The 65,257-nt window shown below is 38.2% G+C and overlaps 4 protein-coding genes across 4 annotated transcripts in view; 3 read left to right on the top strand and 1 right to left on the bottom strand.

The window, feature by feature from the left end:
- LOC122074130 (rac-like GTP-binding protein ARAC3) overlaps nucleotides 1-1,374 on the top strand; it is a 6,035-nt gene extending 4,661 nt beyond the window's left edge. Inside the window, exons 6-8 of the mRNA XM_042638991.1 lie at nucleotides 485-549; nucleotides 648-713; nucleotides 808-1,374. Coding sequence (XP_042494925.1) covers nucleotides 485-549; nucleotides 648-713; nucleotides 808-912 — 236 coding nt within the window. The 3' untranslated portion in view covers nucleotides 913-1,374. The remainder of the gene's footprint in view (nucleotides 1-484; nucleotides 550-647; nucleotides 714-807) is intronic.
- Nucleotides 1,375-4,987: 3,613 nt separating this feature from the next.
- Nucleotides 4,988-6,189, top strand: LOC122073409 (ubiquitin-conjugating enzyme E2 28-like). Its single transcript, XM_042637998.1, has 4 exons — nucleotides 4,988-5,188; nucleotides 5,269-5,396; nucleotides 5,643-5,747; nucleotides 5,862-6,189. The coding sequence occupies exons 1-4, from the start codon at nucleotides 5,119-5,121 to the stop codon at nucleotides 6,003-6,005; spliced, it is 447 nt and encodes a 148-aa protein (XP_042493932.1). The 5' UTR covers nucleotides 4,988-5,118; the 3' UTR covers nucleotides 6,006-6,189.
- A 2,015-nt stretch (nucleotides 6,190-8,204) lies between these two features.
- LOC122073635 (vacuolar protein sorting-associated protein 35B-like) lies at nucleotides 8,205-42,721 on the bottom strand. The gene is made up of 22 exons (XM_042638246.1): nucleotides 42,524-42,721; nucleotides 42,330-42,426; nucleotides 42,060-42,183; nucleotides 39,564-39,749; nucleotides 33,461-33,548; nucleotides 33,244-33,300; nucleotides 33,050-33,139; nucleotides 32,820-32,942; nucleotides 26,062-26,136; nucleotides 25,875-25,934; nucleotides 16,684-16,800; nucleotides 16,264-16,503; nucleotides 16,096-16,161; nucleotides 15,759-15,848; nucleotides 15,526-15,615; nucleotides 12,859-12,948; nucleotides 12,177-12,245; nucleotides 11,929-12,009; nucleotides 11,690-11,797; nucleotides 11,502-11,605; nucleotides 9,370-9,483; nucleotides 8,205-9,274 (listed from the first exon to the last, which is right to left on the bottom strand). The coding sequence occupies exons 1-22, from the start codon at nucleotides 42,614-42,616 to the stop codon at nucleotides 9,064-9,066; spliced, it is 2,373 nt and encodes a 790-aa protein (XP_042494180.1). The 5' UTR covers nucleotides 42,617-42,721; the 3' UTR covers nucleotides 8,205-9,063.
- An 11,578-nt stretch (nucleotides 42,722-54,299) lies between these two features.
- LOC122072695 (glutathione S-transferase U17-like) lies at nucleotides 54,300-56,587 on the top strand. The gene is made up of 2 exons (XM_042637084.1): nucleotides 54,300-54,669; nucleotides 56,025-56,587. The coding sequence occupies exons 1-2, from the start codon at nucleotides 54,352-54,354 to the stop codon at nucleotides 56,418-56,420; spliced, it is 714 nt and encodes a 237-aa protein (XP_042493018.1). The 5' UTR covers nucleotides 54,300-54,351; the 3' UTR covers nucleotides 56,421-56,587.
- The last annotated feature ends 8,670 nt before the right edge of the window (nucleotides 56,588-65,257 follow it).

The raw sequence follows: 65,257 nt of genomic DNA, 5'->3' as shown, positions 1-65,257 counted from the left end.
GGGGGGGGGGGAGTGGGGAGGGAATTTCACCTTTTTTATGTAAGGTGAATAATGGAATTTCATTGGAAGCAAAATAAAAATACACCTAATTCATATAATATTGCACTGGTAGTTCTAATACTCCTCACACTGCTGATGTTTTTTGGTTACCATTGGCCATTTAATGCCACAAGAGTGTCATCATTTCTTGATTGTGTGATCTTCTATCTACATAGTGTTGTGTGTATATTTAATGGCAATTATTGCCAATGCATGTACATCCTTACCAACTTTCATCAGTTTAAAGGAGTTAGAAGAAAATTATTACTGTTAACTATTTGGGGAAAAAAAATTCATACTTCATATGCTTGAAGGAGTTAGAAGAAAATTATTCAAATTTAAACGGTATTGCGATATCTTTGCTTGTTTTTAGTTATTATGGGTGTAATTTTTGAATATTTCCAAAGAAACTGTTGGTGATTTTTACTCCAACTCTGTTTTTCAGATCTTCGGGATGACAAGCAGTTTTTCATAGACCATCCTGGTGCAGTGCCTATTACTACAGCTCAGGTAGAGACTTTCACGGCTCCATGTTTTGTTTCCCAACTTTTCATTTCTCTCCGGTTAGCTAATGGATAATCTCTTCTTGTTCTCTGCTTATGCTTCAGGGAGAAGAGCTGAAGAAATTGATTGGAGCTCCTGCCTACATAGAATGCAGTTCAAAAACACAGCAGGTATGGATGCTTGTTCTTGCTATGGCTTGGAAGAGGTGTAGAACGACTTAACTAGTGTTCTAATGGGTTTGTGAAACCTTGTTCATGAATGTAGAATGTTAAGGCAGTATTTGACGCAGCCATAAAGGTGGTACTCCAGCCTCCCAAGCAGAAGAAAAAGAAGAAGAGAAAGGCACAGAAGAGCTGCTCCATTTTGTAATCAAACAAAGACTTTGGTGTGAAAGAAAAGATAACCCCTACCAGCCAGTCCTCTCTCTGCAGTTTTTTCTCCCATGCTGTTGTTCCATTCCTCTTCCCCTACCTCCTGAGGAAGCTGCTGGCCTTTGGTGTATTATATAGTCTTCAACTGACAGTTGTAGGGAGAGATCTCTGAAAGAATCAGGTGGTTTATGTCTCGCTTTCTCGGTCTTCTGTGGTTTGCAATTGATGGATGACTCAGCATTACATAGTTACAACATGCATAGCTCTTTCTGTTTTGTTTTGTTTTGTTTTGTTTTTTTTTTTTCTTGTTCTCCTTTCCAGATTTTAGGATCCATCTCTCATATGTTAACCAGATGGGAGGAAGGCCCCATCTGAAAATGAACTACTGTTTCATTGCCTGGACATGGTTATATTCATATTTTGTATCCCTATTTAAGAATATGCTTCCACAGGTTAGCTATGCTTGTCTTTGGATGATCCCATTGTCTATGCTTTAGGGTGTTAAAGAGCCGACTTCACAGATGACATTAATTTGGACGCACCAGCAGTTAATACTAACGTGCCCTCTTAGGATGTGTACCTTTCAAAATGATTTATGGCCGAGGAGAGGGTTTGCCCAACTGCCCATTATATGTTATCGTTGGCTTTAATTTGCAATTTGTGTTTTGTAAAACTCTTGGATGTTGGGTGAGTTGGGAGATTCTTGAGATGTTGATGGTTACCCACATTATAATAATGATCGAGAAAGCCTCCAGAAAGAATGAAAAAGATAGTGGCTCCAACTGGTTGCAGGGAAGTGATATCTAATGAATACTAAAACGCAAGAGATACCTGCCTGGTCGTGTGAATGAGAGCGTGTATAGGGGTGTAATGTGAATGGAATTTTTTACTTCATTGCAGGTAGGGTGGTAATTTCATAGGCTTGTGGTTGGGTCATGGATTTAGTTCTCGGTATTAGTACTGGTATCGGTTTTTATTGATATTGATCTGATCGAGATTAGTATCGAAGAGGATCAGTGTGTATCGTTCATTTATGGCCCTTAGTTTTTCAGAAACAATACGTTTGTTTTTGTAATGTTTTACCTGAAACAATATGGGTAACCTGGTTGATCTGGATTGGTCAAGGATCGTAGATTGATCTCTGCGGATATAGATTCAATACGGCTGATACTTTGAACCATGGTTTGGGAGTAGAATCATACGACCAGTTAGTGTTATTTACTTTTTTTTTTAGTTGTTACAGATTATGATTGTGTCATAAACTATAACCTATTTTAATCTGGTTGCTGTGGATTGCTCCTGATCAGATCATGTTTGAGAACTCACTAACCCACCCCCGCCCTTGGTTCCCACTAGTGATGATCCCTCATGGTCAATGGTTCCTGTTCAATGGGGGTGCTGGAAAATTTGATCTTTTTTCTTCAGGCAACAGGTTTGTGCATAGTTAGCACATAACCCGTTGGATGTGGTGCTTTTTATCCGTATCTGGTGGTTGTATGCATGGTTGTACACCATGCACGATTTTGCATGAAACCTCTACCCTTTTTTCATGATATCTTTTATTCGTAAAGAAAATTGTAGTTACTCACTGGGAGAGGGGTATGGACACCTCATTTCCTTGGTGCCGTAATCAACAGATGGCATCAATTGGACACATTAGACAAAGCATCATATAAGAGGAGCAAGGATGATTTGAAAAAAGGCAAGAGAATAGAGAGAGACATAATACCAGCCAGTTTATGGCACATGGGGTGGTGTGGTGAGAGTTTCCCTTGTTATAAATAAATTATATAATAATGATTTTTTAATTAGAAAAACAAATCATCATTACCTTTTTTTTTTTTTTTTTTTTTTTATTTTGTAAATGATTCCCACTTTCCTTACATTCCTTCTACTTGAGACCAGTTAGAAGGAAAAAGAACATTTAATGTTGTCAATGTGCTCTCTTTTTGGGTAATGGGAATGTCAATGTGAATCGTTGAAGGGGAGTGTTTGTAAAGAGTGGTCCTGCAGATGATAATACTGTTCACCCAAATTGGCAAAAATGTAGGGTCTATAACTATGATGCTTTATAACTCCCATTATACCTTTTAAAATTTTAGATGTAGGACTGTTTGTACCTACTATGTGTGGTCCTGCAGATATGATACTTTGCTCACTTGGCTCAGATTCTTGCTTGAGAGTTGAGGCCCTGCGGAAGGATGTTTGGGGAGCGTGGAGGGTGGAGGGATTGATGGATGGATGGAATTGTTTGTGCTAAGCACGAATATTTTTTTTTTAAGCTTTTCAGGAAGCACCTAAGTTTTTTATATTGTTCCACCATTGGTGGTGTTTGGATTCCCATTTTGACGTTTAGAATTTCAATTTTTGCATATTTTTATAGGGAAAAAGAAGCCTTACCCCCTATTTCGCAGAAGAAACTGTTTTCAGGTTTTGAACCTATGACCAACATATTGTAATAGTACAACTTAATCGTTGTGCCACAGGCTCGCCCACCAATATTTATGTACAACCTATTGTTTTTTTTTTTCCTCAACTTAAATGGACTTCGCTTTGACTGCTTTAGCTGATGTACTGGGCTCATCCAAGCCCAAAGCTTATGGTGCACGAAGTAATTTGGGAGGGGTTGAGGCATCCAATAGGGGGTAGAGACCGGCATTTCACTCCCCTGTGTCTGAAAGCAAGAACACATGATTGGGTAGCTTTATTGTTTTTTAAAGTTGTTTTATGTAATAAAATAAGGATGAAGTTTTCCTTAAACCACGATGAATGGGAATTCATTTACTATAGGGCTTCATATGCGTGTGAGAGGGTACTTTGGAAAACATACTGAACCCTAGGATGGTGTGGTGAAGGAAAAAAAAAAAATTCCATAAGATAATAGGGAAAAAAAATCCAAGGATACTTTCCATGCTCTCACCTATCCATTTGCACACTTTGATTGATGAAAGGAAAGAGATTTCCCAACTGCTGGCATGAAAAATCCTCTACCTAAAATGATAAATAAACTTTTGGGTGAAGGAACTCTGTCCACTTGAGCGGCCACTGAGCAGGCACGCAGGCCAGTTGGAGGCCTTCCAGTGGCATTGCGGCAGGAGGCAACACAGTCTTTTCATGCCTACATGTGTCTTGGCGTAGAACCACACAGCATGTTTAGGTAAAAAGAAGCTTGAGAGGTAGTACAACCCTTGTGTGCCCAAACACACTGGGAGAGAAATGACCACCCCGCCCCAATGAAAGGTAGAAATCCCATTATTCTTAATGCTTCTATGTGTGCTCCCATCATAGTGCTGGGGATCTTCAGTTGAAAACCATTGGATCAAAATCTCTTTCATGATCATTTTTGTTGTTAAATATAGTTTTAAAGGATGCGGCCGAAAGGGTTTTTCTAGCCTCACACATGACTTTGGGAACGGGAACCCCATGAGAGTGACAAGGGAATGGAGAATACAAATTAATTTTTATGCTCATGTGATGGAGCTGTAAAGCTCATAGAGGCTCACAAATTAATCACTGAGGTTCCTATTTTCTTGGTATTAGCTAAAAAAATGGATTAATTATGGAATATTAGACAGATTTATGGTGGTGGCCATCTCTCTCTCTCTGTCTCTCTCTCTCTGAGTGTACTGAGGCAAAGGTGTTTTGTTGTTTGTCATCTTCCATTGGAAAGTGTTGGATCAACATCTCCTTTATTGTCTTTGGGTGGGAGTGATCGCTGATAGGACATCATCAATCTGCTTCATTACATTTCTATTCCTTCCAATGATGATATCATGCATGCACCAAAGTGCATTTTCTTATCCCTCTCCCCATCAATCTTTAGCTCCTACTAAGGGGTGGGATGCAACAACGATGTGTAAGGATAAGAGATATGAAAAACATCTTTTTTTCTCTTTTTATTAATCTTTCTGTGATATATATTCTTGATGTGTTGCTAGCTTTTCCTCTCTGGGAATCAATCTATCTGTGCACTGTGCCCACATTCCCTTCAGCCCCACAAGGAATCATCAGTGGGCCAATCTTATTATTCGCACCTCTCCTCCTCAAATCCATCCATTATATTATTTACTCCTTCAACCCTCCAGCAGGGACATCTTTTTTGTGGTTTTGCCTCTTCCTTCCTCTCTACCCTCCCCCCTCAGTTTTCTTTGATCTTTCCACTTCAGTACTGAAAGAACTCCCGTGTATTCCAGAGATTGCTGGAATGGCATCCAAGAGAATTATTAAGGAGCTCAAGGACTTGCAGAGAGACCCACCAACTTCATGCAGTGCAGGTATACATATATGATCTGTTGGTTTTGAGGGTATTAATTATTTTTTTTTTTAATTTAATATTTTATGATTGAATTTTCAGGTCCAGTGGCAGATGATATGTTCCATTGGCAGGCAACCATAATTGGTCCAAACGACAGCCCTTACTCTGGGGGTGTTTTCCTTGTGAACATCCACTTCCCACCTGACTATCCTTTCAAGCCTCCTAAGGTAATAAAACAACATCTAGATTCTATTCCATTTTCAATGAATTCACCTCTTAATGTTATATGGTGGATTGATCCATATCCATTTTAAAAGAGATTTAATGAGGATTGATATGGATTTCTTTACCTTATAAGTCGATTTATAGGATTGAGTTCTCTCAAGGTATCAGTGCATGATTTGACTCTCTTCCACTGATCAGTTCGGACAAGTTATTGGGTGATGATGTGATACCTTAATATTGGCATGCAGGTTGCGTTTAGGACCAAAGTCTTCCATCCAAATATAAATAGCAATGGAAACATCTGTTTGGACATACTCAAGGAACAATGGAGTCCTGCACTCACCGTATCCAAGGTACAAAATGATCTTCTGCTCCTCTTTATTTGGGTGGGTGGGTGGGTGACTCAACAGATCTCTACTTTGGCATCTGATGATGGGGTTTAATTTGTCTGTCTCTCATTAATGCAGGTTTTGCTTTCCATATGTTCTCTGCTCACTGACCCAAACCCAGATGACCCACTGGTTCCTGAGATAGCTCACATGTGCAAGACAGACAAAGTCAAGTATGAGTTCACGGCTCGCAACTGGACCCAGAAGTATGCCATGGGCTAACTCATCAACCCAACCCTCCAAATTCTCATATTTCCACCATCTCCTTTTTTGGTTTCGAGTGTGAATTATTAGATAGTGTCCTACAACAGTATAAATAATTATTGAGTCCAAGGCTGGCACTTTTGGACTACTACATTTCTCTTATTTCCTTTACAAATAAATGACTAAGATTATCTTTAATTAATCCGATCTGATCCATCATGGCTCTTTCCTTTTTCGGTGAGAAGAGTTAATCTTCTTTTGATTGCCCTTTGTTTAATCTTCGAAAGTTTATTAATTTTTTGGAGTAAAAAGGATTTTCAAAATAATTTGAGAGTAATTTATCATTATCATTATCATTATCATTCTCAAGAATTATCATTGCCTTATATATTTTCCAAATACATCTGTGAAATGCCAAGAATTTACCCTCATTGAAATAAATTATAATATTTTATAATAAAGGACAAAAAGCAAAATAACTTCTTCACCAATAGCACAGAGGTAACCTCTACACTGGCACACCATTTCTAACACATGGAAAATTAGATAAAAGGCTAAAGTTTTGTAGACAAGCATACCTAAAGATTTATTCCTCACATGTCAAGTTTCAACCCAAAATAGAATTTTCTAAATGATAAAATAAAGCATTGAAAAATTCAGAACTACCTTAAAATATGCAAAGAGTATGCATGGTCATAAATGTAATGGTTGTGCAATTATATGGGAGTTTATATGATTGGCTTCAAGTAAAAGATTTGATGTGTTGATTCATACTTTTACCTTGATATCCCTATAGTCAAAATTGCTACATCACCATCCAAGTGGCAAATACCTAGGTACTAGTGAATACTCTTGCATGTGTAGAAATATTTTTAAAATTTTTGTTGTCAATCAATTAGGGTTAAGTTTGATTTTTGATTTTTGATTTTGATTTTTTTATTTTATTGGAATAAGCATCAATTCCAAAAAAGAGAGATCACATGGGTACTTCAAAAATTTGGGGCAGCTATTGAGAAATTTTTTTAAGGGAAAAGGGCTCCACACTTAGAACCATTTTGTACATAAGAGCGCAACAAGATCATTTCATGTGAAAATGAGAGCCGCAAAGGTTCTAGTATACCCTCAGGCAACTTAGAGATCCTTTTCCCAAATTTTTAACTAGACGACTCTTAATAATTTTTCATTGCCTTAACTTCAAGTTCGCATTTGAATCTTTGTCAAGCTACTTGCCTATTAGATGGATATATCAATTATTGATCTCTTCAGAGGGGCAAATGTTTCCTTCTTGCTCGTCAAGGCAGTGCTGAGCATATTGCCCTCAATATTTTTTAAGGATCAGCAACCACCTTATTTGTCTCTCGAATTTCAAAGGCATCATCTCAATGCTCATAATTTACCAAACCGAGTTTCCCTTCATCCATGATGAAGAATCCTTTCACCATGGGAACTAATATTGTTAAATTGCCATGGAAAAGGTAGTTACAACTACATCGGGTGGAAATATAACAATGGCTAACAAAAACTCGATATATATCTATAACCTAGAACATTGTATCTTTGCTACTCTTATCTTAATTTAGCTTTTCCTCTCTGGTACAAAATTACTTCATCAATAAGGGGTTGAAATATAATGACAACCTAAGAATCCAATCATGTCATTACAAAGAATTCCATCACCATGAAAACCGGTACGACAGATTGCCATGAGTGAATAATTTTAAATTTGTCAATTAGTGATGGAGGTGTGAGGATGACCTAAGAATTCCATCGATTGGCCAATAATTTTAAATTCATCAATAAGAGGTACATGGGAGGTCAATCATGATATCACTTCACTGTTTGAAAATGAAATCTTCCCTCTCTATGAGTGAACAAAAAAATAAAAAAAAGGGCAACCCAATGCACAAGCTCCAGCTATTACAGGGTCTAAGGCAAATATAAATAGCCTTACCCCTTGGCTTTGCAAGAGAGGTGGTTTTCAAGTTTTAAACCTATGACCAATATGTTCAATAGTATAACTCAACCGAGTTGCACCACAGGCCCACCCACTACAGGCCAAGAAAATCTACCCTTCACTTACCAATCTCTGTTTCAAATCAAAAGAATTTTTCGAATATTCTTACAGTGACACAATTTTCTTACACTGACTGATGCAATTTTCAAGGCTACCATGAGGGTGTAAGGCAATGCTTGGACTACCAGAATGGTAGATGGCAATACATGGGAAAGTATAATGATTGAATTAAAAACTTTCACTTGACATGTAACCAGTCAAGAAAATTCAACAGTTGAAATTCATACATCGACTATCCTCAAGAAAGACGTCAATGGGCCATCCCAAGATACCTTAAGAAGGTGCCCATCCATAAACCCTTTTCCAGCCGCCTATCTGTCTCTTGTCGTGATGATCACACTACAAACCTCACCATCAACTAACAACCCCCACCCCCCACAAAAAAAAAAAAAAAAACCCAGACAACAGTACAAGAAAAAGAGAGGAAAGGGAAGGGGTATTCAATGCTTCGGATATTTAGAAGATCATGGACCCAAAGATACATACCTGATTGTAGGAATGACGAAAAAGACTTATTCTTGTCTTGGTCTTACTGTTATACAAATGAACTTTGTATGAGAAGTCAGTCAGCACCAACAACCACCCAAAAGGATAACAGGGTTACATTTAGAAGGGGGGAAAGATTAAGTTAGAGCAGAAGCGAAGAAAACAGCATTTTGACTCCAAATAGTTGAGCCGACATGACTCAGTGCAGGTGTGGCAACTGCAATGGAAGGATACAGTCCTCACCACTGAGAGAATGCTGAACACTAATTAATCAGATACAAGGAACTATTTTTATCTTTTAGACTTTGAGGTACCTCATCCCTTCCATTCACAGAATTCTTCAAAGGAGAACAAGGAATACGAAATGGCTATTTCATTTCATTGTGGAGAACGAAAAAAGCCCCCCAAAACCATTCTGAAACCACCACACCCTCTTATAAATTATATTAAAAAAAAAAAAGACTCAGCACACCTGTCCACATCTTTATATCTTGGAGATGCTTACTCACTTGCAAATCAGACTTTGATGGGCTCATATTTTTCACCCATCAAACCACCTTTCTGTTTCTGAAACTGAATGTAGCGCAATGTACTGGCAAAAAATACTTCTGCAGATGGATCTGGTGTCGTCGCATCACTTTGCATCTCTGTTGTGATTAGTTCAACCAAGCCCTGAACTGCTGCACTAGTGATCTGAGGGTTCCCCTTCTCAAAGAAGTAAAGATACCTGGAATTAAATTATAGGCGGTTTGTCAAACCCTTTAGCTCAAAGCAGTCAAAATAATACTAATAACAGTTAGTCTAGGTTTCAGTTGACACTACTTGTTTAGTATTTCAACAAAGAGTGTGACTGGTCCACTGCTACCCCTTGTCACATTGGCCATCTGTTGAGCAGCATTTGCAATCCTTAAGGCACGCTTTAGGCAAAGCAGGACCCTGTAGAAAGAAAATACAATGAATAATCAATTGCATTATTTCTTTCCTGGTTTCCAACATTTGAAAAACTACAGGCACCGATGCCCCGAGAATCTAAGTGTAAATTCCCACTGAGACAAACCACCGAACAAAAGTTGGTACTTGAGGCATTAAAGATCTTTGTGCTACCAATAGATAGAATCCTTATAAGGACAAATTACAGTCATATGAAGCCACAGAAAATTTCAACAAGATTGTTTTCAACTGGGCCTCTCAGCTCAGGTCAAGTGGTCAGATCTAGGAATCCAGACGGCATATTACAGACTCAGCTGTTTCAGCAGATAGTTTAGGTGAGTACCACAAAGTAAATTACAAAAATAAGCATACTATTACCCAGATTTTGCAGTCTTCCAATGTGCTGCAAAACCCACATAATTTGTTACATCCATGAAACTTGGCCACACATTAAAATTTGACAGGTTGGATCCAAAATCTGTTCTGGTTCAACCCTATAGCCACATACATTTATACATAAGGGTTTCCTGTCTTCAAAGTTTTCTTGCTCATATTTATTTTTGTTAGATGTCCAATCTCAACAAGATTATATTAGAAACACCCCCCCCCCCCTTTTGGGGGTTTTGGGGGGGGGGGGGGGTGAACAAGTTATACCCCCTCAAAAAACTGAAGGGAAAATTTTGTTGCAACCAAGGTCGGTGAAAAAAGTCTTAACCTTACTTGACCTTACTTTTTTTCCCTTTTAGTATAACACTTTTTCTTCAATGAGGCAAATCCTGTCATTTCACATAGATATTGCACTAAATTCAATATCAAATAACTTACAACTTTTTGAAAACCTTTTCTTACCTCTACATTAAATATTGCACCAAATAACTTTTAGAAATAAGACAATGGGCAACTAAAAGAAGGTTACAACTTCTCAGTTCACCACTTTGGTGACAAGAAGTGGCACCCAAAACTAAAATTACCACATGCATACTTGCTTATATAATTGTAATCAAGGATTAAAGTATCGGTATCGGTCGGCCAAAATTAAGATACGTATCAGAGGGTATCGTATCGTATCGTATCGGAGATACGCTAAGATACGTTAAAGATACACACATAAATAGATAGGAAACATTTTTTTATACACATTTGCATAAAAAAAATAATTAAAAAAAGTTATATATAACATGTATTATGCATAAACAGTAAATTGAGAGTATCGCACTAAGAATCCAAGGTTTGTAATTGTCCCATAAATGTAAAATCCTTGTTCCCAACCTTGATTTCCACTTTAGTTAGAGAGAAAAATGGTTGGCAGCAACTTTGGAACAAAAACACCTCAAAAAATTATGTTTTTCTAAAAAATTACCCATTTTGGCCATTTTATGACCGTATCGGTACGTATCGGTGTGTATCGGTCAATACATACCGATACATACCGATACATACCGAAACGTACATTTCACTTCAATTTTGAATTTTTCATAGAGTATCGGTACGTATCGGTGAGTATCGGTGCGTATCGGTGGTGTATCGGTGTGTATCAGTGTGTATCGTAGGATACGTATTGATACATAAGGGTTTTAAAATTTTCATGATACGTATCGGTATGTATCGTGCCGATAACTACCGATACGGATACGTATCGGCCGATACGGCATGATACACACCGATACTTAAAACCATGATTGTAATCAACCAAACTAAACTGGGCAACAAAAAAAAAGGTGCAGCAAAGGGTAAGCAAACTCACCTATATGGTGAATGCAAGAAAATTAATTATTATCACAATAAGGAAAAACTAAAACAAAATATTAAATAAATAAACTGGTTACAGCCTACTTATATAATGTTAGGCTACATCCTTGCCATGAGCAAGCTGGTGAGAGTACTGCTCTATTAGTACACCTCATTCAAGATGAATCCATTTACAACATAAAAACCAACCCAGCCACATATAGAAATGAATATTTTTGCATGTGTATGAATCCATCCATGTGTACATATTTGTAACAAACATTAAAGGAGTTTACCTTTCTCCATCCTTGATACCATCCTGTTCATCAACCCAGAAGAGATGTGAACATGCATAAACTGCTCTGCACTGATCAGGTTTCTTTAGAAGTTTTGCCGAATACTGCTCAACGGAAAACATTATTAGGTTTATAGCATTGGTAGGATAAAATGGCTCAATGATCAGACAATAAAATAGAACTATTACCCCTGTGGCCTTGTGTGTTAGAGTATCTCTGTTCTCAACACCAAATATGTTCATCCTTTGAAGAGTCCCTATTATTAGGTGTATTGCAGTTACCTGTGCTTTTGAATCCTATAAAAATGCACACATCCATGTAAGTATACTATAAAAATCTTACTGCAACTTAAGGTAACTTAACGGAACTGTTAATTCCCCTAAAAGGAAAAATAAATAAATAAATAAAAGGGCTCCAGATCAATTACCGCAACTTCTTCCTCATACAAGATAAATGCTTGGGTTAAAAACTCATATGCAATGGGTTCAAGATCACAGTCATTGGCAGCCTGCATCCAGCAACCAGAGCTAGTAAAGATTAGCACACACACAGTTTAGCAAATGCAATCCTGTACTATATAACAGACATACTGAAACATTTTATAATTAGGCCGTATACTTGACCCCAAAAAAAATGCAGATCTGCTTAAGGTTATAAGCATTACATTAGACATACCTCAGCACACTGCAAGTACAATCTGAGAGCAAGTTCAGATGCCGGAACATATGACAGAGCCTCAATAATCTGGAACAAAATACAATGATTTTTGGAAATTAGATTAAATCACTAGAGATGGATGAATGGACAAGACACGTGATGGATGCACAAACCACATAGAAGACATAAAGGCTCCACATTAATATTAAGCAAAAAAGGTCCCTGGGGTTGTGAGATCCAAAGGATAACAGAACAGGGACAAAAGAGGGCAAGGAATGTTTAATACACCATCTTTTGGTTAAACCATAAATCTAGAGTGATCTACTTCTAATAATATCCTTCCATTTCAAACACTCGAAAACACAAAAGGCCTAAGAAAAAAGTTAAACAAATGCAAGATAAATTGAAGTTGAACTTAGAACTGATAACAAGCTTGTGAGCACTAAATATGAAAATATCTTGGGGATAAAGATGGAGAAAATTAAGCAACATAAAAATTAAGACCAATCACTGTGCCCGAAACCAGTCTCTCCAACGGCACTCTTTATTGTGTGCTCTGAGTAACTCCTGGTTAGAAGTCACCTTGAGTCCGCTAAAAGAATAGGGCTATGGTAATACACACAATGATGGTTAACTAATTTAGTTTTTGAGTCAATACAATTACTTAATGAATAGCATAAGCAACCAAAGCAGAAGTCACCTGATGCAAAATCTGAAAAATTTTCTTAGGAGTCGCAGCCTCGTCTTCTCCAGCCACTTCCCCCTCCTGACCTTGCAATCGCCTGACCAACTGCAATGCAGAGATAAATTCTGAGGATCCTCCAAAATCTTTTGGAATTAATTCACTGGCAACTGATAGTTTGGGCAAAAGCATAATGAGATTTTTGGTACTTCAATGTTCACAAGATGAAAACTACACAGTTTATATCTACTCAGAAAACCTCAATATATAAATTATGCTTTTCCTAAAATGACATGGGGGTTAAATGAAATAATTCCTAGAAACATAAATAATAATAATAATAATAATAAAATGAATATCTTATCAACTACAATCTTCTCTTCTCAAATACGCATGGCAAATGACGGAATAAGAAAAAGATATACAAAATGATAAGTTGCAAATTTGGTCAACACATACATGGTCTTGTCAACAAGTATCTTCTCTTCTCAAATATGCATGGCAAATAACAGGAAAAGAAAAGGATAGACCAAAAGGTCAGTTGCAAATTCTCTCTCTCTCACACACACACACACACAAACATGGTCTCATCAACAAGAATTTTCTGTTCTCAAATATGCATGGCAAATGACAGAAAAATAAAAGGATAGACAAAAAAGTCATTTGCAAATTTTGTCAACACATACATGGTCTCTCTCTCTCTCTCTCTCTCTCTCTCTCTCTCTCTCTCTCTCTCTCTCTCACACACACACACACACACACACACACACACACACACATTACACACAGAATCTAACCATGATAACTTGCATTCTGGATTGCAGACAAGCATTTCATGGTATTCCCTTTTTACTTTATAATAAGAAGAGGGTCTGAGTTTGTCTCCCAGATGCCGCAAGCTTGAGTGCATGGAAGAGTGGTCCTTTTTTTTTGGCTAAAAGATCAGATTTGTATTAAAAAGAGAAGGAAACAAAAAAAATTACAAAAAGTTAGACACTGGGCATACCAAGACCAGAACAATCACAGAGAGCAGAGGGCCCCACCTTTGGCATTGCCATCAGCAGGGACCCCCACCGCTGCCTATGAAAATCAAATCTAGTTCATGAAATTTGCATCAATAACCTTAGAAGATAAATGTGTTTCGATGCAATGATATACTGTGACGGCAGTAAGTCTTTTGAATACGAAACACACCGCACAAAAAGAAGGCAACAATAAAAAATTAAATACACACTCTACAGACGCATTAATCTTTCTTCAGACACACAAAGTACACAAGCACAAAAAATTTATTCTCCCAGAAACACATTTATCTTCTTTTTTCTGTTTAATTGTACAATAACAATAATAAAATGGGATTGAGTTCCCAGTCCAGCTGCGTAGTGTATACTAGTGTCTCCCTGCGTCTATCTCTCTCCTCCTTCTGTGAAATGAAATATCTGCTCCTTATTGTGGAAGGAGAGAGATGGACACAAGAAGGCGCTAGCGTCGCTATGCAGCCTGGCAGCGTTTTTTCTCCGTAATAAAATTTACTTTCTCCCCCTTATACTGATTTATAAGTTTAACCTTTTTTTCCTTCTAATGTTTTCAATTTGCAGCCTTGTTGGGAAACAAGCAAACCAAAAATCTACAAATATTGGCTCAAAATTCTGAAAGATAAAAGAAAAACTTGAAAGATATATAAACAGAAAAGAAATCCAAATAGGTCAACGACTGAATCCATTCAAAAGTACTTAAGGAATTCAAGCGGAACCAACTCCAAGAACAATAGATACATAAGCATGTAAATGTTCATAAATATCATCATCCAACAATCAGTGCTACATATAGGCTGATTAACTAGTCTAAAACTGAAATCGAAGCATCATATGCGCATTCAGAACATTTCCGTGAAGCAATATCCAACAATGGGGCATAATTACACGAGTTTTTGAATGCTCGAATTCTATGTACAGTTTATAAAAAGAAGAACACTGTTGTGCTCATAAAATACCATCAAGGGGAAGATTAGGATGAACAGACTTAAATATTGAGTGAAATTTACATTCACAGGAGCATACTGAAACTAAGGAAAAAGCATGTCAACTCAATTTTTATGCTAGGTCATTTCAGAAGAACTCATTCACTTTTCTAATTCAGCATAATGAATCATGACTGATAAAATATCATGGAGGGAAATAATAAAAATAAGTATGGTTTACTGTTTTTTACTTCAGAACACTTCTGTGAAGCATTATCCAACAATGGGGCATAATTACACAAGTTTTTGAATGCTCAAATTCTATGTACATTTTATGAAAAATAGAACGCTAACTTGTGCTCATATAATACCATAAAGGGGAAGATTAGGATGAACAGACTTAAATATTGAGTGAAATTTACATTCACAGGAGCATATTGAAACTCAGGAAAAAGCATGTCAACCTAATTTTATGTTAGGTCATTTCAGAAGAATTCACTCACTTTTCTAATTCAGTATAATGAATCATGACTGATAAAATATCATGGAGGGAGATAATAAAAATACGCATGGCGCTAAAAAGTATCCAACTATGCTTTACTGTTTTTTCCTCTTTCAGCAGCATGTTACCATATGATTACTGTCTCTCTAATAAATTATACACCAAAAAAAATACAGAAAAACAGAGAAGCATTTTGCTCAAGTTGGATGCAGAAGAACCAAACCTTAAGGGCAGAAAAAATTAGAGGAGGAACAGTAAAAGAAAGTCGTTTTGGTCCTCCAGTAAGAATATGCTTCCTCACAGTACATATAATCTGGAATCCAATACATGTTAAATTAAAACCATTAATAATAATAGACAGAATCTGTCATGTATACTGTTGAAACATATAAGGAGGGCAACATCAAGAGTTGTACAGCATTTAAAGACAGATTAAAACCTTCAGTGCATTACTACCTTAAACATCTCCTCTGGATCATCATTATAGAGCATGTGAATGAGACGAGCAACAGAATTTTGCTCCTCCTTGAAATCCTCTTCGTCAAGCTATAGAGAAATGTAGAAACAATGCATACAATGTTATTTATCACCATCTATAATCCAGTGGAAATTACAAGGATTAATTTCTAGAAAAAAGAAAGGAAATAGTAGGAAAAGAAACTAAAACTAACACCAGTTGATCAAGAAGACAACAACCAAATACCAGGAAGAACGTGTTAAACATTAAATGCAGATGTCTTCATAATCTACTACAACAAATGGATACAACAATTAGAAGAACTAAATGATGCACCTCTTCGATAGGAGACCCATCCAAATCCTTTATAAGACCCTTTATTAGTTCAAACAATGCTTCAACCTACAAGAACCATTGAAATGTTAAAAGAGACACTATACACTATTCCCCTTTTCGTTTTGAGGGTTGGGTGGGGGGGACAAAGAATGGTGAAACAAAGCATGCCTTATCCGCAGTCAAAATACAACTGTTATTTTTCATAATGCTTTGAATAATAACCACTGCCATGACTTTATTTGTAGCATTATCAAGGTGATCCATCACTCGAGGATAGTTTGAAAGCATCAGAGCAGTAACAATATCATTGTATTTCTCCAAAGGAGCACTCAGAAGTGCAACAACTTGCTTTGTAGCTCTGCTGTCTTCAAGTCTTGGTCTTCCAGAAAGTTTCTTAACGCATGCTCCCTGCAGAAAAATAACCCAGAGACATATCTTTGTGAGTAAACTGTAAATTGAGCCATACCAAACTAAGTCACTGGTTTACTCCAAAGCACACAGAGAGCCACATCCATTAATATTGAGGTTTATGGGGCATGCAAATTTCTGCTACTAATATTGTCAGTGCAACTTAAGAAAAAAGCATACCAGCACTTGATCTACATAATCAAGCCGATCAGGATGGACACGAAGAGTAAATGTCAGAAGAGACACGTACAAAGTTATAGCTCCAACAACAGGCATATCAACCTGTGCTTCTATCACCTGCAATATAAATACAGGCAGATGAAATTCTAAAATCCTCAATAAAAAAACTATGTTTTCTAAATGCACAAATGAAGAAGACAGTAAGGACGAACCTAAAACAACTGCAAAAGCACAAGACTTGGTAGATTTGGGGAGCATCATGTTCATTACTGCCCTATTACAAATACAAAATTAAAAAGCATTGACTAATACTCTCAAAGGATGCACCTGATGCAGTTGCACATCCATGCTTGGACCATCTTGACTCAGTCTGGAAACCTGGGGCAAGGCAGACCACGTCCAAACTTGGTTATGGTTCAATAGGGCTGTCCAGGAGGCTGGCTATCGCTTGGATTAAATAGCTTGATGGGTTTGTGATCTTCCAACAAAATTTCAGACTCAGAAATCCATACGGATAGGTCAATCCCCCCTTGAAACCAAATCAGTTTGCCGATGGATTGAAGTTCAATCATGGTTTGATAGGTACAAGAAGATGTTCCTTAATTAAAAACCCCAAGTTTTCCCTTGTTTCCTAAGTGGCATTGGATTTCTTTCTTCTTTTACTCCACATTCCAAATTTACACACCCTTTTAGTAATTTCTTCCAATTGTACCCTTAACTCTATTCCTCTTTACTTTATTGATTCTGAATTTCAAAATAATTATGAAATCACCATTGACCCTATCATTGACTAGTTTAGTACTTGGGTGGGCCCATAGAGAACCCAGGATCATATCCGCATCCCCCCAGTCAACTGAGCCATAAAGATGATGGAATGACTAGATTAACCATCTTCAGATCAAGGAGAGATATATGACCAGCACACCAAGAACTGTTCCGAATAGACTAAGATTCCAGTTTTTGAAAACATAAAGCATGCAAACTGCATAGAATTGAACACAAAAAGATTTACCCCCAAACTAAAGAATCATTTCAAGTTATGAAAGCATATGCAAGATTTATCATAGACGATAATTGTTTAAGTGCAAGGATCTGATGAGATAGGTTTTACAAAGATTAGCACCTTTTCCTGCTTCTTTGAAGAGTTATTTTAAAAGGAACTCGTTATCAAACCATTTGCAAGTCCAGTTCAGCAGTTGAACCATTTAGTTAAAAAATTGAACCATAAAACTCTCCCCCTCCCCACCAAAAAAAAAAAACAAGGATTATATTATGAATGTGTATTAGTTCCCGATCAGATGTCAAATTCTGATGTAGTGGTTAAGTGATATCAAGCAAGTTGTGTATGTGAGTTCAAGTCTCAATGCTGGTAGGTATATTTCATCAGATTGATTATTCCAAGTCAAGTCTGATTGTCTGAATCATTCAACTGTCCAGTACACCATCCCAACTGTCAATACTAGTGGTTCTAAACCAATTCAATGGTTTTAGGGCACCCAAAAGGTCTTGGAGTTTGACACAACTATACAAGCAACCCATTAACAGTTTGAAAGGTCAAACCAGAAAACCTCGTCCTGCTTCGAGCCCCTCAACAACAAAATTGCAAGGGCTCACTTCCAACGTCAACAAGTCCCATTCCTTCTGAAAAGAAAATTCTATTCAATTAAAATGAAGTATTTGGTACAGTACAATCAGATAAAGTGAAAGGTAAAAAAATAAATATACAGTTAGCTATCCAAATGTGCCCAATAGACATGGTCTCCCTCAATAACCCTCCCTTTGCAAGGTCATCCACCACGGAGCGAGTATGATTTAGAATCCAACTATAAACACAAGTACTATCAAAGGAAGAAGGTCCAGCAAGTCACCTAGACCTGAGGCTCATTTTTTAGACCAGTTGTCTGGTTCCATTCTAGCTTGGAGTTCCATTTATGGTTCTTCTTGAAAACAGCCAGTTTGGGGCTTGTTTTAAGGTTCTAATTTATTTATTTTCATCTCATTATGTTACTTTGTTAAGGCTGGAATTGATGCAGAATTGAAGACTTACAGCTAAAGGAAGAAAAGGCTACAGCAGCCTATCTATTCGAGAGCTTAGACCACAGCCCATGATTTAGGTTCATTACTGTTAAGTTGTTTTGTTTTAACTTGGGTCACTTGATCCAGCTTAATTCATTGTAATGTTTGTTCGTCTCATTCTTAAGAGACAAGCAAACAAGTTTGCTTTTTGTTTAGTTTCTACCTTACTTATTTCTTTGTAACCAAGTAACCAGCAATTAGGAACCATTCCAATTTGGAACTTTCCTAATTGATGGCCTTGCCACTTCATTGTTAAGCTATAAATACAACTCAAAGGCTCCATTATGAGCCCCAATTTTGACGAACAAAAATGCTGCTGCTCTCTTATATTGTTCCTTATCCATTCAAGGCCTTAGTGACTGCTCCAATCATTCACAATTTCTTGTTCCCCAATTGATGCAGGTGCACAACTTTAGACCGATCCAAACCCATATTGGTATCTGGATGGAGATGAACCAGATCCAATTTGGAATCAAAGCTAGTATGAGATTTTAGGATTTATTTTATTTGGGAAAGATATGTAATATATATATATATATTTTGGGTAGTTATTAGACAAGTAAGGAATTACCAATTTGAATTTTATTGTGTTTCTATTTTTATTACTCTAGGTTTTAGGAGATTTTATTTGATTTCAGTTTTAGACTTTAATTAGGAAGTTTTAAATTTGGTTTATTATAAATAGGCATGTAACCCAAGTCATTGAGCATGATTTGAAGACTGGAAGTTTATTGAATTGTTTTAGTGCCAGGTAGGTACTTGACAACATTGTGTGACCATTCCCCCCTCCTTGTGTGATGCTCTTTCTCTCTCTCTTTCTCTCCTCCTATTCTCCTTCTTCGATTTCTTCTTCTGAACTCCTTCAGCAGAATTTGGTTTGACTCGATATTATGGTCGAAGGTAGGGCTTTCATTTGCGATCAGAACCCTGGAGTTTCTTTCCCCAAGCCCTCCTCTGTTGCGAGCAAGTAAACCGATTGCTTTCTATCAACAAAAAAGTAAACCAATTGCAGGTTCTGGTTTCCCTGTTACCGCCATACCCACCTGCTGGAGTGGTCTTTGTGTTGATGCTACATGATGATGATTCTATGGTTCGGAATTCATATGGTGAGGGTTTGCGATGAGTTTTCTTGTGTTATTTGGAACCCTAGACGGTAGGCTGGACTGGTTGCAAGGAGTTGCTTTGCTGGTTCTGAACGTTTTCTTGTGTTATTTGGAACCCTAGACGGTAGGCTGGACTGGTTGCAAGGAGTTGCTTTGCTGGTTCTGAACGTCTTCTAGAGGTTGAAGATAACCCTCCCCCACAACTTCCTTTTGCTTCTTTTTTTATCACCCACTTTCCCATTATACCCCTATAAAGCCCCTTTGGCTTTAGGACACTTTGTACTTTAATTACCTTTAGCTCCAAATCCATCCTTGAACAATAAATCAAATTCCCATTTGTGTTCTCTCTTCTTAACCAACCCATTTAAACATTAGAAAATTTTGGTTATTTACAAGAGTGTCATTCCCCTTTGAAACTTCAATTTATTTACAAGAACTGCCACTATTCTTTGATATTTGGTTATTGCATTCTTGTATGGGCCCAGCAATCCGATTCCAGGTTCCACATCACCAATCCACCATTCCCAAAGACAATCAACCACCATATTTTGGTCGAATGCTACACCCATATAGAGGGTGGTTCAATCCAATTTTCAGTGTCAATCAGACCTGTGGATTGGTTGTTATAAGAAATCTCCCTCTGCTGCTCAATTTCTGTTCCACCCAGTTTTCTAACCAGATTTGTTGAATCACTTTTATTATTTGATCTGAACGTCTGTCTATTGATCTTAGGTATTGCTTCCCCTATTAATTGAGTCTTATTTCATTGTCTGTTTTCAAATCAGTTACAGGAACCCTAATTTCTGTCTCAGTTTGCTTAATTCCTATTCTTATCTCAAATCTTAGTTTCTGCTTTATTTATTAAGTTTCCTTTGTGCTTTGATTTGGTTTTCTCAGGTTAAAGAGTCCTGCAGATTGGGGTTAGATTGATTATGCAATCCTAGTTCTACATTAGGAATAGCTGCCATAAATTCCAGTCCCAATTTGTTTCTATTTTCATGAGTTCTACTTGTATAGGAATCTCCTTTGGCCTGTGATAGGATAAGTTTATAATTAGAGGGCAGGCCTCTGCGCAAGTTGAGAAACAGCCTCTCCGCAAAGTTGGGGTCAGGCTGTGTGCATTATGACCCTCCCCAGACCCAGCAATGGTGGAAGCCTCGTGCACTGGGTACGCCCTTTTTTTGTTTCCTAATTCTATTTATGTCTTAGTTCTATAAATAAGGAAATGGGTCACAAACCCTTAACCATGATTTTTGAGGTTCTAACACTAGCTTTTGCTTGTTAGTTCTGTGAAATTCAGAAGATTGTTTTTCTGCAAGACCCAGTAGAAACCCAGGTGGATTCCAGGTGATGCCGAACCGGATTCCAATAGACTGAAATCGGATTGCTTAGGGCCCACTTAACACTCAATAAAACAAAGGCAACACCCAATAACAATTGTATTGAAATAAAGCTTCAACTAAATGGCAGAATTGTAATTAAGTTGAAGTTATAAAGGGGGTGGCAGAATTGTAAATAACCAGATTAGATATTGAGCTATTTGGGAGATGGGACCTAAAGGGAATTGACGATTATTGGATGGGAATAAATTAGGAAACACAATATGAGTTTAGGACATGAGTGAATTAGAGACAAGGAGAAGGGCATAACTGGAAATCAGAATGCAAAAGAAATAAAGCAAACTCTTTCTTCAATCCTGCGTCAGAACCAGAAAAGAGGGCAGCTTCGATACTTTGGATGGAGCTCTCTCACACCAGCATGGATAGACCTTGGGCTTGGAAGGAAGAATCGCAGCTCACAGGTCTTGTGATTCCAGCCAAGGTTCAGCCAAAACAGGAAGTGAAAAGATGGAGTTTCCTCTCTAATATCAGGACTGGCGGAGGGTTTCAGAACCAAATCTGAATCTGAGTTTGATTTCTCAGAACAGAACCAAGTCTTGGATGTAATACTCCAGGTTTTTGATCGCCTGTAGGTAGGAAACCTTCGATCAAGGTCTTGGTCCAAGTAGTTCAAGAATTAAGGAGGTCGACCCACTTATTTGGGGCTGCAACCATCACCCAGAAACAGAGAAAGAGAGCGGGAAAAAAGAAGAAGAAGAAGAATAGAGAAAAGATGAAGAAGAAAAGAAAGAAGAAGAAACAAGAGTGGAGAGAAGATTTCAGAGAGTCAGGGAGGGGAAAAACAGCCCACGGCAGCCATGGTTTTCATATAAAATCTCTATTCATCAAAACATCAAATCTCAAAACTGAGTTCTTATCTATTACATGACTAATATAAAGGAAAAATCAAATAATTAATGGAAACTACTTGAAAATGGAAACTAATCTAAAATTAGAAACTAACTAATACAAACGAAATTGTTTCTAAATCCAAAGAGAATCAAATCAAAAGATTTTTTTTTTTTCTCTAAGTCCATCGTGCAACTGCATCACCAGGTTAGGGTACTGGTGGGATTCAAGCCCTACAAATCCCTCGTCTCTTCTTTTCTTCTTTCACTATGGATTCAGGTCAATTCTCTGCACTTATCCTACCCTGTGGCTCGTAAGTTTTTGCACACCCTTAATTCTGTTTTTCTTCTCAATTATACTATTCTGCTAGATAGTTTTCTCTCTGATCTTCTTCAGTTACTGTTCTGTTTCCTTCAGTTTATATATTCTGGTTCTACTTGGTTCTGTTTAAAGTTTCAAACTACAGTTCTGTCTATCGATTTCAGAAAACCTGTTTCTATTCTGAATCTGAAATTTCCAAATTTCTGAAACTGCTTTGCTACTTTGATTTCTGATCATGTTTGCTGAACACATTCAGCTTCTAAATCCTTGTTTCAACTCTACTTTCTAAAATCCGGTTTCTGAATCAACTCTCTGTTTATATCTTCTGTTCCTAATCTCGACTTTCTAAATCTGGTAGTTGCTAAATTTGGAAGTAACTAATTCTGTTCCGGTTTGCATTTTGGGTTTCACTTATCCTAATTCAAGAAGGATTCTCACATCTATAAATCTGACCGTCGGATTCCTTTCAAACTTTGTTGGTTAGTTCTCTATGCCCTTTAGACCGCTCGACCAGAATTTGGTCCACATCAAATCTGTCTTTGGTAAGTTATTTAACTTTCTCTATTGTCATTCCTATTTCCTTAGCTGTGGTTCTAGAAAATTCTTTGGATTTCTATAACCTAAACTGTCAGGTGACCTAGAATCCCATTACACCCTGTCATCAGTACAATCAGTTACCAGGCCAAATGCCATGCTCCTGATTGTTGCATCACCCATTAACCAAGAAAGGGAAATCAAAATAAATAAATAAATAGGAAGAAATGTAAGGTTCCATGCTTCCATCAGGACAGGATGTGGATTGAACATTTTGTTGAATCTTGTTTTCGCACTTGTGATCATTATAATAAACACCCGGACAACTAGATGCAAACCTTGCTCTACCACCCCTTTCTTTACAAAGAAAGAACTCTAGTGAATGGCTTAAGAGGAAATGCCTATGGTATTCCAGTTTCGACATGGCCTTGATCTTCTGGTGAAGTGGCAGTAAGGTTAGCCTTATCCAATCCCTTTTCCAACCAAAGATACTGAGGCTGATGTGTCCTGGACTTGGTAACTGTAACCTCACATCCAAAACAATCCCATGTGCATGTCACTCTCACCTACAGCATAACTGTCTAACAATCCTAAACAGTCATAAAACCCTTACAAATACACAACAAAACACTCAGCCTTATCCCAACTTAATGGAGTTGGCTACAAGGATCTGTGCAAAACAAAGCAGGGAAAATTGAGGTCCAAACAGAAAAGGAGAAATGAAAGAGAGGAATGTTAATGGGTGAAAATTGCTTGCTCAAATATATGTTAATGCATTTGGAACATGTTTTATATAAAACTGTCTGAAAATTTGCTTCTAGACAAGCCCACAGCAGTTCAACAAGGTTAACTTACCCATAAGTGTTCTATTTTCTTCTGGTCTTTGGACTGATAATGCAGAATAGATCTTGAACCAATAAAGCCAACGAAAGATCAATCACAACAGGACTGTAGATAGGGTCTAGGGACAAACTAGTATTCTCTAACACTTTTTTTTAACACATGAAAGAAGAAACAAAAAAGATATGACCAAGGCTTCACCACCTATGGAATCACCACCAAGAACTGTTACAGCTTCACCACTGCAACCTATCCAGATTCACTGAACCAAAGAAAAGAAAACTTTTCTCAAGCATCTCTTCTATTGTAGCAGTACATTGTTTAAATAAAAGACCCAAAGACCAAAATCTTCCCTACGACGACAGCTACTCAAAAAAGGAAATAATAAAATAGTAATTCTTAGTAGTCTTCTTAGAACGTATAAGTGGGACCACCACCCAATAGCATGTGGCAGCCAGATCAATAGAATCAGTGTTTGTGACCCAGACTTGGTTCATGTTTTCTATTTTTCTTATCTATTATAATTATAGAAGATGGTTACTACTAGGAAAGCATTCTAGCAGATCTTCAAGATATTCTAGCAACTCTTCAAAATATTCCAGCAGATCTTCTCATAGGACCCAACACAATCGTCTAGAAGATCTCACACAAGCCATATGCAGGCCACCCTGACCCTGGCATGAACCAACACCAGAACCGTGGGAAGTGTTTGGACCCAGGTTCAGTCCTAGGACCTGAGTTTGGGTCTGCTGTCTTCTTTTCCTGCACATATAGACCTTAGACTCTGCATCAACTGAGACTTTCAAACACTACAATTTGTTTCACATACACCCAACCGTAATGTTCCCCAATAGAACTTATGCAGAATTAAATCCCAAAATAAGATGTAGGCTGATTAAAATATATCAGTTCAAAGCTGACCAACAAGATCCACTTCAAACTTGGATACCATTCATAACAAACCACTAACACTAGCCAGAATGTGTAGTGTAACACCTAGTTCCAGAACCTCCAGAAGCAAAGCTGGTAGATCCCTACAGCAGCACTACCTGGAGTGGCGAAGCAAGTAGCAGCAGTGGAATTACCCCCTCTTAATGCACTACCTCACTTTCATTGTTCTGGGACAAATATTCTAATAAAACAAAAGTAAAATATTTGTTTAAATCCACAAAATGAAAATCGCTTTAATTTGCAAGTAATTCCCTTGATTTATTTTTCAATAATTAATAGTGATATTGCTAAAAAAAAAAATTTAATTTGTTACAATTTTCTTAGAAAAAAATAATAATGACAACAGCAAAAAACATAGATGCCGAAAAGATTTGAAGCTTCACATTTAGGAGCTTCAACATTTCACTTCACTCCAGGCTCTAGCTCCTGATACAGTTCACACACTAGTTACTTTTACGGCATTCTTTGTTTCAGATTTGACTTTGTACGGTGGTATATCCAGAAGCAGCTTTTCAATTCTTAAAAGTAATATTTTATAATAAACAAATAATTGCAGTAAATTATTCAAGAAAAGGAGGAAGTGATTCTGAAGACTGAAAACCAGAGGGGAAAAATGCATTTCATTTAAAAAAAAAAAAATCCCCAAAAGAATGCAAAATCAAAGAATCACTCTGCAGAATCATCTGTCCGCCGTAAGTGACTCTTGACAGAATTGCTCCAGGAAATGGAAACCCCTCTGAACAACTCCAAAGAAGTGATAGTAAACGCACAATCGGTGGTGGCTGGGCTCAACTTGAACCTGACTCAAGTTCAGATTTCCAATGCTGAATTTTATTCAATTAATCAAAAAAGGAACAGGTTCCCTGACAAGTCAAGGAATCCCCCAGTTTCCTCACTAATTTTAAACATGTTTCCAACAAACAACCAAAAAAAATTGCTGCATTATAACCATGATGAACAGGTTTTTAAAGGTTACCATTTTTGTCTCTATTACATGTCTGCCTTTGAGCAAAAATCATGCTAGGATTGCATAGAGTCATACTAATTATATAATACTATTACAATGAAAAATATAGAGTAATTTTTTTCTATTTTTGGGGGAGAAGGGGAGGGAAAACCAGGCAGTTGCAAGATTTACCTTCCCAATGGCATTGCTCAATTTCGCAAAAGCCTCTACCTGCAAGAATTCAGGTAATACCTGCAGGAAAAAACCATTAGAAAATATCTAACAATTATAACAATGGACAATTTTTCCATTCTTGCAAGTCCAGATTTGTGTGTATATGTGGATAAATAGCCAATGAAACAGGATGTCGAGAGCTCACTTCTGCACTTGAAGCAGCATAGTTTGACAGTCTATCCATAAGTCGTGATAACACTGTCTTGATATCAACAGTCGCCTGAGAAACAAAAAAGTGAAATGAGAAAAGGAAAAGAAAAACTCAGATCAGTTTTGATTTCTTAAAGCTATTACCAAAAGAAATTTGCTAAAATTACTTTTACAATATTTGCTATAACTAAAGTAGCTTCCCATAATCATATGTGCTAATTTGAAGTGACTTTATATCCATCAGTGGATCATATTCCTCATTACAGAATGAAAAAATATCAAGCACTGGGATTCTAATTACTGTAAAATGTAATTCAAGTCAACAAAGAGATTTCTTTCTGGGGGTGGGGGGAGTGGGAGGATTGGGGCAGCAAGCACTTTTATCAAATTGTTAAATAACTTGATATAAAATTTAAACTGTTTATATGCCGGCCTGTATGCTCATAGAGGATAATTTGCATGGATTACCCTATGAGACCCATGGTACTAAATTTTGCAAAATTTCGGCATTTCGCAAAATTTACCGGTTTTGTAGATTGTCAAAACGAGAGTCTGTGATACAAAAGGATGTCAGAATTTCGGTCTTTTCAGTCATTTCGCCGATATTTCGGTCGAAATTGTTCATACCCCATGTTATAAATTTCCTACATTTTGCACGAGATGGTCGAAATGTCGACCCATTGCGTGCATTTCGCCTACTTTCGATTCAGAACCTTGGAGAACACAGTTTTGGTACTTGCCATATAAGGTTAGAACCAGTGCTTGGGCAAGAGAGGAACACAATGGAAGCGACGATTTGCTGCATTCTTGAAAGATTTGTGCACGATTTAAAGTTGGAGGTATATCACTTTTCTCAAAAGTAATTTTTGCAGCAACAAAAACAAAAAAAGGGGGGGATAAATACTTGGTGGTTGGCATTCAATTTTATGTTACACACTGCAGCCCAATTTATGACTTCACAGAGCCGGAATTCATTTTATGTTTTTAAAAGATTTTTTTAATTTTTTTTTTCTTGCTACAGAATTGTGAAAAAATAGGGTTAATAATTTGTGTTTAGAGGCCAACTTTATATATTTTGGACAACACTGGCCGATCTACGGCTTCACACAGTCAGTTTTTTTTTTTTTTTTTTTGGCCCAAAATTAATAATTTTAATTTTGGGATTTTAAAATTACTTTGAAAAATTACAGAAAATTCAGAAAAATAGGATAAATTTTCTTTTTTGGTTTGAAAATTCTTAAAAATTGATGAGAGTATTGTTGTTGTATTTACAATTGAAAATGAAGATTCATGTCTCACTCCATTATATTATTTTTGAAAAATTATGATAATATTATTTCTAAAATAATATGAGTCAGGGGAAAAATAGGAAATATCTATATGATTGTTTTAGGACACTTAAATGATGCAATATAACTAATAATGAATGCATTTTTTTACGTAATAATATAAGAACTAAGAAGATGACAAGGACATCGATTGGTCGCATTCTAGTGACCACACTTGCACCGTCCCCATCTGATGGTATTGATGATGGTGATGGTGATGCATATTTGTCAGGGGGGCAAACATTGCACACGAATTTTGATTAATGAAAAGCTATTGCTCTTCTCCTTCTCCATTGATAAAGAACCCTTGTGTTCAATCAATGTTACATGTGTTTGATCAAGGCTGGTTGCTATTTGATCCAATTGAACCACCTTGTTGTGTGAAGCCTAGGTGTGTAACTTTTGTTTCATCTTCTTCCATCATTTCCCTCCATTAAAAAGTAAGTCAAGTTTTGGAATTTTCTGTAACTCAAGTTTTGCTACTGGATTTTCTGATTCTTCTATTTCCTATTTGCCACGGACAAGTAAGTTTCAGATCTGGAATTTCTGTTCTAACCTCAAATCCCATTCCAAATTCTTGCAACTGAATTTTTTTTCTCCATCCAAATCTATAATCAATTTCAGACTCTGATCTTGGATGGGTGAAATCCTATTTCAACTAGAATTCATACGCAGGACTTTTCTTGCATGAAATCTGTCTAGGGCAATCCAACCATGTGATCATATGTTCAGCAAACCTAATGATGCACTCGATATGAGTTTGACCTAATTCTGACCTGTCGATCTTGATTTTTTCTGATTCCTCGTTTGCCCTTGTTCCTAATTTTAGCAACTGCTTTATGCTTAATTACAATCATGATATAAGGGGTGGAATGTTGGGCAGTTAAGAAATGTCATATAGAAAAGCTATGTGTAGCTGAGATGAGGATGTCAATATGGATGTGTGGTAAAACAATAAAGGATAAAGTAAGGAATGAGCATATTAAAGCTGATTTAGGAGTTGCCCCGATCAATGACAAGCTTCGTAAGAGTCATCTAAGATGGTATGGCCATGTTCAAAGGAGGCTTGAGGACGCCCTAGTAAGGAGTGAACTGATAAAGATGGAAGGTACTAAAAGAGCCAGGGGCAAGCCTAAAAAGTCTCTCTCTCTCACGGTATAGGTACCTTTTTTGTTGAAGGTCATTCGAGCTTTTCCTGGGAGTATGGCATGGGTTACTTTAGTGTCGTAGCGCTTGCCGCTGGTACCCGGACATTGGCTTGAGGCATTTTCTCTACCCTGTCTTACCCTAAAAAAGCAAGGTCACCTTGCGTCCTATAAACCGTCGGACGCAGCGGCTACCACTCCTCAGTGAAGTAAAGACCTTCTCCATTTGTGCTCGTGTTGTACGAATTTACTTTTTCCATATGTGCTGGTTGAGCCCTCATGAAGCTTTCTTTCTAGAGAAATGTACGTGAAAACTACCAATGAGAACGGCATGCATTTTCGTTGTAATTAAAGGGAGCATCTAGATGGGGAAGCAGTTACAGCAGTGAGTTTCATCTCTGAGGAGGAGGACCAATGTCGGACAGTAGAGAGAACTTGACGTGAAGCTATTCTCAAAGATAATCCTATGGATGCAGCTATGGGGGGGTGATCATTTTGAGATGCTGAAGAGGGGCTTAAAAAGAGAAAAAAGTTCCCCTTTATGCAGCCCAAAGCTAGAGTGGAGCCAGTTGCTTTTCCAGTCCCAGCTGCTTAGTCAGTAGCATATGCAGTAGTAGTAGCAGCACATCCAGTAGTATCCCAACACTTGGTTCTGTAACCACCGGCACAAGTAGTCGGATATCTATGGAAGATCCAAAGCTAGCACGAGTAGATCCAGGTCCAGATTCATGTCCTTGCTACTAATTCATTTAGGCGTCTTTTCATCCACGGATTTCACTCGACCAGAAACATGCTTTCCCCCTTTCCGTTCAACGAACTGACCGTGGTTGTTGCCCCCATTCCTGCACTCGAATTCATCCGGCATCTCAGATACGGAGATTTTTTTTTTTTTTTAATTTATGATCCATGTAGCCAACCCCATTAAGTTGGGATAAGGCTGAGTTTGTTGTTGTTGTTCTATGCTTAATTGATATTCCGATTTCAGATTCTGTTTAATCATTGCTCCCTAACGTATTACATATTTAAGTATTGATTGATAACTCTAATTCTTTTATTTGTTTGCTGGTTTATTACCAAAACTTCCTTCTCCTAGATCTTCTAGGATTGACCCATATATTCTAATCTAACCATCAAATCAAGTTCTAATTTTCAGTAACTGTTTTATCTCCCAAATACTGAACTCGACTTGAGTTTCAGACCCATGCTACCATCTGATTTGATGATATATTAATTCTCCTTTAATCTGAACGTACTCTTTGAGAAAAGACCTTGTATTCTGATACTGTTTTGATCTTTCAATTCATAGTTGTCAAGACATCCAGGCAGCTCAGCCTAGACTCGTGACTTGGTCGCCAAGGCACCTTGCTGGTGTTGCCTTAAATTTTCCCCCTCGACCACCTTGGTTCGCCTAGGCGCCGTGACAACTATGTTCCAACTACAGTACTAAGTTAAGGAGACGGTGGTAATGGGGGTGATAGACTTGCAGGGATGCATGAGAGGTACTAGGAGCCTGACCCTGTCCGCTTCAAAGAAGAGACACTCAGTTTACTCATGCCACACAAGATGAGGACCACGGTGCATGTGCCCCCACACGTGCAGGTTACCCGAGAGACCCGCATTTCTAACTCATACCACCAACTGAAATGATGTAGATCGAGCTGTTAAAACAAAGAACCAGTTCTGGTTCAGTTCTGTCCATCGAGCCAGATTTGTTTTTGGATTTTTGGTTCAGCCAGCCCATCGAGTAAGCCTAGATCTGCTTCAGTTTGTCTCAGCTTTGGTTCCTTTTTTTTTTTTAACTCCATCAAGCCAGCAGCACATAGGCTATTTGTCTCCATCGAGCAGCTGTGTTTCCCTCAGTATTGTTCTCCAGCCCCAATTGCTGTCCACAGCTGTCCCCATCAATTGAGACAGAAGAAGACTTCCAGAAGGAGCCTATTACTTCCATTGATTTCCTTCTACAAGGCAGCATCTTGATTACCTGGCCAGTAAGAACTGATCTCAACGGAAGAGAAGATTAGTTTCTATTTTCATTTCTTAGTTAGGCAGCAATATTTGTTTCCTTTTAGGAGCCTTAGCTTAGTTTCAATTTTGTGTCTTTCTCAGTTAGAAAGCATAGAAATTAGGAAGTTTTTGCTATCAGTTTTAATTCAATTTTTGCTTCTTAATTTAGCACCTTCTATTTTGTAACCAGCATTGTAGGCTATATAAACAAGAAGTCTCCATCAATTGCAAGACACATAGATTTTGATTAATAAAAATTGAGAGTTTACTCCATGGCTGAGAGAGTCAAATTGAAAGGGTGAGAGGCCTGGACCAAAACCACCATTCTTCTTCCCCCTTCTCACCCCTCCATCGAGTTCATTTTCTTCCTTTGTTTTTCCTTTATTTTTGAATGTTGTAAGATCATTATCAGATTACCAATCCATACAGCAAGAATAAAGATCAGAAGCCAGCCCTACAGCCAGAATCGAACCAGACTTGCTAAGGTTTTGATGTGTCAATCAATTCCTCCTATCTTCCAGACCATAGATCAGCTTCAACCCCTCTTTCGAGAATTGATTAGGTGCACCAAGAGGGGAACTTGGCCCAGGTCTTGAGGCCTATAAAGGTCTGCAGCTTCAGTACTTGAAAATCACCCTTTTCAGCCCTTAACCTGCCCTATTTCTGTTTGGGTTATAACTTCTCAGCCAGCCAGTGTAAGAGGCTGCTCTTTTGGGGTTTGTTGGATCCTAAAGAGGGCGACTCGACCAGGAGAACTTGTACACCTGAGGTGTGTAAGGTTAACTTTTGAAATCACCCTATTTGACCTAATTTTGTGACCTGCACTTAGGGTATTGCTGTCCTGTATTTGCTGCACTGTTAGTAGGTACTAATATCATAAATAGGGATTGTTTGAGCATTGTTTGGAGATCCTGCTGGGGTTGGGTAGTTCCTACCTAGCCTTTCATCATGAAGAGGATGATAGCATGCAGTCCATAGAAGTCGATATACATGGGGGGCATGCACTATCATATGCCACGAGGAGCACCAGTTCCGACTAGTTTAGCTCTTCATCATCATTACCCTCTGCCTCTGAGTATGAGGGTCAATCACACAATGTTTCAGATTTTACGGACAGCAGCTTCACATTCACAGTCCCAACCATACATGTGAGTGACAATTCCAGAGTCATCACCCAGTAGCAATGGCTCTCAATCGAGTTCCTCACGGCTCAGAGATCTAAACCCTAGGTTTGGGTACCTCTAATATGTTGATGACTCCATTTATAGGACTGCTCTGGAGGATTTTGAGTGTTTCTTCTGCCATAATATAACATGGCCAGCTATTGTGATACAGTTGTGGGATAATTTGATTTGGCGGCAGCAGCAGCAACATTCTAGTGGCTTTGATCCAAGCCGGGACTTGTTTTGGTACTAGAAGTCTAGGACTCTAGGATGGGAATAAGGGTGACATGTTGCATGTACTGTTGACTCTGCTATATTTGACTCTTTGTAACAAACCATGTATGATCCACGACTTATGATATGGTTTATAGTTTAATGTCTATTCATTCCTACTGCATATTTAACTTTGTTTTACTTGAATTATATGTAAACTAGTACTAAACATTGTGCGGAATAGGCCCTATTAGACAATGTATACAAAGTACACTACCAGCTTAGGGTCTGAAGCCAAACTACCATTTTGGTATGATATTTTTAAAATCTAAGGATTCCACTATGTTTAAAAAAGGGTGTACCCCATGCACGAGGCTCTCACCTCTGAGGTCTGAGGAAGGGTCATAATGTACACAGCCTTATCCCTGCTTCATGGAGAGGTTGTTTCTGCTATGTTCCACTATGTTTAGAGGGCCTAAAATAGGGTGGTCCTAGAGGTTTCAAGACCTAATTTGGCCATTTGGCCCTCGACACCAACCACAAAAATTTGCAGGAAAAAAGGTATGGATTTCCTGGTGGAACCCAAGCTCGAAACCAAAACTTGGAACCTTGATGAGACCCCGAATATTGGTAAAATTGAACATCTTTTCTACATACCAATTTTGTCCCAGAATCATGTATTTCGAAAAGATTGACATGTTACACATATAAAGGCAACAGTTCAAGTGAAAATTTAATAGCCCAGTGATCACAAGGAGAGCAAAGTTCTTAATGACCCATGCTTTTTCATTAAAAAACGGCACGAAAAAACTACAACCTTATTCTTGGTTGGAAATTTTGTTTTTTCAATCCACATTAAATTAAAGAAAAGGAATTCCAATGCATGGTCATATTACCCACCTGAAGCTGGGGGCAAGCACCCAACAATGTCTCAAGAGTCTGCAAATGATATTCATCTGGAAAGACTTGGATTATGCAATCCATCAAGTAATATTGAGCAAGCTCATCCTTGCAATTAACAACCTGTCGCAATCAATGCAGCAGATTCCTCAATATAAATATTAGCATAGTCTGTTATTGTGCCATAGGGCTTCAGTACCAGAAAGGAGAGAGAGAGTAGATGGTTTTACCTGTTCCAAAACTCTCGGAAGCACAGTATCTTTGTACATATCAAGGTCAACACCCTCTATCTGACTGAGGACATGCAGATTTTTGCCAACCTAATAAGAGAGTTCAAGAGGTAGCAAAGTAAATATTACCATATATATTATGCATATTTGTCACATATTGGGTGATATTAACCAGTTCAGGTTGTTGGAATTACAAGATCACGAAGCTCGTTCCTTTCTTTTTCCCGCTTCTCTTTTTCCCGGACGGGTCCCTGCAGACCAGAAAGGTCGATTGCATGCCTCAACTCAGGATCACCTAAAAGTATGAATGATGCAAAGCACTATTAACACCTGCATGACCACAAATAACATGCAAGGATTGTGGTGCCATGCATGTCTAAACATGAGAGCAGGTACAATATTCCAACCAACCTGTTGCTGCATTCGGACCCAAAGCTTATTCATCTCTGTGAAGTTTTGAAGTACAAACTCGACAGCATCCATGACTGTGTCAGCATCACTACAGAAGGCAATGGTAAATTAAATAAGAACCCAACCAAGGGGAAGGAAAAAAAAAAAAAAAAGGTCCAACTTCAATTGATCATCTGTTCTCACAGTTTCGCAGTAATGAATGACTTAACTAGATGAACTCAATTATCAAACCCAATACCAGGAGACAGAGAAACAAGCAATACATAGGGTAGTTGTAAAATATTGAGAAAATCGCATATGAAGTTACAAACAAAAAAGTATAAAGGATATAAGAGCATCCATGAATTCCATGAATTATGAATTTCCAATGCCCAACCAAGAATAGAGAAAAAGAAAGAATCAACCTTTGTATTCGTTTAAGCTACAGAAAAATGAAATGTTAAAGATTTTAGTTGTTTGCTTATGGATCCTAAAGATCTTACTTGACCTACTACCACAAAGATACATTTCCTTCTATTTACACAAGAGCAGTAACATTCTTTTTTAGGAGGGGGAGGGTTTTCTTTGGGCCTCACCCAAATGTACAATAGCCAATAGTAGGAAGATAATGGCAGAACTGTAAATATACAAGGTAGCAAGGGAGAGATGGTAGACTTGTAGTTGACCAGAATATTAGAGGGGTCCCTTGAGAGAACAAAAGACAAAGGGCACAAGGCGGATTTATAATTATTAAATAGGGGAAAACTTAGAAGCAAAATGAAAATAAAGATAGAGAAGAATAAGAAGAGATGGAGGGGCAATAAGGGAAATATGGGAGTAAATCCAATATATCGTGGGGGTTGTGGGTTTATCTTCAACCTCCTGATATCAGAACCAGTAGCAAAAATCCAGAAGCACTTTGAAAGGAAGAACTCCAGCTAAAAACCTCGGATGGATCTGAAATTCAGAGGTAAGTTCCTAACTCCCTAACCTATTGAGTCCACACAATACTCAGAATAAATGTCTAAATTCAAATAAACAATTGCTGCAAGTGCTACCAGGAGGTAGTGACAGACATGGGTTTGGTTGCTGGTATGAAGCTCACATTAGGGACTGAGGCAGCAAGGTTAAGATCGCCTAAGGGTAGACAACCCACACACAAAATAAAAGGAAAAAAGAAGGGATGAGAGAGATCAGTTCACAATCGAGGGGAACTGTTGTGCGCCAGAACAAGGGATGGGGAAGGAGAACAGTAAAGAAGAAAAAGAAGGGATAGGGAGAAGAAAGGTCACACAGCCAGCACTCAAGCAACTCAACACTCAACTCAATTCATTCTCAATCTAGTTTATTCCCAATAACAAGTTACATATGTAGACTCTTAGAATTGAAATACATTCCAAAAAGGAAATTAACTCAATCTAAGAAAATACCCTAAATATCCTACTGAACCAAAACCCAAATTGGACCCAATTCATCTGTCTGGATTCCCAAACGAGGTCAGGCTGATTCACGGAAGCGCCACTGCATCAATTCCCTTGGTGTTCAGAAAAAATTGCCCTTAAGTTTTGTAGAAGGGCATAAATAAAAGCACTCTAACGGGGGGGCTTGTCTCTCCTTGTCTGCAAGCTGGGGTTTCAAAACCTAACCCGAACCGGTAAAACCAGCCGGACCAAAACAAAGCGAAGCCTTATTGGTCTGGTTTCAGTTTCGGATATTATCACCCCAAAACCAGACCGAACAGAACCGAAACCAAACCAAAACTGGTACAAAACCCAGACCAAAACCAAAACCATACCAGTAAGAAACTTAAACCAGCCCAAAAACCATAAGAAACCAGGTTTCTGCATACTTTTGTATAAATTTGCATGGTAAAACAAACAAAAACCAAACCAAAACCAAAACCAACCCGATTACAAACCAATACAAGAAACCAAAGCCAAACCAAAACTAAACCATACCAAAACCGAAACCAAACAGAAACTGATATTTCCTTGAAACCAAAACCGGACCAAACCAACTGATTGACACCACCATCTGCAATCCAAACAAATTCCAAAATATGAAGCTTTGATGTTGCATGATTGCATCCATGTCTTGAAATATGCGGGAATAACAAATTCAATGTGTAGATCGCTGCAGTAGAGTCTGATGTCGCTTCCCCCATGATCATCTCATCACCCGTTGCCATGTCTTGTTGTCACATATCAGAGTGGTCTTCCTCTTGCGCTGACCTTGTTAGCTCTTCTTGCGGTTGCATGGTTGGTGTTGACTTCTTTGGTTCTAATGATACCTCATCAATCAATCCTTGAAGAATAAATATTTGGAGCACATGAAAAGGCTATAAGGTGCATCAAATTTTGTCATCAACGACACCCCTTCATGCTTCCAGCCACTTTGGCCCACTTTAATAATGCACTTAGAAGAATCAAACACTTGACAATAAGCAACATCACAATATTGGGAAATAGAGAATTCGACTAAGAAATTATCCTCAGAATCAATGATGATCTCATTGGTCTTTGATAATATCACCACCACAGATTGCTAGACGAAATTGTCACTTTGCCATCAATAAACAAAACAGCAAGCTTTCCTTTGGGCAAGCAAATTCTAGTCTTGAACACAAAGGAATCCATGGCCAGGTTTTTCTTTGATACTAATTGATGTGATCCCGGTTCAAAAAACCCTGTTTGGGTTCGCAGTGGGCTCCACCCAAATACACAATAGCCAATAGTAGGAAGGTATGGCCAAACCGTAAATATATCAAAAGTAGCAAGGGGGAGGTGATAGAATTGTTATTAACCAGAATATTAGAGGGATCACTTGAGAGAATAAAAGACAAAGGGCACAAGGGGGATTTATAATTATTAAATAGGGGCAAACTTGGAAGCAAAATGAAAGTAAGGACAAAGAAGAATAAGAAGATAAGGGGGCAGCAATAAGGGAAATAGGAAAGTAAAACAAATATATCATGTTGGTTGTGGGTTATCTTCAACCTCCTGATATCAGAACCAGTAGCACTCTAAGTGGAAGAACTCCACCAGTCAGAGAAGCACTTTGGGACTGGGACAGCAGGGTTAGGATGACCTAAGGGTAGACAACCCACGCACAAAATATAAGGGAAAAAGGAGAAGGGATGAAAGAGGTCAGTTAACTATCTTGGGAACTGTTGTGTGCCAGAACAGGGGATGGGGAAAAGAAAACAAAAAAGAAGAAGAAAGAAGGGATAGGGAGGAGAAAGGCCATATGGCCAGCACTCAAACAACTCAGCTCGATTCATTCTCAATCTCGTTTATTCTCAATAACAGGTTAGATATATAGATTCTAAGAAATCGAAATAGATTCCGACAAGGAAGCTTAAGATAGATTTAAACAAGGAAACTACTTCAATCTCCTAATCAACAGCAACTACTCTAATAAAATAAATTTCCAATTACAAGATGAACCATAATAGTAAATACTGAATCAAAACCCGAATTGGACCCAGTTCATCTCCGTCTGGATTCCAAAACGGGTACTGGCTTATCCACAGAAGCGCCACTGCATGACTTAAAACCACTGATGCTGGAAACAGAGAAAATACATGGGAAGTCTTGAAAAAGTGTACACAGCAGTTCTCTAGACCATTTCTTTTAAGAGAAAAATTCAGCAAATTATGGTGGCAGGATATCCATCAGAATGGTGCATTGGGCTGTCATTAATTATGTTCCAGAAACCAAGGTTGTCGGGTATCCAGGCGGCTCAGCCTGGACTGGCGCCTTAGTCGCCTTGTTGGTATTACCTTGATTTTTTTCCATAAAACTTCACCAACTATGCGAAAAACTTCTGTTTATATTATCAAAGACCTGCGGTCTATACACAATCCCCTCCCCACCCCCCACCCCCAAAAGAAAAAAAATATATATATATATATATATATGATCCAAGATTGGGTTCCTCCTACTCAGGGTAATGCCAAGCTAAATTCCAATTACTGCTCTTTAGGAAATCCTGTTTCTTTTGGTAATGCAGGAGTATGATCAACACTATTAGATGTGGCTTGATCTTTCATTTTGGGTCTTTGATTTGTACTTTATAACTTGGATGTATTTGCAAATAATATAGGCCAGAGACATAGGATGATTTATTTCAAAATTTGTTCTAATTCTTATTTCAAAAAAAAATTTTTTAAGGCCTAATAGTGGTAGGGGTGTCAATTTCAGGCCCGACCGAGGCTGGCCCATTTATAAATCGGTCGTTCCTGGTGCAAGGGGTAAGCCCGACGGTCACCCAACTGTTTATAAGCTATATATTGATATTTTTATCAATTATTGAATGTAAATTCTTTCATAAAATATTGATGATTTAACAAATATATTAAGCTTTCTGAAGTCCAAGAAAATCTAAGTAAAAAGTAAGGATCAAAATGGAAAGTAGAAGATAAATGGTCCATTAGGCCTGATTAGCCCAAAACCGGACCGAGCCTGCCAAATTACATAAACGGGTGGTCACGGTGCATGCAAAAACTAAGGTGAAACCTGGCTAGGCCAGACAGATTGACACCCCTAAATAGCGAGAAGATATAATCGTAGGGTCTCGTGGAGCCCATGGGGATCTTATCTTCAGCCTTTGCGCGTGGAGAATTCTGGTATCCTTAAAACAAGGATTGTGGGGATCCAATTAGATATCCTCTTTTTATTCTATTTAAGTAGGTGTTGGGTTAGATTAGGAAGCTTCCCCCATAGCCCATGCATATAAGAAGTTCCTTCCTTTTTCTTTTCTTTTCTTTTTTTTGGGGGGGTGGGTGGGGTGCGGGGGAGGGGGAGGGGGGAGTCTTATCTTTATCATGTGTTAGTTATTAGATCTTATGACATTCAAACACAGCCAGCTGCTGGGAAGGGTATCTCTTTTTCTATTTGGATTTTACTCTATTTTATTACCTAGGGGGTTGAGTCTGTTAAGGATACCCCCACTACTAGTTGATTGTAGGACATTTCTTATTTGTTTTCATTTGTTTTTTCCCCCAGTTTTCAGTCTTTTCTAATACATGTAAGGCTTAAGCAGCCCCTCACAGTTGAATGAATGGATTAAGAGGTAGTTTAGCTTATTTTGAGTAGAGATTGTAGTCTTCTTCTTTTCTCTTCTCTCTCTCCTCTCCCCCCCCCATGATAGGGTTTTCTGGTTGTCTTCTTTCTTCTCCCTCTTCTTCTCCTTCTGTTCTATCGATCTGAACCCACCACCAGCAGATCCCGGGTCTGACCTGCATCATTTGGACTGGGAAAATGGGCATATCCTTCAGAGGAATAGCAACGGAGATTTGATTTATACCTTTAACACAAGTCAAGTGGACAAGACTGACTCTTTAGACCTACTTTTCGGTCTTATATTGGTCAAAGCTAAGGTCTCCAGTCCTAAGACTAAAAGGATACTCTTCTTCAATCATCTATTAGACAAAACACAATTCAAATCTATGGAGATTCCGAGGTGACAGTACATCAGGAAAGCCCCAGCCATTGTCTCATTTTTGGTCTTGCTCTGTTGGGTCCTAAGGTCCACCAACACGTTAGATACTTAGATGATGAGGTGTTAGGAGGTCTATAAAAATTATTGAGTGATTATCAATTCTCGTTTCTACTTTTTTGCATTGGGATTTGCTCTCCATTGTGCATTTTTGTCTCAAGTGTCAATAGAATTGTTACGCATCCAACAAAAATAACAAATAAAGCTAAAATGAAACTCAACCATATGAAGATATCAATCAGAATCCTGTAATAATTGGTTAACTATTACTGAAATAGGAGACTTTGAACCTCCAAGTTAATGGGTTGACACAGGACATTTAAATAGTATAGTTCGGAGTTTGTGTTCCATAATTCAAGTTGATTGTGGGTTACCAAAAGAAGAAGTTGCTGGGAATGGTTTTACTGAAGAACATTAAAAGAAATGGAAACAGAGAACATTACAGAATATATTTTTTTTCACATGCACCACTAGGGGACAATGAAGGCAATTTTGGCCATGAATAAACCAAAAGATATAACTGTGGAAAATGCCAACAAATTTAGGAACAAAAAAATCTACAAATGAATAATCCCCACTTCTTTGGAGGATTGTGCCAGCCAAAAGAGAAAAATAATGTCCTTACCCCTCATACTCAGACCCAATATCGGGCAACTTATCCCTACTGACTTGAGAAAGGTAACTCCTGAGAAAGAGACCACGTACAGGATGTTGAACTCCACGACACATTTCCACAAGGTCTTTAAGAACATCCTTAGCAGGAGCCTCCTTCGATTTGATGTATACAGATCCCACCGTGCACAAGAGATACCTGAAATATCACAACAGGGATATTACGTGTCATTAAGGGAAAAGAAATCAAAAGCCAGAGAAGGAGGAGGGGGGTGGAGGTTTTCCATATGCCAGGATCCAGGAAAAATTGTTCAAGGGAAATAAACAACAGATTGAACCTGCAGTCTTTAGTCTGGAGTCAAAACTGGGGAGGGAGGGGACTTTTGTAAGAAATTAAAAGGCCTTTTTATGAGCAAGAAATTTATTTCACAGGCTGAAGTCTCCAGATTGAAGTTCAAACTTGTTAAGAACAATGCAAAACAGATGGCAATATGGAAGTGATAACAAGCTTAACTGTAAGAGCAACCCTAAGTTGTCAATCCTTATGTCTGTATATTTTATAATATCAAGAGTATGTGGTGATTACTAATACCCATATCATCCCCATCCTTGATTACCATCCAGCATTGTCAATACCATTCTTGCAATCTTGAAGCTCAATACTGACAGTAGCTCACAACGAACCCAGGATAGGCAAATACTGCATGGCCTACACAGTCCATGAAGGCAACATTTGTACTATTGGTAGTTGCTCACAGTGGAATTTAAGGCAATTATCATGGCTCTGAAAATCTTCCCATCCAAGCTACTCGCAATTGATGTTGAGGAGGATGCAGCTCTAACCATTAGATGGATGGGATACACTCTATCAAGCGCACAAGATTTCATTGCAAACACCTGGGAATGTCTCAGTCCAACAGAAGGTATCCCAAGCCATCTAGGCCACATGTACACTGGGACCTATGACATTTGTCAAGTATCCCATTATGTAGCTTCCTCATGCAAGAGTAATAAGGGGGAAAAAGCTCCATCTTCTATCCATACCTTTCCTTCTTAGCATGTCTCTTGACAGTGAAATTATTATCAAAATCAGAAAATATTTGATTTTTCCAAAAGTTGAAATTGGCAAAATTGGGTCAAAGTAGCTTCTTCTTTTAAGTAAATTGGCAAAAAATTTGCCTCAACTTCTTGGGATTTTTCTTATTGGCTTCTAGAATCTAGCTGAGTAATTGTGGGGTTAAAAAGGGCCAGCCCAATAAGAACATTTCATTTGAAATCATAAGCTGGAGAAACCCCAGAAGCGGAGGGTACTTCTCGAGCTTTTGGCATAATCATTCCTGTAAATATTTAAGAACTTGAGAAACCAGAACCAAAGAAGAAAAAAGGAGAGAGAGACAAACAGATTGGGGAGGAAAGCTCGTGCGATAGATGGATACACGACCTATCGCCAGCCAGTCTCTTTATATTAAATCTGAAATAATTACATACTCTGAGTAGGACTCTAAAGCCTAATAAAAGTCTAACTAACAAAGATAACTTGTAACAAATACCATCCCATGGTATGAAGGTCTATGACTCTATGGACACCCACAGACCTTCAACCGACACATACAACAATTCCGAACAGAATGTTTTCATTGTACCTCCTCTTTTTTAACCCCCATGATCACTGGAAGTTGGCTCCCAGAAGCCCAAGAAGCTTTGGCAAACATACACTACGAAGTCAAGGGACTTCCAAAGAAATTTAAATGAATAGGATGTTGGGTGGAGATGTGAACAAGGTGTCAAGGTCAAGGTCGGGCAAAGTTGTAGGAGCAATATAAATAGTGACAACACCATAACTGACATTAGAAAGGGGCTGCATAAGGGGAGAAGTGAATGGGGTCTAGTTTCCAGAAGATGTTCAGTTAGAACAGGCAGCAGTCTCTCAGCATTTTCTTCAGTTCATAAATATGCGAAATAAAGGTGTATTGATTAAATACATTCAAGAAATAAGTTCATGTCATGGTTGTTTTGAATCTGAGCTAAGGCTATGAGGAGACTGCAACCATTGGAGAGATGATACAAAGTAGGAACTATGCAAGCAAGCAACAGCTGAGCTAGCCAATCCATGACCACCCTAGGGGCGAAAGGATTTCCGCCAACTTCCGTAGTGGCGAAGCACTACTGAGCAATTTACATATCACTTGATACCGCGTCATGTGGACTTTGCACCCGTAAACTTACAGCAAGCACAAAGGTAATAATCTATATTCTTAGTCCTCAAAAGGACCAATGCACAGAACAATAGGGTTTGATACTAATAGACTAATTTGATTATTTGAATGCATCTGGAACTTACGTATTAACATAATAAATAAAAAAACTCATTAATTGCACCAAATATAGATCTCAAGAGAATGATTAATCGCTAATAACACTGGGGGCGGGACGAGAGAATCTAACAGCAGAAGCCAAAGACTTTGCAAAATGACAAATAAGGGAAATTGATCAATTCATTCTCACTCACAATCTAGGAAGTATGTTTCCAGCATGCTGTACAAGCTCGTAGAGGTCGATCACAGAGCAACCTCGCTTGGTCTCCTCCCTGAAGAACATCTCCAATTTCCTCAACTCATCGAACGCCCGCATGTCTGATACACCAGAAAAAAGAAAGACCCAAAATCAGGAAAATTGCATTCCGTCTTTTGAATCGAAGCCAAGTCAAACTTAGTTCTTAAAATTTTGGATCTCTCGATCCAGCAGATAGAAGTTGGATCTCAGGTAGAGGATAGTTTACAAAGCTCATAGTATTTGTGAGGGGAAAGCCGGGAAGTGCGAAGCTCGGAGAGCATCTGAGCAGAATACTTGAGAGCGTCTCTGAGATTGTTCGAATCCTGAAAGAATACAAAACGAAATTGATGGAATGTCAGAAATTTCTGGAGCCATTAGGGTTCGGTAAAGGTTTGTACACGGTTTAAGAGTTTCAATTACCAGAGCTCGATGCATGTAGAAGGCGTTGTGTTGAAGGCCAGCAATCCCTTCCGCCAGCCATTTCTCTTCGTCTTCCACTCCGTCAGCGATCATTCTCTCTCTCTCCCTCTCTTTCTCTCTCTCTCTCTCTCTCGTTTCTTTCGTTAACAAACGTCTTTTGAAAATGGGATCGAGTAATTTCACATGGCGTTGAGCTAACGGCTCAACCGCCCTGAGCTCAAGAGAAATATTAAAAAACCACCAAGGCTGAGGTTATTCCAACTTCTTTGCCCGTGAACCGTCTACCAGCATTAGCCCTAGGCCTTCAGACGATAGAATGTTCGGGAACAGTAAAAAACGGGTACCGATACGTACGAGAATTAAACATATTAAACGATAATATTTTTTTTTAATTCAACAAAATAAAATGTGTACAACAATGATAGAAAATGTGTTTGATACGTATTTAATACATTAATTTTAGAAGCAAAAATACAGGCATATATTTACAATATATCTCGAATATGTATTAAAGATTTTAAGTAAAAAATAAAAATCCTCTTTGCGACTAGTTGAAATAAATATTAAGGTAAAAAAGCAACAACACAAGTAAAAGAACCCCAAAAAAGTCCAAATTAATCTATATTATTTAAATATTTATTTAATTACTATACTGTCTATCATGAAAAAAAGGAAATATTATTACAGTGTTTATGATTGGTGCAAAGAGAAGACATGAATTTGGGTTAAAAGTCCAATGAATGATTTTTTTTTTTTTTGTGGTAGAATAATATAAGGGTGTCAATTAGTCAGGCCTGGTGGGGCTCTTGGCTTGCACTGTGAACCCTCTATTTAAGAATTAGTTGGGCTAGGTCGTGCTTGGTCAGGCTTGGTTGGGTTTCGATCATACTCGGACCTTAGTCAGGCTTTAGACGGGTTTCGGTGGTCTTAGATTTTAGAAAACTTAATATATATTAAATTATCAACAATTTAGAAAAAAAAAATTACTCTTAATTATATTCAATGGCAGGAGTCTCATGCACTGGATTACTTTTTTTTTTTTTTCAATAACTGATTAAAATATGAAAATATATATATATACAAAGATATTTTCTTAACCAAAGTCCTTAAATGGTTTTCTTGAGACATATCTTTTAGATTTGTAAAAGTCTTTATAGGATTTACGAGAGGATTTGTGTTTATGTTTTGTTGGAGATTTAAGAGGAGCAAAGCCGAATTGTTCACAAAATCCTTCTAATTCACATTTGTAAAATTTATTTTCTTTGTTAATTTGTTTTCTTAATCTAATATCAGTACAGGGGCTAAGCCTTCTTCATGAATTAGATTAATAATTTGACCGTAAGTCATTTGATCATACGGGATAATTCCATCATTTTCTTTACAAATTCGTTGTTTGATTTTTTCAGAAAACAAAGTTGGAAGTCCTGTAAGAAATTTTTCTTTCCAACAGGGAAGATTTGCGTCAGGTCGGGTAAGGACTTTAGTTAAGAAAGTATCTTTGTACCATTTGAAGTCGTGTAATTTTTTACACCTAAGATTTAAAAATTATTATACCGTTCGATCTTTAAGACAATAATGATTACCTAAAAAGTAATTTGTTATGTTGAAAATAAGAGTATTAACAGCATCCTCTATAGGCATTCCTTCAACATCGAGGAGGGGAGTACCCTCAGGGGTAGTTTGGACTGTCATTAAAATTTCAATTTTTTTGACGTCAATTAGGACATAATCCCACCAACCTTTTAGCTAGCTGGTAAAGCCAGAAATAAGCAAGGTAGCTACGGCACTATCAGTTGTATTTTTGATACGATGTGCAATGTTAACCATGGTCATTTCTTGTAATTTGTTCATGAGATTATGTTTAGATAAACTTTGATACCCTACTTTTTAAACCCGGTCTAATTACACGGTTGACCCGGTTTAACCATGCAGGACCCGTACTGGAGAGCTTTAAGGCGGGTTCCTTATGGACCATGATGGCAAGGGTAACTTTGAACACCAGTTGGCTGGACAAGTCCGAGTCAGTGCCAGAGGAGACGGGTGTACCCAAGCCGCGTACATGCACATATCATAAGGCCATGTACGGATAAAGCAGGTATGTAGCCATATCCTAAAGCGCATACGTATAATATACCTTATGCCGAGAGTGAGATTCGTGCCGAGAGTCGAATTCCATCAAAATCCCACTTGTTGGCCAATTTTCGGCCATCAGGTGGGCAGTCACAGGTGGGCGCATCTGCCCACCTGTGTGACCCACCCATGTGGTTACAAGATGTTTTAAAAAGTATAAATAGCTATTATTATGTTTTTCATTTTCTCATTTATGACACTCGGACGTTTGGTGAGAAGAGTAAAGAGGAGAGAGAAAAGAAGGGAAAAAGAGAACGGAGAAGAGGAAAAGGGAAGGAAGAGGAAGAAGAAATGGATTTAAGCGGCGCCAAGGTTTGATCTTCTCATTCCGACGCCGGAAGAGTGATCCCCAACACGAGATCTACGTTTAGAGGTGAGCAAAGGCTATGTTCTTAAACTTTCACCAAACCCAAATGAAACCCTTGATTTTGGTAGAGTTCCTTGAGGTCTTGTAGATTCCCCTTGAGATGATAAATCTAAGGTTTAATATATGGTTTATGTGTTGATTTTGAAGGATTTGAAGAAGTGTTTCCACGGTTGGAGGAACATTGGTGATTTGAAGAGATTTTGGGGGTTTTTGAACAAGTTCTTGAGCAAAGAAGGTAAGATGGCTTCCATTCCTTAAATTTAACATAGATCTAGGTTAGAACCATCTTATGAGACTTTGAATGTGTGGAGAATGAGTTTGGAAAGGCCCCATTTGATTCTCCAAAGGTTGGGAAAGGTTTTGGGAAAAAATGGCATTTTTTCGCTAAGACCGGTGGGCCAAATGGTCCGCCTGAGGGCACCCGCCTGAGAGGGTAGGCCCTCGGGGCCAACCGGTGGGCCAACCTGCCCGCCGATCATGACCGGTGGGTTAGGACCGGCGGGTCGACCTACCCGTTGGTCATGACTGGTGGGTCATGACAGGTGGGCTGTCCGACCCACCCGAGAGGCTCTCAACGTGATTTTTACGTCCGAATGGACCCAAAACGGACATGCGACTTTCTTTTAGGATTCTAAACATGATTTTGTCATCAAATCTGGTTAGTTTTGACCCTAAAGTGGTGAAATGCTAACACCATTCACTCATGATAGGTTCACCAAATCTTACGCTACTCGCATCGGATCTCACCCGTACCAGGCGTGAGTCTTTGTACACTACATGTAAGTGGGGAGAGGACATTTGGCCTTGTTTCAAGGCTTGTTTGACATTCATTTAATTGAATCTAGACTAGCCATGTCATCATGCAAATGGTATGTAGCTTAGCCATCTTCATATTTGATGTCATGTGTGTTGTGTTCATTTCTCAATGCCAAATGATGATATGCTTATGTGATGAATGTTGACATCATTGTGCATGATGCATTAATAGACTAGATGTCATAGTCGGCTTGGACACGAGTGCATTGGTGGCCTGTGGAATGGGACGCAATGGCACTATGCAATCGTATTATGTCATATAGGAGCATGCGGTTTAGGATTATCATCTTCCCGTGCTACGACCCTTCCCAATAGGGGTTGAGGTGTTGGGTTACCATTTGGGGGGAAGCAGTGGTCGTGGTTGTCGGGTCACTGTGGCGGTTAGACATACGCCCGACTGGTAATCAGGACAGTCGGCAACCTCGGTGGTATATTCAAGAGGGCCAATCATACTGCTTTTAAATTGTTGGAGTCAGCAACTTTAATTTATATCATTTACTTTATGTTGAGAGCCGATGGTCGATATGTTTTACTTTTCTAAGTACTCACGGTGGGCCTTCTCCCACAGCCCTATGGGCGTATCGCGGGATGAAGTTCGCGGCTCATACCCGGAGTATACGCACACTGTGGTTGTAGTAGCACTAAACCAAAGACTTAGTAATGTTGTTTAGGTGGATGTAATTAAAAATGAATTGCATAGCATATAGTGCATATGGTTGTGATTTGTTGTGTGGACTGCTGTGTGGTCCTTCTTTTCACTTACTGAGCTAGTGAGCTCATCCCACGTGTGCACCTCTTTTAGATGATTTTGCAGGTCATCAATCTGAAAGCACGGGTCGGGCCCCACAGTTGAATTCCCTGAAGAGGATTGGTGGGTCTCCGAGGAATTAGAGCACGGCATGGATTGCCTGTGCGAGGGTTGTGCTGCGGGATCGCAGTTTTGATACCGAGCTGAGCTTGACTCTTTGATTGTTGATGATCCCTTTGATACCGACCTGAGCTATACTCTTTGATTTTGATGATCCCTTTGATACTGAGCTGAGTTGTACTCCTTGATTTTTTATGATCCCTTTGATACCGAGTTGAGTTGTACTCTTTGATTTTTTTATGATCTCTTTTGTGTACTTGATATGTAAATTGTATTCTTTTTATGTAAATATCATGCCTGCGGGCCCACATGTACTTAACTGATGCTTGAGAAGCAGTTCCTCTAGCTTTAATTTGAAGGTCAGGAAAGACCAGATGTTGGGTTGAGCTTTGGCCAATTTGGTTAACTTGGGGGATCTCCGAGTCAGAGCTAGATGAGTAACTCGAAGAATATTTTAAAAGAGTGGCCACTCGACGGTTACCAGACGTAGCAGTTGATTGATTTGGCATTAGTTTGTCAGGAGCTTCTAGAGTTGCGAGATGATGATTAATTTGATAAAGTAAAAATGATTTATTTAGTTCCCGTTGTTGTGTCTGTGGAATATTGTATGGTTTGAAAAGAGGGGTACTAGGAGGAATAGTGGCCTAGACTAAGGATGAAGAGGCCAAAGGTTTTAGTTGGACTAGGCACTCAACTTGGAAAAATTGTTCACCTATGGTTTGAAAACTTGAATTTGTAAAATTTAATTGTTCAATTTGTTTTCTATTTGGGTCATCTTATTCAGCTATTTTGAACGGTGATGAGCACATTTATGTGTGAAATCTAGGGTAATAAAACATGTATTTTATATATTTAGAATGGAGCTACCTTGGGTTTTATTTTCTTTTTGCAGGTTTATATTTTAAAGACTTTAAGCATTATCGGGCATCATATCTCTCCAACAACAACTACCTAGTATTGTTGGTGAGCTATGGTGTGCAAAATTCCCTTGCTCACCAGAAGGTCTCAAGTTTGAATCTCATGGTTGTCTTTTTTTGAAGAATTTTATTAAAGATTTCATACTTTTCACTCACTTAAAGCACTAAGGGCATGGAGGGAATTTCCACATCAAATTAGAAGCAAGAAAAATCGTAGGAGGGGTTTCGCAAGAAGAGAAAAAAAAAAGAAAAGGATAAATAAATCTTGTCCAAATCTACTCTCTCCTCCACATCATCACCAACAGATTGTCCAAATCACACAAAGCAAGAATGAAAATCATCTCTTGGAGGGAGAAAAAGAAGAGACAAATAAATTAAAAAAAAAAAAAAAATAAGCAAAACAAATTATAGGAAATTTCTCCAAGTTTATTTCTCTCTTCTCTCTCCTCCACATTAGCACTTTTGGTCTCAAAAAATCTCACTACCAATTGTGGATTTCTCCCTTTTAGGAAAGAGAAATTTGTTATCCTACCTCCCCATTCCCTATAAATACAACTCATGTAAGAGGAGGGGGGACAATTCATTATTCTTCTAGGGTTTTTTTTAGTTGTTATATCTCTTTCTCTAGTTTTCTCTTTGTCTAGCTCTAGTTTTAGGTTTATGCTTTAAACAGTTTTGTAAGTTCTTTTTATTCAATTAATGGGAGCATTTTTGTTTTTGATTCAGTCTTTTATTTTTATTGTTTAAACAATTCAAGTTGTAATTTTTAAGTTTTAATTATAGGTGACAAGAACAAGCTATGAAGCATGTCTTTCAAGTTCAATTTATTTTTTCTTCAGATTTGTTTTCTCTAGTACTAGAAATTTCAGATTTGGTTTATTCCATATCTAGTTTTTAGTACTGGTAGTATCTCAAATCGATAAAGTTTTCAGTTAAAGGGTTGAAGTTCAAGTAAGTAGGCTCCTTCAATAGTATTCTCTCCCCCTTCTCATTCTCTCTTCTGACTACCATTTCTTTCTTAATTTATGATTTTAATTTCAGTCGTTACATTATTGCTATCCCTTTCCCCCAAGGTTCATGGCTAGTGTATGTGTTGGCTTTGCCCCTCCTAGCTATAGAACCATTAATTTATTACTTTTATTTTAATTGTCTCCCTTTCCCTAAAGCCAAGTAGAGTAATCATTGTAAGAGTGACTCTCTGGTCAAGTAGGGAAGCTTATATTATGATGCATCTCTCGGGTTAAGTAGAGAAATCTACTTGTGAGTCTCTCTCTAGCTTTATCCCCTTTCTTTTTATTTTTATTTCAGTATTTTTTTCCTTTATTATATTTTTTTAATTGTTTGGGTTGTTTATTTTCAGTTATTTATTTATTTTATTTTAATTGCGTGGGTTGCGTCTTTAAATTCTTAGATGACGAATGGTTAGGGCGTTATTTTAGATACATATGTTTATGACGGTAATTAGAATTATATCACAACTATTAATCAGTTCACTTTCATATTATTAAAAGAAAAAAATAAAGTAGTTGCTCTCCCTGTGTTCGACCCATAGCTACACTGATCTATACACTTGCGGTTATATTTTAAAATCTCAAACAAATAGGGAAGCAATTAAATCAGTATTTTTGAAGGTATATTTGATGCTTTCTACTGGGGGATGGATAACAGTGGTCGTTGGACCGGTACTAAGGGTCCAAGATCTGTGGGTAGCATTCTGGGTAGAGATTTGGTTATGCCAGGGGTAATTTATGTTGTTATCCTGGGCTTAAATATCAAAATAAGTAAAAAAGAAAACATTTGTTTGAAGGTTTGTAATAAAATTATGCCAATTTATTCTAATTTGGGCTTGTTGTTCAAGATTAAAGGTTTTGAAGAACCAATCACGTTTTTGTTTGTTTTTTAGTGATTCTAAGTGTGTTCAAAGTAAGTGTTTGTCAATGATTTGAAGCATATAGACACCAGGGTCACGTTAGGGCAGAGTCACCTCTGACTGGGTCAGAGATTGGGGATGATTTTAGTCAGATTTGGTTGACTCAGGAACAGAGGATGAAGTTTCATAGGTTCCATGGATAACATTTTGGGTGGAATTTAATCCAACAAGGGTTGGGATTGGAGGAGGAGTCCTTGGTGGAGAACTCAAGGGAAAATAACTTGAAGAGGTTGATGCACCAAAGCACAACCTACGAGAATTTTGATAAATTGGAGGAGGAATTTGTCGATTAAATCGAAGGGTAACTAATCTGTCTAAGTCTTGGGAGATAGATTGGATATTAGTATTTGAAATTTGAGGTTGAGGGGCAGTCATTTGTAGCTGCCACTAGGCAGGAAAAGAAATGTCTTTCCACTGGACAAGTTTAGGGTAAACCATTTGCCCTTGAACGCAATCGGTTTCAAGGTAAAGAGTAGAGCCTCTAGGAGATCTTTTAAGGGCTCTGGGTTTAACAGTCTTCATGGCTTTGTATTTGATATGATGAATGATAGCAATTGGAACCGATCCATGCATCATCTGTATCCATGGGTTTTGAGATTAATTTTGAGGGAATGGAGGATATTTGGATCTTGGAGTGCTATGGACATGTCCGGGTGAACATTAAAATGGACAGGACCATAACAAAGACTTGTTTCAATGGCTCCAAGAAGAGAATCACTGAAATCAAGGAATCTTTGGTCATGCAAGGCCAATAACATAGAAGTGTTTAGGCCTTCACGATGTAGAGGTTTGATGGCCACTTGGACGAGGCCAACATGGACATAGTTGAATTTATTTTCGAGGTGGTCTTGTAAAGACCTTGGATTAAAAAGTGTGATTTCTTGTGTTTCGTTTGTGAAATTTATGGTTTGTTCTACAGTTTTGATGGTTTCGAAGTGACAAAGCCAATCTCTCTCATAAAATTCTCTTTGTGAAATTTTTGGCATGTCCCATTTTTTAAGTCTTCTGTTAAGATCAGTTATTTATCCATCGTAATTGAGCACATTAGAACTTGTGCTCGCCTCACCTGCCGATCTCATGACATGCAGCGGGATAGATGACTCATGATTTAAGATTTCTTAAACTAGGGGTAACCTCCTAAATCTGGTCATATGAAGGGGTATTTCCAGCATAAGTTGGGCACAAACGTGGTCTTACACTCTTCTGTCACTACTCCCAACAGTCCAAAGGCTTATACACCCAAACAAAATAAGAAGTAAAACGATTACACAAAAGGAAAGAAATCTGCAAAACAAAAAACCGAATTCATCACCACCATGGCTCTGATTCCATATAACACCTTCGAACTTTTTACCAAATTGAGTAGCATTTCAAATATCTTCGAACTTTTTACCAAATTATAAAATCAAACGGCCTCGTCCTTTCAAAAAGAAAAATATAATTCTTCCTCACCAAGGTCCGCTTTCTCGGACATCTGATCGAAAAGGGTACTTTAACCTCTATCGATCGAGCTATATCTTTTGGTGATAAATTTTCCAACCAAATATTAGACAAAACCCAATTACAAAGGTTTCTAGGAAGTTTAAATATATATATATATACTTCTCCAATTAAGGGTCTACAGTGGCGCCCCACTACCCATTGCACCAGTTCAGCTTCCACCAAAACAATCCTTGTCCTTCAATTTCGATATTTGATCATCAAGAAGCTTAGAAATTTGGAGAATTTTGGAATAATTCAGGAAGAATTGTGAGAGAATATAAGAGGCAATGCATTTTGGAGGTGGTGATTGTTCTGGCCTGCTAGAGAAGAAGAAGATGATCAGAATGAGACGAATGCGAGTAATAATTGTAGCTCTACATCACTAACACAGTTTGGTGGAAATATCTCATATTTTCTTTCAATCTAGGGTTTTTTTTCCCATCTTTTTATTGAATTGATGTTCAGTTAAAACTTGAAACTTGTAACAGAGAAGAAGATTTGTGAAAAATTGGGAAGTATTCGAAGGAGAAGAAAATGAGAGAGATAGAAAACCGAAGAAGCCCATCTACTGTGGAAGGAAGAAGGTAACTCTGGAGTTGCAGAGAAACCCAAATGTATCGGCTCGTATGTTTGGAGGGTTGGATACTCATTTGGAGAAGAAGGGATATGGATTAGTGATAGAAGGAAATCACGAGAGAAGTTCATGGGAGGTGCTAGATGATGAATCAAAAGACGTAGTTGCAGAGATCGAAAGAAAAGATGTAGATATTCCAATCCTGCTTTTCCTATGTCAATTGAAATGTGGGAAAATTTATGCATAGTTCACCAAATCTCTCTCTCTCTCTCTCTCTTACTGTCACTAATACTAAACTTGAGCTATGGAGATCATGTTTAGAATCAAGACGTTTTATGGTAAGTAGAACGAAGATAGAATATATGATGTGCCCCTTCAGTAAAACTAGTGGAGGGGATGGAGTGGTGAAACTTGGAGATCGGAAACTACCTCAGAGTGACTGTTTTAAATATCTGGGATCCATCATTAGCAAAGAGTGTGATATAGAGAATGATGTTGCCCACATAATTAAAGTGAGATGGATGAGATGGAGAGGTGCGACCGGAGTTTGATGTGACAAACGCGTGCCTATCAAACTCAAGGAAAAATTTTATCGGACAAGTATATGACCAACTATGACCTATTGAGCAGAATGTTGGACCATCAAGAAGAGTAATTTGAATAAATTGAGTGTAGTGGAGATGAAAATTTTGAAGATGCTGCGCGACAAGACCAAAAGAGATGGAGTAAGGAATGATCGCATTAGAAGCGATGTGGGAGTTACTCCTATCCAAGACAAGCTTCGTGAGAATCGATTGAGGTGGTATAGATATGTCCAACGGAGACCTATGGATGCCCCGGTGAAGAAGAGTGGCCAGATTCAATTAGATAGAGCCAGAAGAAGTAGAGGTAGGCCCAAAATGACTATTGATCATAAAGTGGTAAGAAATGATATGCATATTGTAGGGCTAAATTGTAGCATGACCACAGATAGAGTTATATGGAGGAGAAGGACCCGAGTCGTTGACCCCTTATAGGGGATGTTCCTATGATGCATTGACTCTACATCTACCTATTTTGTACCTCACCTCACCTTACTTATGTTGTTTCTTTATAACTCTATTCCTATTTCGAACCCATGTAGCCGACCCCATTAAGTTGGGATAAGGTTATGATTATTGTTGTTTGGAGGGGGTGGGGGGAGATAGAGAAGAAGAGAATAAGGACAAGGGAGATGTTTTCCTCATCGCGGTTACAATTGCCCTCCCACAGTCCCATTGAAGAAGAAGATGTTTTCTCTTAGGATTATGACAGTTTTATTTATTTTTTATTTTAAACCTCAACTTAGGGGTCACAAATGGGATTTGTTATTTTGTATTTTTTTTTTAAACCTTAACGTTTTATTGAGTAGTGCATGTATTATACACGTATATTCGTGTATAATATGAGTGACTTTAAAAATATGAATTATTCAACCGAATTTTTTAATCAATACGTCAAATTGTGACTTTTTGAAAGAAATGTTCAAATACATGTTGCTGCGCTAGTTTCCTTGAGGATTAGTCAAGGAGCACGTAAGTTGACCCCGAAACCTTGGTTAACAAAAAAAGAAGTTCGGATACGTGTATAATATGCGTATTTACTAACTATGTTGGAGAGAGAGCACATTAATTATCGGAGCAATATAGGCATCAATAGATATACATGGAATGCATCTAATATATATAAAATAGTATTTAATTGAATTAGGCTATAAAATTTGAAGCATGACTAATCCAGGTGATTCAACAAGCTTACCACTATGTGGGTATTACAGAAAGGGAAAAATGAGGGTGGGTGGACTTCTGAATCTAATTAAATTCAACTATTGAAATTGCATTTTTCTCAAAGGAATATCCTCCGAAGCGGAATTCGAGAGGCAATCATCACTAGTTATGGTAATACGATGCACAAAGTCAGAATTAGGTGGTTCTTATGATGACAAGAGCTTTTATGTTATGTGAAATTTATGAAAACCCGATTTTTAAGGTTTTTAATGTTATAAATGGTTGTTGGTATAAGATACATTTGGTCGGTATATCTTTGAATGTTCAAACAAAGAATAAATAGATTCTTCAAGGACTAATTAAGACACATTTTTTTTTTTTGGTAAAATACTTAAGAGACTTTTGTGCAATTAGAATAGTTATATCAGTGATTCACATGGCCAAGTGTGTAAGAATCTTTTTTCCATTTAAAAAGGAAAAATTGTAGCCAAGAAATACCATCAGATTGGATTTATATTATCGTATATGATTGCATATTTCATCACCTCTCATGTCACGTGATTGACGGTTCGCAGGTTCACTGTATAAAAGCTTTCTTTAATTTTCATTTTCTTGTTGTGCCTACACATTTCCATGAGGATCATCAGTTCACTTACCTACCTTAGCTACCTCTCAAGGGTGAAAGTTAGGTAGTCACGAGTTTAGCTAATCGGATAGTAAACTCAGTCCCATTAATCAATCAAGTTAGTTGGTATTATAAAATGTAGGACCCTATCCTCCACATCAATCTGCACCATTGAATAGGTATAACACCTATTAGATGGACCATGATGGCCCCACTTGTATGCCGATTCCAATGGAATTCGGTGTACAACAACATTTCTTATTATCCATCTGTCAACCCCCAAGCCTATATATACATTTACATTCAAGTAAGTACTGAGGTAATTGCTGCCTATAGTCTTTCTTTAGAATCGGTTTGGCCTATACTTTAGGAAAATGCCAGAGAGCGATGTAAAGGTGATAGGTCTGTGGCCAAGCCCATTTGTGATGAGGGCTAGGATTGCCCTCAATCTCAAATCAGTGGACTATGAGTTTCTGGAAGAGAAGTTTGGAACCAAGAGTGAACTCCTCCTCAAATCCAACCCGATCCACAAAAAGATCCCGGTTCTTATCCATGAAAACCGGCCCATCTGCGAGTCTCTGGTCATTGTTCAATACATTGATGAGGTCTGGACTTCCGGCCCATCCATCCTTCCTGTCAACCCTTATGATCGCGCCATTGCACGTTTTTGGGCAGCCTACTTGGATGATAAGGTATGTAAAAGATTTCCATGCGTCCTCCAAAATAGATTTTCTTTATATACATTCATCTGAATGTACATGCGAGGACCCAACATTTGTCCCTTTGTTACCTGAAAATGGTATTTTTACCCAGAAAAAAAAAAATGATATGAAGTGTGACGGATATTAGATCCTCACATGTATGTCCAAGTGAATGTACAATCAAAGGATCCGAACTCTTTGTGGACAAAGATAGAACTAGCATACATATGGATCTTGAATGCCTTTATATCAGTTAGACCCTCCACCTAATAGGTACGTTTTGAGGCTGTTACACCATCATGGTATTAGAAACATTAGATAAAAGGGAGAAGAATTTTGACGTATAGCAAAATAAAAAAACTCTAGTTTCCATTCTGGTGTTGCATAGGTGGACACGAAAAGACCACGATGCCCTGACCCCAAGCGTTGAAGATACTCCCGCATATCTTCCCATTGCCCCGTACCTTGTGTTGCCCAAACCAGACTTGCAAGATTCTTTTTACCCTTAATATTTTATATGTATATGGTCACTCAAAAAGAGGGACCGCCCTTGCTATGTGTATTGTCACACCCAGAGAGGGGCAACATGCGAGGAATGTTGGAAATTTCGGTGTCAATCGGTCGACTTGGTTTAAGTCCAAGTTGGGTGCTGGTTTTGGTGTGAGAATGGTAAAATTGAAACCAAATCAATAAGGAAATTTCGGTTTCAGTTTCAATTAAATTTTGGTTTCTTCTATTGGTTTGATATCGAGTCAATTTCAATTTCGATCCGGTTTACATACAATTTTTTCAAATTATGCACAAAACTGTTTTTTTATGAGTTTTGGACTGATATCGGTTTCTCATCTGTTTGATTAGATTTCAGTCTGGGTTTTGAATTGATTCTGATTGGCTCTGGGTTCGTTCGATTTCTACTATGGTTTGGTTCGGTCCTACTACCCCAAATCAAAACCAACTCAACAAGACTTTGATTTGGTTTGAGTTCTTTAGGTTGGACCGATTTTAGTAATTTGGGCTAGGTTTTGAGGATTTGGCTCTTCTATGGCGCAACACAGTGTCTGGCTTGCATCTATGTAATGTCTAGAAACGCCTTGGGGTGCCTGTGACCACCTTGGGCTCCGTGCCAATGTGTTTCTGGTTGAATGTGCACCGTCGGACACTATATTGCGCGACAAAGGAGTTCAATTTAGGTTTTGACACCCCTCTATATTGGAAATAGTTTCACATTAGAAAACTCTGAGATCTTGAATGCCTTATATACCGGTTAGATCTCTCTACCTGAGTTGGAACACTTTAACATAGCTGCTACAATTGTTATTTAATTTCTTGTGTGCTTCACAATGTAGTGGTACCCATTGTTGTCTGGGCTTGGGAAAGGACTGGACAAGGAGGCGGAAGCAGCAATAGTTGATCAAGTGGTCCAAGGTTTGCTGCCGTTAGAGGAGGCTTTTGAGAGCTGTAGCAAGGGGAAGAGCTTCTTCGGTGGGGACCACATCGGCTACCTTGACATTGCATTAGGATGTTTCTTAGGATGGGTTGCTGCCAAGGAGAAAATGTGTGGCTTGAAAATGCTTGATAGAGAAAAGACACCTCTGTTGGCAGCATGGGCAGAGCGCTTCAGATCAAATGCCGCAGTCAAGGGTTTGATACCGGAGCCGGACAGGATGATTGAGTTTGCCAAGATGGTTGTCGCCAAGATGAAGGCCGCCGCTGCAGCCGCCGCCGCAGCTCCACCTAGCTAATGTGCTAAGGCCTCATTTTGGTTTGATCTAGTTCCCAAATAGCCACTAGAAATAAGGTTTTGAGAGTTTTGGGGCAATGTGGATGAATGTGGATGGATGGGTTTCTACTAAATGCTAATGTGACCTTAGAAAGATTGGATCAAATTATGCACGTGGTTTGCAACTAACATTCCACCTACTGGTCAAAATATGCTAGGATTTTTTTTTTAATTAATTTTTTTTTTTATGCTAGGATTCTTAGGATTCTTAATAAGAATAAGGGAAAATTAGAAGCATAGACTAATGGTCTGAAAATTGTCTACATTTGGGGGCTAGGAACCTCTTGGGATGCATGCCTAAATATTCTCAACGTCAGATGCTCACTGCACCTCACCGTCATTGTAATGGATGAGGACTCAGATTAATGAGCTTCAAATCCTTGAAAGCTTAAGTGTTACCACATCTAGATTTTTTTCCTATTGTCACATCTCACACATGCATAGACAGATGTGGGTGAGGTCCATGTTATAAGAGGACCATCCAACATCCTATCCCTTAGGTCAAATTAAGCATATAAAAATGAAAAAAATATTTTTAGGTTCCATTTATTTAGAGAGGCTCAGATGATGTGAAATTTAAGGGGCTACAGAGTTGTACTATTTTCCCATAAATAAGGTAAAGTTGATATGTTTGATAATCTACGGCGAGAAAGTAAGTCAAACATCATCTACATGTAAGGTTTTTAGATGTATTCTCCACCCCACCCCAATCCTTTTGGAAGTCTCACCACTCTAGCATTGTTCATGGTAGACTTGTAACGACTTCTTGATGCCAACCGAAGAACCTTGTAAAAATGATCAACATCAGCATCACAAGTATTCATCTCCATCCAAAACACCGCCTCTTAATTATGGCTTGCAAACCCAAAACTTAGAATCGCAAGACTTTTTATGCCCTAAAACCAAACCTAAAATTTATTTTAAGGGGGGAGGGTTCATTTCGACGCTCTTGTGCAATTTCGGACGTTAGAGGGGTATTATGAAAAACCCCTCCACCAAGCCATCCATACATATTTACTTATTTAAGCAACTACTAAGGTGGTGGACGCCTTAGTCTCTTCTTCACCATCAATTTGGTTTTGTTTTAACAATGACAGAAAGCGATGTAAAGGTGTTAGGGCTGTGGCAAAGCCCTTTTGTGATGAGGGCTAGGATTGCCCTCAACTTGAAAACAGCGGACTACGAGTTTTTGGAAGAGAATTTTGAAACCGAGAGTGAAATCCTCCTCAAATCCAACCCAGTCCACAACAAAGATCCCAGTTCTCATCAATTCAAACCGGCCGATTTGCGAGTCCACTGGTCATTGTTTAATTTATCGATGAGGTCTGGACTTCCGGCACATCCATCCTTCCCATCGACCCTTATGATCGTGCCATTGCATGACCAAATCGAATGAAATTAATAACCAAACCAAATGAAATCAGTAAAAAATAACTGATTATGAGGTTGTGAATTGGTGAATTGATTATCAAATTTTTACACTATTAATGAGAATATTTTTTTGTTGTGAGATGGAATTATTATAAATCAATGAACATGAGGTTGTGGATAGAGATAGAGAAAATGATTTGTCAACTGTAACCATGCTTCCATTGATCTCCTTATTCATATTACAAAATTAGTTGGATAGTTAAATGAATGATTTGATAGTAGGATTCATTTTGTGATTTTAATATTAATTATTTATTTGTTTCAATATTATTTATCTTTCTCTTACAATGATAAACAATGATTTCGTTACAAGTGTTTTTGCTAAATCTTTCCTCACTACAGGTTATGAATGAAAGATTTCATTGTGGTTCAAGTCCGAAAACAAATTGACCTAAATCGGTAATAATCAGATATTTAAAAGCCAAAATAAATCGAAATTGTATTGAACTAAAACTGGAACCGAAGTTTCTTAATGGATTGATTTTGGTCTCCCTCATTCCTAGACCAAAACCGATTCATCCTGACAAAAATTAAGCCCAACCGATTTGGCACCCTTACTTGTAGTCCATCACATCAAACGATTGCAAAGTGGCAATTACAAAAAGGTTTCAGATTTTTTTTTTTTTTTGGGGGGGGGGGTGGTGGGAGACTGCAAAGAGGGAGGTTGGAGAAAAAGGGTTTTAAATGGGAGCAATTGCGGACAATGCGATTGTAGAGAAGGGTTTCAGATAGACGTTTAGATACAATGGGTGCAATGGCGGGTTAACGATTGGGTAGGAGAGGTGCAATGGCAGGGTGCAATAGCAGGGCAGATGTGGGTGCGATGGCAAGGTGCAATGGTTGGGCAAGGGATTTGAGAGGTTTAGGGATGTGAAGTTGAGGCGAAACCAAATGGCTCCTTCTCATCTCCATCCCTATTAGCAGCCTTATGATTCTTTCTTTTCACTCATCGAGGGAGATCACCTTCAAATGGGCTAGTGATGGATGGGTAGGGGTGGGTGTGATGGCAAGGTGCAGCGACTGGGCACATCAATTGCGGTGGTTGAGCTTGAAGCAAAGGGTAGGGCAGGGTGATGTGCTACAATGCACTGGTGTTCTTGTGCCATCTCTAACCATTTTTCCTTGGGTCGGTAAAGTTTCACCAAGGGGTTGAAGTGGAAGAGTAGGAGAAATTGTTAACCATGCCACCCAATAGGATAAAACATATATATTTTTATTCTTTATTTGTATTGACTACATAAAATTTCACCCTGATGACCAAAACAACCTCAAATCCCATGGGGTGACCCTTAAATCCCACACAATTAAAAACCCATCAAACACCTCCCTCTAAAAGGTCATTTCATTGTAATAGAATCTAAGTTTTTTTTCTTTTCAAAGCTCCAAGGAACATCAAAAGAGATTTCATATAGCTTTGTCACTTAATTTGAAGTCACTTATTATGTACCTTTGACCTAAAACTTCATAGGTGAGGAGGTTATTTGGATTCTTCTATAGCATTTTCATATTCATTTCTGCTAATGTCAAATGCTCATGGCATTTGCCTGTTAACTATACCTTGTGATACAATGTAAGACCATTTCGACAAACACTGACAATAAAAATCAGACCTTGTGACACAATGCAAGACCACTCTGAGGCTATAAATCCTCAACCATAACCTATCCCAACTCTGAACTTGGGAGATGGCCCACATAACTTTAGCTCAATCCGAAGATTCTATTTCCCTCAAAATTGTCTCAACTTTGTAAGTTTCTAAATAAGGGTATATCCATTGCCAAGGCTCTTGCCACTGTGGGGTTTGGGAGGGTAATAATGTATGTATTCATACCCCTACTTCGTGGAGAGGCTATTTCCTAATTCAAACGAATGACTGATTGATCACAATGGAAAAACTTTCTAAGTTCTACATACATTCAATGAATACTAAAACTTATATACTTCAGCCAAATTAAAGGTAAATAAATTAATACAAAGATAAGCTGGACTTGTAATAGAGGGAATCCCTACAATTTCAAGTTTGCCTGAACTTTAAAGTGAAGGATATCGCTTGGCCCTGATAAGGGCCCGGCGGAGTATTTGATTTCAATCTCCTGGGCCTGGGCTGAAATATTGGTTCAAGTGTCTTGGCCAAAATTATGCTGATCACATTAGGCCCGTTAGAACTCAGCGTTTATGTAGCTTCTAAACTAAAACAGGGTTGGGTTGGGTTGGTTTCTTAAAACCCTAATCCAATCTTGTCCGATTCATGCCAATCCAACCCAACCCAGCCCTAATTGACTGCCCAACTAAGTTAATTTATGAATACCTTGAGTTACCAAACTTATCAGGAAGAGCAACCCGAATTAGAAGATCTTCCACATAGCACCAAGAAATTTGTCTCTATCTTAGATCCATACACAATCTATGATAAAATTAGACAAAAATCTAAACAACATAAACCCCTAAGAGTCAATGGCCCATTTTAGCATGATTATGCTTGGACCAGGATAGCGAATTGTAAGAAACCTAATTTACATATAAACCCTCAAAATTGCTGCCTATTGGTTCTTGTTCTAAAATATAAATCACTGTAATGGCTAGGACCAAAACTAACCCATTAATTATCAGTTCTGATAAGTTTTGTTTTAAAATAGTTGGCACCCAGCTTAGGTCCCAGATTGACACTCCTATTTATATGGCATGGAGTAGTGCTGCAACAAGGTCGGGTTTTTAACAACCCTACCTTAACCTTGGATTCCTTTAATTTAGCCCAAGCCTATACTAGCCCAGGCTCAGGGCCAAAGAATCTCAGCCCAAGGCCCAACCCCATTGGGTCCAAGCCAGTCTAGGCCTTCCTGGATTGGTAGGGAAAGCCAGGTTGGCCCTAATTGACCCTAACCTTGCTTTTCCACTCAAGGTCGAACTAACCTAGATTGACCATAATACGTTCAAGAATTATCCTAATTCATAGTTAGAATCATCCTTATCTCAAGTCAACCACCCGGCTGTTAAAAGAAAAAATATTCCCAAATTCATTTGCCTTGTGTCAAACATACTCAACACAAGTGTAAGCACATAATTATTCACAAGGAGATTTACTGTATAGCCTAAAACAAGACTAGACTCAGTCAAATGCCTCAATCTTGGCCCAACTTGCCCATAGTCTTAGACTTGAAAAATTCAACCCTAGCCCACTTTTTAGGTTGAAAAATCTATTAAAGGCCTAATTTGGACTCAGGGTGAGCGGTGAGCGGTGAGCGGTGAGCGGTGAGCGGTGAGCCAAAGTGGGTGTTAGCTTATAAGGCCAAACTTGCACCTGAAGCATGGAGGGTGTGACTTAGGGTCCTTAAGTAGTTGAACAATAGGTAGAGCAACATGGAGGAGGGTGTCTCTCAGGGTCCTTCAGCAGTTGAGCAATAGCCAAGGCATCACCTTCGATTATGGCTGCTTGAACTCTCATTTCCATAGCTAGAGATTAGGCTTCTCTGAAAGTTGACTAATCAAACTTTCTCAATTCCACTAAGTTTAAGGCCCTATAAGCACATTTGATGAACACACCCTCATGATCATGCATATCAAAACTGCTGCTGTCACACCATGTTCTCATAGAACCTGATCAGTGACCGAGTTAACTCCTGTTAACTCAAAACCTGCCAGAATCATCTGATGCAGTAACCACAACCCATCATACACACAACTAAAGAAAGTAAAATCTACATTTCAGTTGAAGTATATATATATATATACCTATAAATACCCCAATACTCTTGATACCCAATTTGCATTACTTAGTACATTTACATGTGGGCCCGTAGGCGTGACATTTATACAAGAAATAAAATTTAAATATCTAGAGCACAAAAGGGGCAACATACAAAAGAATAAAAAAGAATTTCAGGTCGGGTATCACTGTTGCTGTCCTACAACACAGCTCTCACATGGGCACTCAGCACCGTGCCCAAGATCTTTAGGGACCCACCAGTCCTCAGATGAAAATTCTACAGTGGGTCTTGGCTCTAGCTCCTCAGCCGGATAACCTGTAAGATCATTTAAAAATGGTGTGCACGTGGGATGAGCTCACTAACCTAATAAGTAAAAAGAAAGACCAAGCAAGCATTTGCAATACCAATGAACCTATGTGCATGCAAAGTCCATTTTTATTATCCTAAATCACCTAAGAAACATTGTTAAGTCATAGGTTATGTGTTACTCACAACCACAGTGCGCCCTGGGTATGGGTCGTGAACCCCATCCCATGATACTCCCATAGGATTGTTAGAGAAGGCCAGCTGTGGGTACCCGGAAAAGTAAATTACTATTCCTCAGTGACTTTAAAGTAAATTAGGTTTTGCCCTGCAATAAAGTACATTGAGCCTTGCCCTGTATTAAAGTAAATTGGGTCTTGTCCTGCATTAAAGTAAATGACATTAAAGTAAATGCAGTATGATTGACCCTCTGATTATATCACAAAAGTGGCTGACTATCCTAGTGATCAACCAAGCGTACTTTTAACCGCCACTATTGGTACACAATCTCAGGCTTCCCCCCAGTGATGTACCCAACACCTAAACCCCTGCTTGGAAGGGTCATAGCACAGGGAGATGTCATTCTTAATCGCATGCTTCTATATGAGATGGTACGACTGTATAGTGCCACCGCGTTCCATTCCACAGGCCACCAGTGCATTCATTTCCAAGCCGACTACGACATCTAATCTAGTAATACATCACGTTCAATAATTGAAATCATTCATCTCATAATTCATAGCAAGAATTAAGCATTTAACAAATAAAGTTACAGCATAACAAATCATAAACGAATTTCATGAATGCACAAGACAATGCATGGAAATGGTATTTATGAATGGCTAGTTTACATACAGTAATAAAGTGATGACATGGGTAGTCTACAACAATAATAGAATGATACAGAAATACTTCAAAAATTTAAGTCAACGTCCTCTCCCCACTTACTTATTATGTACAATAGCTCACGCTCAGTACAAGTGAGATCCGATATGAGAAGACGCGAGTTCCTAGTAGAACCCAACATAAGCCAATGAGTTTAGTATTTCGTCACTTTGAGGTCAAAGTCAATGAAGTATGATTTCAAAATGTGTTTAAAATCATGAAAGAAGGTTGCCTGACAAATTCAGGCCCTATCGAAGTCCGATAGGCCTCACTGGTAGGTCAATTGACGGGCCAAGTGCTCGTCGGTCACTACCTGCCGGTCGGACCAGGGGCTCTACCAGGACCGACGAGCCAGGTTGCCCACCAGTCTTTGCCTGTCGGTAGGGCTAGAAACCCAACTAGGACAGGCGGGCTCTAGATTTGTGGGTCCATCACTTCCTAGGGCACCTACCAATCAAAATCAGTATTCTGCTGTTCACTTTCATTCTTCATCCCGTATTAGAGAAACCACAAGGGGTCGATTCAACCATATTTTCCACACATCTAAGGTCTCATATTGTGATTCTAACCTAGATCTAGGGTTAATTCAAAGTTTTAAGCACCGATCTTACCTTTTTTCTCAAGAACACCTTCAGAACTCCAAATCTCTTCTTCAACTCAAGCAATCATCAAATGCTCTTCAAATATAGAAATTTCTTCACCTAAACCTTCAAAATCAACATGTAGGTCTTTCATTAAACCTTAGATTCATCTTCTTAAGTGGGATTAACCAGATCTAAAGGATTTCTACCCGAATGAAAGGGTTTCACTTAGGGTTTCTTGAGAGTTTAAGAAATATAGCCTTCACTAACCTCAAATCGTAGATCTCAAGACGAGGATCATTTTTTCAGTGTCGAAATGGAAAGATCTAATCTCAACGACGTACAGGGAGCATTTCTTCTTCTTCTTCTTCTTCTTCTTCTTCCCTTCTTCTTCCTTTCTTTTCTCTCTCTTCTGTACTCTTCTCACCCACCTTGTAAAACATTAAATGAGGGAAAGAAAGGGTAATAATTGCTATTTATACTTGGGTTAAAATATCTAATGACTAGATTGGTAGGTCACACTGGTGGGTCTGACCCACCTATGACCACCCATCAGTCAGCAGAAACTTAGTCAAATAATTGGGATTTCGACGGGAGTCGGCTCTCGACACGTATTTCACTCATGGTATATGATTTAAAATATGTATTCGTTATAAAATATGGCTACGTATCTTTATTGTCATGGCTTTGTGATACATGCAAGTACACGACTTAGGTACGTAGACTTCACTAGACATTGGTGCAGACTCGCTTGGCCAACCCCAAGTTTAGAGTCACACTTGCTATCATATTCCATATGGTATGTGTCTCAACACGTTTGGGTTCAGATCCTGCACGACCAAACTGAACCAACCGGGTAAATAAATCGGGTTTAGAAAATAGGGTATCACAGCTGCAGTTCTTGTTATAGAAGCAATCTCATCAACATTGAATTTTAGAAAATCGAAGGTTGAGGATTCCATTTTTTGTAAAGTGAATTATTATTGTCATTAGGGTCTGTTATTTTCTCAAATTCCCCCCATTGGATAAAGAGGACGTGGTCTGGATTAGTCATGTGTCAAATTTTAAAGTCTAACTCAATCGAATATCCTCGATGTATTAATATGCATCTCGCATATTTTCGTGCATATGTACCAATACTCTAACCATTACTATGCATTCTCCCAACTCTTGGCAGAAACAAGAACAAATAGTTTAAATAGAAACAACACAAGTAATTGTGACACCAATAACTTCTCTTATTAATTAATCAAAAATTTTTGTTTAAAATTCTAATAATTGGGATAAGGCTTTTGGTGAGTTAGATATGATTATCAATTAAATATATGGTAGTTATTCATTCATCATTTCCCATCTAACTCAAAAACTGTACTAGATTTCTTAAGATTTTGTTTAAAAAAAAATATGTTTTAAGAATTCAAACATGATGGCAACATCTAACCTAAGTTGTAACCGAACACTACATGCCATAATTTGTTATAATGTCAAGGTTAACTTCAACTCCTCGGTAAACTTAATTGGAACAAGATTCACAAGCCCTTTTATATAGGGGAAAAATGTTGCGCACGCTAACGCTGTGTTCAATACTGTGCCAATCTCTCTTTTCCTTCTTTAGAAAAATTTCAAAGTAAACTAGTGAGATGTCCAATCCCGTCTATATATATATATATATATATATATTTTTTGGTAGAACCTATATATAAATATTTAGGATAAGGGAAATTGTTGCTTTCCTCGATATAATACAAGAGGAAAGTGAGGTCCTTGTCAATGTTAATAGACATGGGTCATGCTTTTCTGGTATTCCATAAAGGGCTTTCACTTGCTTTAAAACAATTAGTTACAACTAAACGCCCATGTGCATCGTTATCGATTTTAACTATCTTGGTAATGTC

The sequence above is a fragment of the Macadamia integrifolia genome, chromosome 3, assembly GCF_013358625.1.
Source record: "Macadamia integrifolia cultivar HAES 741 chromosome 3, SCU_Mint_v3, whole genome shotgun sequence".
NCBI classification, from domain to species: domain Eukaryota; kingdom Viridiplantae; phylum Streptophyta; class Magnoliopsida; order Proteales; family Proteaceae; genus Macadamia; species Macadamia integrifolia.
This window is presented reverse-complemented; position numbering and strand designations above follow the sequence as displayed.

What these genes read in the sequence shown, in the direction of transcription:
- LOC122073409 (XM_042637998.1), top strand. Translation starts at nt 5,119, where the DNA reads ATGGCATCCAAGAGAATTATTAAGGAGCTCAAGGACTTGCAGAGAGAC. An exon ending in ACCAACTTCATGCAGTGCAG is followed by an intron (nt 5,189 to 5,268) that starts GTATACATATAT and finishes TTGAATTTTCAG; the next exon opens with GTCCAGTGGCAGATGATATG. An exon ending in ATCCTTTCAAGCCTCCTAAG is followed by an intron (nt 5,397 to 5,642) that starts GTAATAAAACAA and finishes ATTGGCATGCAG; the next exon opens with GTTGCGTTTAGGACCAAAGT.
- LOC122073635 (XM_042638246.1), bottom strand. Translation starts at nt 42,616, where the DNA reads ATGATCGCTGACGGAGTGGAAGACGAAGAGAAATGGCTGGCGGAAGGG. An exon ending in TCTACATGCATCGAGCTCTG is followed by an intron (nt 42,427 to 42,523) that starts GTAATTGAAACT and finishes GTATTCTTTCAG; the next exon opens with GATTCGAACAATCTCAGAGA. An exon ending in TGTACTTGCAGTGTGCTGAG is followed by an intron (nt 12,010 to 12,176) that starts GTATGTCTAATG and finishes TGCTGGATGCAG; the next exon opens with GCTGCCAATGACTGTGATCT.
- LOC122072695 (XM_042637084.1), top strand. Translation starts at nt 54,352, where the DNA reads ATGCCAGAGAGCGATGTAAAGGTGATAGGTCTGTGGCCAAGCCCATTT. An exon ending in CAGCCTACTTGGATGATAAG is followed by an intron (nt 54,670 to 56,024) that starts GTATGTAAAAGA and finishes TTCACAATGTAG; the next exon opens with TGGTACCCATTGTTGTCTGG.